Raw genomic sequence first — 72,089 nt, forward strand, 5'->3', positions numbered from 1 at the left:
AGTCGAAGGCCTTGTGAGCGTCTAACGATAAAACTGCTCGAGTACCAGTCCTGTCATGTGATGTCTGTAAGTTAGTATATAATCTACGCAGGTTTATAGAGGTTGATCGTCCAGGCATAAATCCCGTTTGATCCGCCCCTATAATGGATGTGATTACTACGTTCAAGCGCCTGGCAAGTATTTTAGCCAGAATTTTAACGTCTGTGTTAATAAGTGAAATTGGCCGATATGATTCGCATAAGAGGTGATCTTTATGAGGCTTGGGAATTAAAACTATCAATGCTTCTGACATGGATGGTGGTAACTGGCCTGTTCTAAGGGCATAGTTATACATCCGCAGTAGGTGTGGGACTAAGAGATCCCGGAATTGCATATACCACTCGATAGGGAATCCATCAAGGCCCGGGGTCTTGTGTCTGGCAAAAGATTGTATTGCTTCCTCTATTTCTTCCGTCGTTAACGGAGCGCCAAGCTCATCAGCCTGACTCCTCGTCAATCTTGGAAGTGAAATCTCTGATAAATAGTCATCCAACTCTATTATTGTGTAGTGGGCTCTGGTGGCATACAGAGCGGAGTAGAAGGCGACAAACTCCTTCATAATATCTTCACTCTGCTCAACCATTCCACCCGTTTGGGTTTTTATTCTGGGAATGTTACAAGGTTGATATTCAGGCTTAGCCAGGTAGGCTAATAAGCGGCTGTTTTTATCCCCAAATTCAAATATACGTTGGTTTTGGTATAGTAACTTTTTTTGTGTACGTTCTAGAAGTACCAGGTCTAGTTCTCTAGCTTTATGTCGCCAAACAGCATGTGTGTCAGTAGTGGGGTGTGTAGAGTATTCTGCTTCCGCCATTCTAAGTTCTCCCTCTGCGTCCACTAATCTGGACTGCGACGCCTTGCGGGCCCCCCCGATGGCAGCTGCAAAAGAACCACGGGCAGTAGCCTTAAAGGCATCCCAGACCACCGGGACGTCTGCACTGCGTTTGTTGATTACCCAGTATGACTTCATGTCTGCCATACTCTGATCCAGTACAGCTTGGTCCGCCAACCATAATGAGCTCAGTCTCCACACTCGATAAGAGGGGGATGTATTCAGGGCCAGGTCCACCATCAAAGGTGAATGGTCAGACAGGGCCCTGGGTAAATATTTGATTTTGGCTATAAGACTGAGTAGATCAGATGAGACCAGACACAAGTCAATTCTTGATAGAGTATTATGAGTATCAGACTGACATGAGTATTCTTTTATATTCGCATGCTTCCACCTCCAGGCCTCCACCAAATCAAACTGGGTCAGAAAGGATCCTAAAGGAGTTGGGGGTAATGTAGCGCATCGAAATCTATCCAAAGAATTATCTAAGACTGTGTTGTAATCCCCCGCAATCAATAAAGGACCCTCGGCAATCTCAAGTATCGTTCCCATCACCTTCTCAAAGAATTTCCTTGTGAAAGGCGGTGGGATATAAACATTTGTCACAGTATATGGTTTACCCATTAGTTCCAGTACCAGGATCACAAAACAGCCATTGGGATCTAATTTTATGCGTTTAATGGAAATTGGTGCCGATTTGGCGATGAGAATGGATGTCCCACGGGCGTAGGAGGAGTAAGTAGAGTGTAGGGCGTATGCTATTTTGGCTCTTTTAAGGGCCATCACTCTGGAGCCCTGAAGATGGGTCTCCTGGAGAAGGATCACATGCGGTTTATATCTTGATAAGTAATCAAACATTATGGAACGTTTTACCTTAGAATTAAGCCCCCTCACATTCCATGATACCAGACGTAAAGTATTCATTCTTGAACAGAAGATATGAGTTTGCGCGACCACCCATCCAAGTAGCCCAGGGCCCACCACCTAATCATGGGGGCCTGAACCTCCCGGTAGGTGCCAGCGCAATCTGAAAAACATGCGTGCAAAAGTAGAGAGAATAGTAATAATGACAATAATTTGCTTTTTGACGTATATACCTGAACATCTTGGTAGCCCAAAGGGCCTGCAGACCTGTGAACCAATACTATGAAATTACATTTGTGTAGCCTGAACAGTGGCGACACTCGAAACATTCCCCAACCCACCCTAACCCTCCCGGCTCCCATTCCCAAACTCATGAGAGCTTTGATCCCTTAACTAGAACTGTAAAGTAGGGGTTATCTAAACCAGTCTCGTGGTCAATAAACTGTTGGTGGAACGGACAAGGGTGGTTACGAACACAAGCCACCACCCATGCTCGCTCCTTGGACTATATAAGTAAATGATAGCCCGGTCTTACGGCAATGTCTTCCTAAGTAGCACAGGTGCTTTTCTGATTTAGCTTGCGTTGCAATAATGAAGCTAGTCAGCCAAATAGGATAACATCAGTGATTTCCCTTGCAGGCTTCTGCAGGATCTTCCATCTTCCTGTTAGCTACTAATTGCATAAAGGAAAATGTTCTGATTGTAGTATAAGTTCCTATTTTGCTCCTATCTTGCTCCGTCGACTTTACATGGCGTCAGTGTCAGAATGTTAGCAAATGGAAAGTTCTGCTTGACTCTATGTGATGATGTACGGTGTATGTTCATCGGGGTGGGGATCTCCGTTGTTGATTTCTTTGGTCGACTGGACCCAGTGTGTCTGCCCAGTGAGCTGCTTCTTTCGGATCTGTGAAAAAGTGGGCCTTGCCTTGATGGATAATACGTAGTCGCGCCGGGTACAGCATGCTATAGGGCAATTGCAGATCACGTAGGCGTCTTTTAACCGCCAGGAAGGTGGCTCGTTGCTTTTGCGTGGCTACTGAAAAGTCTGGGAAGATGGTTATGCCATTACCATTAAAGCGTATATTCCCTTTTTCTCTGGCTGCCCTGATAATGGCCTCTCTATCTCTGAAATATAGTAGCTTAATAAGCATAGCCCGTGGAGGTGCTCCAGGAGGTAAAGGGCGAAGTGGGACTCTGTGCGCTCTTTCAATGGCAAACATTTTGGAGAACATATTGGCGCCAAAGGTGGATGTCAGCCATTGCTCCATAAACTGCTCTGGTGCTTTACCCTCCGAACCCTCAGGAAAGCCTAGGAAACGGAGATTGTTACGTCTCAAACGATCCTCCATATCTGTGATTTTGTCTGAGGTGTACTCTTGGGCCTGGCGTAGCTCCCTGACTGATCCCTGTAAGGGACGGGTGTCGTCCTCCAAATCTCCTATTCGCTGCTCTGCGTTTTGCACTCTGTGTCTCAAATTCTGCACATCATGCTTGAGAAATGACAGATCAGTCTTAATGGAGTCCATCTGAGTGGTCAGAGAGGCATGACTGTGCTGTATAGCCTCCATTATTTGGGAGAGGGATGGCTCAGCAGGGCCTGAGGCCGCATCCGCAGCGGAGTGGGATGCTGGGTCAGTATCCTCCATAGGGGAGAGCATTAGGGGGTCTTCAGGGCTGCAGGAGGGGGCTCGCTGAGACTCACCCTTCCTTTGGTGTTGCTGGGCCAGCAGCGAGGTGGACGGATGGCTGTGCTTCTGTGCATGAGGCCGGCCGGCGCCATTTTGCTGCTGCTGGGGCGCTGTCGTCAGCGGGTCAAATCCTGGGGTTTCCTCCATGGCTGGGCCGTACTTCACCATCGCGGATTGCTCTGGGGAGTCTCAGGGGTCTTTGTAGGCTGAGGATGGCGTCGGATGGCGACCGGGCTAGCAGGATGGTGAAAGGATTGAAGCGGTATGGACGGAGCTCAGGCTTCTCACGTCCTCACATCCCGGAAGTTGGCCACGCCCCCCCAGATCTTCTCTTCTATTAGATCCTCTTCTCTTCTATCCTTTCTGATGCTCTCGTTTATCTTCTCTATTATCTCTTCTATCTCTTCTATCCTATCCTATCCTATATTTTCTCTTCTATTAGATCCTTCATCTTCTTGTTTATTCTATTGTTCTTATTATACAGGATTTATATAGCGCCAACAGTTTGCACAGCGCTTTACACCATGAGGGCAGACAGTACAATACAGGAGGAACCCGAGGACCCTGCTCGTTAGAGCTTACAATCTAAAAAGAGTAAAGTGATGCAAAAAAGTAATAGCTGTGGGGGATAGGCTGATGGCGAAAATAAATGAAGCATAATACAAAAGTCATAAAATATAAATTTATTGTACAAGAATTTGACACATATATATATTTATTGTACATATTGTAATATATAATATAGTGTAATATATATTGTGCTGTGAACCAGTATTTGCCCCCTTTCTGATTTATTTTTTTGCATATTTGTCACACTTAAATGACTCGGATCATCAAACAAACTTTATTATTACACAAAGATAACCTGAATAAATACAAAATGCAGTTTTTTAAATGATGGTTTAATTTATTAAGGCAAGAAAACTGTCCAAACCTGCCTGGCTTTATGGGAAAAAGTTAAAGTAATGAACATCAAGTTTTATATTTTTTGCCTTAATAATTTGCTCTATCCTCACAGTTCATATGAACTTGGCATTTCGTGAGGTTTTGCACTACTGTTATATGCACATTGGTTATTGCACCATTGGTTTATGCACATTTATTAGTCACATTAGAGGCGCATGGCACCTAACAAGCGATCAGGGTCTGTCGCTTTTCATTTGATAGGGAGTGCCAATTACCCTTATACTTACACATTTTATGTGAAAAAGTAATTGCCCCCTAATAACTGGTTGTGCCACCCTTTGCAGCAACAACTGCAATCAAGCTTTCACATCGCTGTGGAGTAATTTTGGTGCACTCTTCTTTGCAGAATTGTTTTAATTCAGCCACATTGGAGGGTTTTCCAGTATGAAAGGCGTGTGTTAAGGTCATGATACAGCATCTCGATTGGATTTAAGTCCGGGCTTTGACTAGGCCACTCCCAAAACCTACATTTTTCTTTGTTTGAACCATTTGGAGGTGGACTTGCTGTTGTGTCTCAAGTGTGCACTTGACCTTGAGAACTGATGGCCGGACATTCTCCTTTAGGATTTTCTGGTAGAGCTCAGAATTCATGGTTCCATCAATTATGGTAAGTCGTCCAGGTCCTGAATCTGCAAAGCAGCCCCAGACCATCACGCTACCACCACCATGTCTGACTGTTGGTATGATGCTCTTGTTATGAAATGCTGTATTAGTTTTATGCCAGATGTAACGGGACGCACACCTTCCAAAAAGTTACATTTTTGTCTCATCGGTCCACAGAATATTTGCCTAAAAGTCTTGGGGATAATCAAGATGTTTTTTGGTAAATGTGAGATGAGCCTTTGTGTTCTTTTTGGTCAGCAGTGGCTTTGGCCTTGGAGTGCTCCCATGGAGGCCATTTTTGCCCAGTCTCTTTCTAATGGTTTAATCCATGAACACTGATCTTACCTGAGGCAAGTGAGGCCTGCAGTTCTTTAGATGTTGTTCTGGGTTCTTTTATGACCTCCTGGATGAGTCCTCGTTGTGCTCCTTGGAGTTATTTTGGTTGGCCGGCCACTCCTGGGAAGGTTCACCACTGTTCCAAGTTCTCTCCATTTGTGGAGAATGGCTCTCACCACGGTCCGCTGGCGTCCCAAAGCCTTAGAAATGGCTTTGTAATCCTTTCCAGACTGATACAGGTCAATGACTTTGTTTCTCATCTGTTCTTAGATCACGGCATGATGTCTGTCCTTTTTGTGATCTGTTAGAAGCTGTCTGACAAAGTGAAGCACGCTATTTAACTGATTTTTTGATTCAACAGGTCTGGCAGTAATTAGGCCTGGGTGCAGCAAGTGAAATTTAACTCCGTTTTCCCAAAAATTGTGGGTAATCACAGTTCATTCACAATTCAGCATGGGAGGGGGTAATTACGTTTTCACACAGGGCCAGGCAAGTTTGAACAGCTTTTTTTTTCCCCTTAATTATTGAAATAATAATTTAAAAACTACATCTTGGATTTACTCGGGTTATCTTTGTGTAAATTTTTGATGATCTGAATCATTTAAGTGTGAGAAATATGCAAAAAAAAAAAAAAAAATCAGGAAGGGGGCAAATACTTTTTCACAGCAGTGTGTGTGTGTGTGTGTGTGTGTGTGTGTGTGTGTGTGTGTATATGTATATATATATATATATATATATATATAAAACACATAAAAAATGTTTGGCATATCAAGCCACTGGGTTACACATAATATATAATGCTCATCAAGCTGATATATTTTCACATACATGCATTACATCAATGCTTCTCAACTCCAGTCCTCAAGTACCCCCAACAGGTCATGTTTTCAGGCTCTCCATTATTTTAGTCCATCATGAATAGTGCTGCCAGGCTCATCCACCTCCAGTGTTTGCCACCCCTTTTTTGCCAATCCCACCATTGGCTTCCACTCACCCAACAAATTAAAACAAATTGAATACTAACAACTTGATTTGATCAGTTTCACTGCCTTAGTAATTACCACAGCTGTTTTCATCTAAAGGAAATCCTGAAAACATGACCCGTTGGGGGTACGTGAGGACTGAAGATGAGAAACATTGCTTTACCTAACCAAATGATTGCAATATGGGAGAGGGTCGCATGTCAAATCCTTGTACAATAAATTTTATGACTTTTGGATTAGGTCAATATTGGTTATATGCATGATAGATATATATTATATATACACGTTCGACACCTGGTCACAGTTCTCTTCTACGATGGAGAAAATAAAAGTACAGTTGTTAGGGGCAAGAAGAGAAGGGTTTAAAGGGATCGTCTAAAAGTGGATAGAGTAAGAGTCATACATATTGGGGGTAGGGAGTTTCCAGAGCATGGGAGAGGCTCGAGAGAAGTCCTGGAGGTGAGCATAGGAGCCCCCTATAGTCTATGACTGAGCCCAAGAGCTGACACTCCAATGTCCCCACTATAGTCTATGACTGAGCCCAGGAGCTGACACTCTAATGTCCCCACTATAGTCTATGACTGGGCCCAGGAGCTGACACTCCAATGTCCCCACTATACTCCATGACTGAGCCCAGGAGCTGACACTCTGATGTCTCCACTATAGTCTATGACTGAGCCCAGGAGCTAACAGTGAGGAGTATACAGAGGAGAGAACAGAGGTATACGGGGGGGGGGAGTAGTGAATAGTATACATGGGGGGGGGGGGGGGAGGAGTAGTAGTGAGTAGTATACATGGGGGGGGGAAGGGGAGTAGTGAGTAGTATACAGGGGGAGGGTAGGGGAGTAGTGAGTAGTACACGAGGGGAGGGGAGGGGAGTAGTACACAGGGGGAGGGGAGTAGTGAGTAGTACACAGGAGGAGGGGAGGGGAGTAGTGAGTAGTACACAGGGGGAGAGGAGTAGTGAGTAGTATACAGAGGGGGGGGAGTAGTATCCAGGGGGAGGAGCAGTATAGGAGGGGGAGGAGTATACAGGGTGGAATGGCAGTATAGGAGGGGGAGGAGTATACAGGGTGGAATGGCAGTATAGGAGGGGGAGGAGTATACAGGGTGGAATGGCAGTATAGGAGGGGGAGGGGCAGTATACAGGGGGAGGAGTGTACAGGGTGGAATGGCAGTATAGGAGGGGGAGGGGCAGGATACAGGGTGGAATGGCAGTATAGGAGGGGGAGGGGCAGGATACAGGGTGGAATGGCAGTATAGGAGGGGGAGGAGTATACAGGGTGGAATGGCAGTATAGGAGGGGGAGGAGTATACAGGGTGGAATGGCAGTATAGGAGGGGGAGGGGCAGTATACAGGGGGAGGAGTGTACAGGGTGGAATGGCAGTATAGGAGGGGGAGGGGCAGGATACAGGGTGGAATGGCAGTATAGGAGGGGGAGGGGCAGGATACAGGGTGGAATGGCAGTATAGGAGGGGGAGGGGCAGGATACAGGGTGGAATGGCAGCATAGGAGGGGGAGGAGCAGTATACAGGGGGGAGGGGCAGGGTGGAATGGCAGTATAGGTAGATGGAGAGAATGAATGGAGGCGTGTCTTATATTGATGGAGGTGTGGTCTTCCGGGGTCACCATGGATGTTGCTCCTCCCATTCCTCTACCTGTCTATATATGTGAAGATAGCCCCGCCCCCAGCTCAGGAGGCGGGGTGGAGAGAGACATGAGGGGAGGGGAGGTGGCGCACACAGTTACAACCCCTGAAGTTCATCCAGTGGGGAGGAGGGGCGGGATATGGAGGATCTGAGCTCTCCTCTCCCCGCCTCTGGGTATGTGGAGGAGAGAGGAGGAGCGGACACCTCGGTTCCTCTGTACCCCGCCCTGTCCCTGCACAGTGTGACATCCGGGATATCACACAGAACTCCCAGAAGCCTCAACCTAAATACGGGAGACTTGCCATTTCTGCTCTCCCCTCATTGGTCGTCACCCTGATACTCCACGCTGCTCATTGGTCCACCTGCCTGGCCATCACCCGCGGGCCCGCCCTAAACCTCACTATAGCAACCGCGGGAAGAGGAGGAGCGCAAGGCATGCCAGGAGAAAGGGGCGGAGCCGAGTAAAGAGCGCGAATGTGACTGTCTCCTCACAGGAGTCCCCGGATATAGAGGTGTGACGTATGTAATCTGTGTATATATTATATATCCACTGTCCTCTATATATTTATATATACTATATCAACCATATATACACCCAGATATAGAGATGTGACCTGTGTTACTCTCTGTATATATTATATACCACTGATTTTATATATATACATACATATACATATATACACACACGCACACTATATCCCCCGTAATATTCCTGGGGGGATGTCAGGATGGGGGGTATCGGTGTAATATTCCTGGGGGGATGTCAGGGTCACGTGCTCAGCGTCATATCCAGAGGTTGTCTTTGGGAAATAGACGTATGAGTGCTGCCAGCATTGCTGCAGAGGTTGTAGGGGTGGGGGGTCAGCCTGTCAGTGCTCAGACCATACGCCGCACACTGCATCAAATTGGTCTGCATGGCTGTCGTCCCAGAAGGAAGCCTCTTCTAAAGATGATCCACAAGAGAGCCCACAAACAGTTTAAAGACAAGCAGACTTAAGCCCCCCTACACCCAATTGGATTTACAGACGGGAAATGTTGGATGTGAGCTTGCTGGCAGTAAGTCCGACCATGTGTACGCTCCATCGGACAATTGTTGTTAGACTTTCCGCCAACAAATGTTGGCTAGCATATTATTCTCAAATTTTCCGCCAACATATGTGTGTTGGACTTTCCGATCGTGTGTACACAAGTCCGTCGGACAAAAGTCCAAAGTACAAACATGCATGCTCGGAATCAAGGACGAGCCGGAAGCGCTTGGTCTTGTAAAACTAGCGTTCGCAAATGGAGAGATCACGTATGTCACCAAGTTCATAATTGTTGGCCAACATTTGTGTGACCGTGTTGGAGCCAACACCCTTCGACCAAAATTCCATGGTTTTGTTGTCGGAAAGTCTGATCTTTAAGCCTTGTACACACGATCGGCTTTTCGTCCAGGCATTGTGTGATGACAGGCTGTTTGCCTAAAATTCGACCACTAGTACGCTCCATCAGACAATTGTTGGGCAACTTGCCACTTTGGATGGTAGGCTAGTAAATTTTCAGCAGACAACGGTCTGTTGTCAGATTTTCCTATCGTGTGTACACAAGTCCGTCACACAAAAGTACAAACATGCATGCTCGGAATCATTGCTCACCAAACACGACATTAGCAGAAGGTACCCAAATGGTGGCACTCAAGAGCTGAAATGCCTCATAGTACATCACTACGTTTGTGTTTATTGGCTGACAATTGTGTCCCGTTAGTATGCAAGACGAAATCCAGGCACACGCCCTTCGGACAAAAGTCTGATGCTTTGTTGGCCAACAATCCGATCATGTGTACAAGGCTTTAGGACATGGATGACTGGAACCATGTCCTGTGGTCTGATGAGACCAAGATAAACTTATTTGGGTCAGATGGTGACAAGCGTGTGTGGGGGCAACCAGGTGAGGAGTACAAAGACAAGTGTGTCTTGTCTACAGTCAAGCATGGTGGTGGGGGTGTCATGGTCTGGGGCTGCATGAGTGCTGCCAGCACTGGGGAGCTACAGTTCATTGAGGGAACCATGAATGCCAACATGTACTGTGACCTACTGAAGCAGAGCATGATCCCCTCCCTTCAGAGACTTGGCCGCAGGGCAGTATTCCAACATGATAACCACCCCAAACACCTCCAAGACCACCACTGCCTTGCTAAAGAAGCTGAGGGTAAAGGTGATGGACTGGCCAAGCATGTCTCCAGACCTAAACCCTATTGATCATCTGTGGGGCATCCTCAAAACTGAAGGTGGAGGAGCGCAAGGTCTCTAACATCCACCAGCTCCGTGATGAGTTATAAAATCGTAGCCAACTCACAAAGTGGTAACACAAAATAAGCGCTAACTCAAAGTGCTATTTTGTGTTATAAAATCGTGGCCGATGTCTATGTACATTTTTAGGCGGGACTGTAAGAGTTATACTATGGCCTTTAATAAACTTTACTTTTGTCCATTAATCTTTGTCAAGAGGCTTAATGTGCAGTTTTCTTTTGTTCCTGGCAATGGGGGAAGATTTGCCCATACTCAATATGGTGTTTTTAGCCAAATGCTTGCGACTCAAAGCGAGGTTTGGTTTCCTATATAAAATGGAAAATCATTACGCTGCCAGTTCCCCATTGACAACGTCACGTATGACGAAACGCGTCTGGAGGAAGGTATGTGCTGATATTACCACACTGTGTACTAGGAGGACGGGCTTCTGTAGTTTGCCGGCCGGCTTTGTTTTTAAAGTGCAAGCTTTTTAAACGTACCAATGTTAGTGCAATTTTTTTTTTTTTATACATTAAACGGATTAAACTGTATTACGCTTTGATCAGTCTTTTTTTTCTGGGTCAAATGCTGGGTTTATGGCCACGGACTTCATAGATGGGGAGATGTGCAGCCATCGATCCTGAGTCACTGGGTTATTTGACCATTGATCGTCCGTGCAAGCTAAAGGCCTTGGCTGGGCTATAGCCACATGCCTTTTTTGCTTGCCATCCGGTAAGCAGGGTTTTTCTTAAGGTGGCGGGGCACATTCTGATTGAAGTCACTGTGGTCCCCTTGGGAAGAGGATTTATTTCATCCTTAATGTTGATCATAACATGACGTTTTAATGAAGAATTTTCCTGCATCAATTGGGACTTTTTAGCGCAGCTTCTCTTTTTTTTTTTTTCTTCGTCACGTGAAAAGGTAAATAAAATATTTACAAAAATGTGGTGGCTGTACTTACTTTTGAGAGATACTGTATATTGGCCCCGGGGGGGGGGGGGGGGGGAATAGAGGTCTGCAGACAAATAGACTAGACTACTCATTGTAGCTTAGACAGTCAACAAACAGGTGATAGGAAACATCAACAGCTTTGCAGAAGATAAAATTGACTCTCAAGGCCTCATGCACACTGGATGTTTTTGGCTTCAACTCCCCAGCATGTTATCCTATGTGCCCATAGACACATAGGCCGTTAGGGGTGTACTCACTTTTGTTGCCAGACTTTTATTCCCCCCCCCCTCCCAAGCAGAAAAAATAAAAAAAAAAATCTTGTAACAGTGAGTACACCCCTAAGTGAAAATGTCCTAATTGGGCCCAAAGTGTCAATATTTTGTGTGATTACCATCATTCTCCAGCACTGCCTTAACCCTCTTGAGCATGGAGTTCACCAGAGCTTAAAAACACAGCTATTCGGCGCTCATCAGCATTTTGCGGTGGTATAAACCTGATGCGAAACTCATTCTACAGCTATTTTTTTTTTTTAATTTTACAACATCCAGTGTGCATGAGGCCCAAAGCTTGATCTGACATAATGGATACACCATATCAATGCCATCTTCTGTGGAGCAATTTGGCTAAAGCCCCTGGGTCAGCCAATCCAGCAGCAAAGTGAAAGCGATGCTAGATCCCAAAAAGGACATTTGCTTGCCATGTTGGACTGCTTTTGAATGTCCAAGGAGACTGACCACCTGGTGTTCCTCAATAGAGAAAAAAAAAGGGGCCAAATACAGAATTTTTGTATGGCCATAAAAGCCTTTCTTGGAGTCTATTAACCCCTTGGTGCTGGCATCTCCAGGCCCTTTAAGGGGTTTCAGTTGGCAGGGCTTCTGATCATGTGACTGCCACAAGATCAGAAAGCTCTCAATTGGGAGCTTTCCATTAGCCGCCAGTAACTGTGCCGGGAGCACGTTCGGCACAAATGTATTTACATGCTGGTACACAAATAAGCAGCCAATTGGCGTCAAAGCCCACCCTCCTAGAGGCCACATATTTACATACTGTTGGCGCCAAGAGGTTAAAAAGGGACCCCAGGGTCCAGCACGGTTTATGATCATGCTCTTGGTACGGCTTTTCTACAAAATTAGAGGCATTCTGACAGTAGGAGAGGTTATACTGGGCTGGCCTACAGTTTTGCTGGTCCAATGCTCTGTAGGCGTCAGTATAACCCAACAGAGAATGACTTCCGTTTCCCTCCATAGACTCCAAGAAAAGGAATTGATGGAAAGTACAAAAATCCTATTTTTATTCATTTTATAGTTGGATTGGGGGGGAGTGTTGGCACCTCTGTCAAGGTTTTATTGCACTGGTCTCCAAACTGTGGCCCGGATGCGACCTTTGCTTGCTCTTGGGGCACCATTCTTCCCACTGACCCCAATGATAGGAGCACCATTCCCCCCCAATGATGGGAGTACCATGCCTCCCTTGAATACCATTCATCCCATTGATACCAACAGTGGAGCACTCTTCCTCCCAGATAAGAACGACCCGATTCCTCCTACTAACACCAGGGCATTTCCTTCTCCCACTGGCCATAATGCAGCCCGCCTGAAGGACAGTAAATCGGCCCTCTGCTTAAAAAAATTTGGAGACCCATTTTATTGCCTCCACATTTAGTAGAGCAGAACGAGGGTTATGCCATGTACACACGATCAGAAATTTGGCCAGCAAAAGACCGATGTGAACCTTTGGTTGGAAAATGCGACCGTGTGTACGCTCCATCGGACTTTTGCTGGCCGAATTCCAGCCAGCAAAAGATTGAGAGCAGGTTCTCAATTTTTCGGTCGGAAGAAGTTCCTATCCGAAAATGTGATCATCTGTAGCAATTCCGACACGCAAAATTCCTACGCATGCACGGAAACAGTTTGACACATGCTCGGAAGCATTGAACTCCCTTTTTTTCGGCTCGTTGTAGTCTTATACGTCACCGCGTTCTTGACGGTCGAAAGAACAGCGAACTTGTGACCGTGTGTATGCAAGGCAAGCTTGAGCAGAATTCCGTCGGAAAAACCATCCAAGATTTTTCTGACGGAAAATCCGCAGCCTTAGAATATTGGACAATGTTTTCATTAGAGTCTCTGCCTTCCTGTCCTGTCCTGGCCACACCCCTCTCTCGTCTGCAGGGACAGAAGGGGGAGGAAAAAAAAAAACTTCCCAACAGGGACATCAACTACAGCAATAAAAATCTGACAGAAGTTCTTGAACTTTAATGACCGCAAAGGGCTCTGAAATAATAATTTTTTTTTTTTTTTTTTTATAATAATTTTAGGAAGGATTTAATGGTTAACATCTTTATTTATACACTTTTTTTTTTTTTTTTTTTTTAAATAGATACACATCTAGACATATCAGCAGGTACACCAGGGACCCAACAAGTCTTGTGAACATAAATAACATTTACACAGAAGCTACAAGTGACAACTACATTTGCATAACAAGATTACAAAATTATTTTCAGAAAAAAAAAAAATAGGTAAGACTCATTTCTGGGGTAGGAGGTGGAGTCTGACAGTAAAAGGCGGAGCCTCACCATCTTCTTGGCTCTGTTGACAGTGAGCACTTCTAATGTGACATCTGGGGGGGCTGCTGTGAGCTGAACGGTCATTTCTGCAATCTGGGAGGAGCACTATAGATTCCTATGGGGAAACTTCTAGGGGCCCAGTGACACCATTAATACTATGGGGAAACTATTAATACTGGTACTTTAAAACACTGGTGTAGTCTACATAAGGGTGCATTGAGATTGGATTCTAGAGACTGACAGTTGTCACAGTGGGAAGAGATCCACTTGCTACGGTCTCAGATAGCAGAAAAGGCCCAAGAGGCCATTGAACTCATTGGGCTCTATCCAAAAGAAGGATTACGTCATGCCAGGGTCACCAACAGTGAAGGTGCAATGGGGTCAATCAGCTTCCAGGGTTTTTTTTGTTTTTTTAAGCAAAGCTTAATTGACCAAGCTGAAGTTAGAAGCAGATTGACTACCATGCAGAGCTGCACCAGATGTTGCCCCCTCCAGTTTTAGTAAATCAACCCAAAGGTTTTTTTAAAAAAAAAAAAAAGGTCAGAAATTTACATTTTCTGTACCTAGGTTCTTAGATGCTCTGTAACATTTTGTGTATGGAAACTCATAGCAACCCAAGAGAATTTATATTTGGGTCCTTGAAGTTAATACAGAAATTACGAGTCAGCCCCTAAAAGTCATAAATCTGAATTCACCAAGCTATAAAATGTGAAAAATAAGGTCATGGTAAACAACCCCCATATAAAAATCACTTTTAAAATTAGGCCCATAAGATGCTAAAGAACCCATTCCTCCAAGTTCTGCTTCCTGCAAGCCAATTCAGGTATGCAAAGAGAGTTCCTTAATGTAATTTGCACAGGTGCGCCGCCAATACCTAGGGGTGCTGGCCGATTGATCTATTAGGCTCCAGGCATTGTATATAGGAAGGAGTGCCCAATCTCCCCTATACAGAAGCAGAGCATAATCAGAGGAGTTCCCAGTGGTGCAGAAAGGACAGATGGTGATGGGGTCACTTTAAACAGGATCATGGATTTGCTCCAGATCAAGAACTTTTACATTTGGTTAGGGTAGGAAGGGTTGGAATCTGTCAGGCATTTATTGCCATGCATCTTTGTTGAGGAGATTTACCCCAATTTATGGTGTGTGACCAGGACATGAAGTGATAGAAGACTCCCCCCAACAAGGAGAAAGCCAGCAACAAATCTGACAGAGCTTCTTACACCTCCCCATTCTATCTAAAGCCGAAAATGGTTTCTGGGTTTCTATATTAAAGCAGTTGTTGAAACGTTTAGTCCAAAAACTAGGTCAACTAAAAAGATACAAGTGATCTACACAATAGTCACTTCAGGAGAACACCAGAAGTTACCGTGTGGTCACTAAACTTTTAGTTGACAATTTTAATGGACCCTTGGAAGACTCCAAGCACAGCGTGAAGGGGCTCAGAGAAGGTGGTCATGAAGGTGTGCAGTAGTCTCATGGAGTTTCCCATCTCATAGAAGGAGAGCTGTCCTGCTTCGTAATCCAGATAGATCAGAAATTTATGGCTTGAGGGCTTGTAAGGTAAATTGATATAGTGACCGTCGTGCAACATGTTATATCGATCCCTCCACCTCCGCAAACACCAGGAGTCTTTTTCTTGTCCAATATGCTTTTTCCTGTTGATGCTTGGGTAACACATTCCAACTCTCCAGCTATCTGATTGGCTGGTATCCACCTGCCAGTAATGCCGCCAAGAGAAGCTGCTGCAACTTAGAACCCCACAGTGCCGAATTATCTCTGGTGTTTCTGAACAGCCCCAATTTAGCTCTATCTTGGAGGCAGTTTTTAAATTGTTTGATATTAAAATACCTATGGCAGCTGTGTTGACATCCAGTAATATGTCTGCAGGTTTTCTTATCTGAATCTTTGCAAATGTCACCTTGTCTAATAATTTGTGTAAGGTACTCGAGATCAAATCCTCTTGGAGATCGGGAAATTCAGGGTCATTGGGCAGTGCCCCCTGGGGGTCGTACAAGTCTTTGTCTAGTTCCTGGTCTTGTAGGACAGTTAGTGGGTGGGCCATGTCTCGCAGCTCCTTAAAGTGACTCATCTTCCTGGAGAGCTCGTCCTCCATCATTTCCAGCTTTTGGATTTGATCAGAGACCAACTGTGTAACTTTCGATTCCCACTTGAAGACCTCGCTAAGAACCACCTTCTCCAGATACTCCACATGCTCCTTGATGCTGCCAATATTGGCGACGAATGTGGCCATAACCCCTTGAGCTTTTGTCCTTCGTTCCTTAAGACTCTGAACTCTCATCTCAGCCTTTTTGTGCTCCAAAGTCACCTTCTCCAGCATAGGTCCCAGTTTCTTCTTGGAGGCCTCCTCCAGCAACTCCACCTGGTGTCCTGTGTGTTCACCATCCAACCTGCAGGATACACAGACACACACGGAGTCCTTGATGCAATAATATTCTACGATCTTCCCATGGACAGGGCATCTTCCCTTTGAAAGCTCAGCCATTGGTGGCAGTAAAGTGTGCTCCACCGTCTCGTTGTGTTTCCTCAGGTGATCGGCACACATGGAGGTCTCACACTGCTGACATGATTTCACGGCTGGAGCAGAGAAGTCGCAGTAGGTACACAAGATGGCGTTCCTGTTCTTGCCCTGGGGAGTATGGAATCTCTCCGCTATTTTACTGAGGGCAATGTTCTTACTAGGTGCCGGTCTTGTTAAAAATCGTTTCCTGCATTCCGGACAGGTATAAACTCCACTTACATCCTGTTCACCAAGTAGACGATGGATACAGACCAGGCAGAAACTGTGTCCACACATCAGAGTTGCAGGATCCCTATAAACCTCCAGACAGATGCAGCAGTGGAGGTCACCTTTTAAGTTACCAGATGCCATGCTGTAAACAAACCAAATATGAAAAAGTGAATGCAAGTCGATTTCTGCTAAAACCACAAATACAGAAAGCAATCTGACAAAGAATGACTCTTCAGGTTTTAAATTGAGAGAGCTGACCCCTTCCCTTTTATTGCTTGAACTCGATAGACTTGTGTCTTTTTCAACCAAACTTCCTCCCTACTTCCCAACTATCTGAGGTCCCAAACAGGAACACCTTTTAGTACAAACTAAGGCAAAAAGGACACATCTAGTTTATCAGATTATGAAGGACCAACAGACAAAAAATAATTGGTTAAACCAATGGTCTCCAAACTGCAACCCTTTACTTGCCCTTAGCCTGTCCTTGGGGCACCCATTCCTCCCACTGGCCCCAATGATGGGACACCCTTCCTCCCACCAACACCAGGGCATTTCCTTCTCCCACTAGCCATAGTCCAGCGCTCCTAAAGCCAGAAGAAGGACAGTAAACTGGCCCTCAGTTTAAAAAGTTTAGAGACCCCTGGGTTAAACCCATGTATACTTTTCCCTTTAACTATTTTCAAAAACACACACGAAAGTTTAGTACAATATATAATTTATAGTAAAGAGTAAAATGTAGTTGGAGAGACATCTATACATTAGACCAGAAAGGAGAAGGAGGGGCAGAGGGATTAAATCTGACCTCCAGCTTCCCCTTCAGTCTTGCATAGTTGTACCGGCTCCTCTCCTGGACGGAAGTGGCTTCCTCTGATTTCACTGCACACTGAGCTTCTCACAATGTGCATTAGAAGTTGCATTATGTACAGCACCCTGCTGCCACCCACAAGCCATGATAAGCATGCATTGCATATAGAAACCTGGGAGACAGTAATGAGATTATTGGGGGAAAAAAAAAAAAAGTACGTAAAACTGAAAGATTATATATAAAATAAATAAAACCCCACTTGATTAGCATGTTGATTTAGAACAGCAGAGGAAAGTCAGTAAAACAAAAAGCAAAGACATTCCAAATAAAAAAAACTTGAGCCCCACTTACATAGGAGTCCCCGTCAGAGTCCAGCCTTACATTGGGGGTCCCCATCAGAGGAGGTTTTGACGAAACATGTAGGGTGGAGCCAATGCACCTGATGTTGTACCTGTTATACTAAGCGCTTATTCATCCAATAAAAAAAAAAATATAAAAAATTGTGGGAGTAGTTTTATGTGTTTTTGGATCCTAATAAAAGCTTTATACGGTTTTACACTATGGTTTTCCCTGCCCCAATTTCAGGTTATGTTGAATCCATGGATGGTAGCAACATACATTAGAGATTGTGAGATACCATAGGAAATTTTGCTATATGGCTTTTGTCAAACCCTTCATGATGGGATTAGAATTCATATTGCAGTTTGACTCTGTTATAGGGTCTATTCATTCTAGTAAGAGTTCCCTTTGTTTGAGGGGACGGTGCACTTGGGAGAGTCACAAGCATTGGATCAACACAGTATTCATCAGTACAGCACAGTGGTAGCTCACACACACACACACTCTTTAATGACATCCCAGTCTTAGTCCGTAGGGTTCAGTATTGAGTCGGCCCACCCTTTGCAGCTATAACAGCTTCAACTCTTCTGGGAAGGCCGTCCACAAGGTTTAGGAGGGTGTCTATGGGAATGTTTCACCATTCTTCCAGAAGAGCATTTGTGAGGTCAGGCGCTGATGTTGGATGCGAAGGACTGGCTCGCAGTCTCCGCTTTAATTCATCCCAAAGGTGTTCTATGGGGTTGAGGTGCCAGCCAGTCAAGTTCCTCCACCCCAAACTCGCTCATCCAAGTCTTTATGGACCTTGCTCTGTGCACTGGTCCAAATCATTTGGTGGAGGGGGCAGATTATGGTGTGCGGTTGTTTTTCAGGGGTTGGGCTTGGCCCCTTAGTTCCAGTGAAGGGAACTCTTAAGGCGTCGGCATACCAAGACATTTTGGACAATTTGATGCTCCCAACTTTGTGGGAGCAGTTTGGGGACGGCCCCTTCCTGTTCCAACATGACTGCCCACCAGTGCACAAAGCAAGGTCCATAAAGACACGGATGAGCGAGTTTGGGGTGGAGGAGGATACACCGTTTGACTTTTTTTGCCAGCAGCTCATTCTGCATCTGTCAGCGTGATTTCGAGTATGTTTATATGTATGTGGCGCTACCCTCGTGAGGGGCGCTGATAGAAGCTGTACCCCACTGGTTGCCCCGACTCTGCAAGTCCTCCGACACCTGCCCCCCCCCTGGTTCAGTCATTTTTACCAACTATCACTAACAAAAAAAAAAAAAAAAAAAAAAAAACACACCACACACACACCACTTACACAATACCAGTGAAGCAGTTCTAGTTGGTTTACTGCTGTAAAAAAGGGACACATAAAAAAGTGCATAACACTATAAAAGTCAAGTCAAAGATATTTTACCTGAATTATAGCATTTAGTAGGAAATACAGTTTTGAGTGAAGTGAATTGCAAAGAACACAATATGACCCAGATACAATAAAACCTTACTTCGGTCACATAAACCTCTGTGAACAGGCATCAGAAAGGTAGAGGACCGACACTGTATATCCCATGTCAAACCACTTCTCTCCGTTTCCTAAAAACTCCTCAGACATCCCAACCGGCAAAAACTCAATTCAGGGAGGTGACACCCTGCACCCCCCCCCCCCCCCCCCAAATTAAATGCAGCCTGATCACACAGAGCTCTGAAAGGGATTTGAATATCCTGGCGGAAACTAACAAATTCCCACCTCCTATGTGTAGCACCCTGGAGTTTAGGCAGGGTTGCTCCTCAAAAAAAAAAAAAAAAAAAAAAAAATTTACTTGCCAGGAATAATCATCTTGGCTAATTGTTAAAGATCAATTGGATTTCTCCCCACGTTTGACCTTGTTGCACTTTTCTTTCCTACCACTAAGCGGCCAGGGACCTGGTAGACATGTGCCTTGCCTACAAAATTCGTTAGTTTTCGTTTCATTAGTTTATCGTTTTTCAGGTCATTCGTCATGATTTCAATTCGTACGTTCACACAATCGCTCATTCATGATTTCATTCGTACATTAGTAAATTAAAAAACATTCGTACATTAGTAAATTAAAAAATTCGTAAATTAGAAGATTTGGAAACTTGAAAATCCAAAATTCTGAAATAGTAACTATTAAATTATAGGTATTGTAATTTCCTTTCAAATTTGGCTGTGAATGTAACAAATACGAATTTATCCGAAGTTACGAATTATCAGAAATAACGAATGCTGCATCTAAACAAATGGAAGAAATGAATAATAAAAAGTTATTATTGTTATTTATTATTAATTCATTACGTGCCATTCGCTTGGATATGGCATTCGTTATTTTGGATAAAATTTGTATTTGTTACGTTCACTAACAGCCAAATTTGAAAGGAAATTACAATACCTATAATTTAAATAGTTAGTAATAGTTTATTATTTCAAATCTACGCATTTACAAATTTTCGAATATTCAGAAAAATTAGAGTTACGTACCGGTAACGTCTTTTCCAGTAGTCTTTCAGGACAGCCACCATGAGAGATAGTCTCCTCCTCTTCCTCTTAGGAAACACTGCGCCAGCCCATAAATTCTCACTTCCCCCTGCCAGACCTCAGTATATTCCGAGATTACCTCCGGTCAGCTGGGGAGACACAAGAACACATTAATAACATACTATTCCATATCATTATCATGCTGCGTTCTGGTCTTTTGTAAGACCCCCCCAAAAATTTCGGGTGGGTAACTAGGGCTGTCCTGAAAGACTACTGGAAAAGACGTTACCGGTACGTAACTCTAATTTTCCCCTTTCGTCTTTCAGGACAGCCACCATGAGAGGATAAACGAGCACTTACCAGTTTAGGGTGGGACTACCGCTTGCAATACCCTTCGCCCAAAGGCTTGCTCACTAGCCGACACCAGGTCCACTCTGTAGTGCTTTACAAAAGTGGAGTAGCTGGACCATGTTGCAGCCCTGCATATTTGCTCTGGCGTTGCTCCAGCCCTTTCTGCCTGCAAAGCTGCCATAGCTCTAGTAGAGTGTGCTCTTATACCCATTGGGATTTCTTTCCCTGCCAATGTATAGGCCTGGCCAATGGCTACTCTGAGCCATCTGGCAATAGTGCGTCGAGACGCTTTGCATCCTTTTCTGGCCCCAGAAAACAAAACAAATAAAGAGTCTGACTTTCTAAACATCTTGGTCAGCTCTAGGTATCTAAGGATACATCTCCTTACATCCAAAGAATGAAATTTTAATTCCCTTTCCCCCGAGGGGTTGGGACAAAATGAGGGTAAAACTACCTCCTGACTTCTGTGGAAACCAGAAGCAACCTTAGGTAAAAATGCTGGATCGGTCTTAAAGATGATCCGATCTGGAAAAATAACGCAAAAAGGAGGTCTAACAGATAAGGCCTCAATCTCGCTGACTCTCCTGGCAGTTGTCACTGCTACCAAAAAAACTGTTTTTAGCGTAAGATCCTTTAGTAGACATTCCTCTAAAGGTTCAAAGGGGATTCCCGTCAGGCCCTGCAAAACTAACGATAGGTCCCACTTGGGAAAGGGAGGACCTTGAACCGGTCTTTGTCTAGACAGAGCCTTAAAGAATCTGACCACCCAGGGGTTGGTGGCCAGATGTTTCTCTAAATAAGTACTAAGTGCTGACACCTGACCTTTAAGGGTACTTATGGATAAACCCTTGTCTGCCCCGCACTGAAGGAATTCCAACACAGCTGTGGGACTATGTACCGCAAGGGAGCCTTCTGCACACCATTTATTGAAACGTACCCAGATTTTTTTATATATCTGGCGTGTTTCCTTCTTCCCGCTATTGAGGAGGGTGGAGATTAATTTCTCAGAAAAACCCCTAGCTCTCAGCATACCCTCCTCAGTAGCCAGGCCGCTAACTGCCATTGGTGAACCTGTGGACAGAGGACTGGGCCCTGTGAGAGGAGATCCTCTCGAGGTGGCAGGAATAAGGGAGGTTCGACCGCTAGCTGCTTGAGTACTGAGAACCAAGCCCTCTTTGGCCAATGTGGTGCTACCAGAATCAGGGACGTGTTTTCCATCTGAAACTTCCTGAGAACTGCTGGTAATAACGCTGGGGGCGGGAAGGCATAGCAGATTCTGAAATGCCAGTCCTGGATCAATGCGTCGACCCCTCGTGCTCCCTCCCCTCTGTTTAGGGAGAAAAAACAAGGGGTTTTCGCGTTGTTTCTTGACGCGAACAGATCTACCTCTGGAGGACCCCACTTCTCTGAGATGAGATTGAAAACCTCCTGGTTGAGGATCCAGTCGCCCTCTCTCAGCCTGGTTCGGCTGAGAAAGTCTGCTACCACATTCTTTTCTCCTCTCAGGTAGACTGCTGAGAGTGAGAGAGTGTGAGTCTCGGCCCAGCTCAGAATGTCTGATGCCAATGCCAGCAGTACTCCGCTCTTTGTGCCTCCCTGCTTGTTCACATAAGCTACGGCGGACGAGTTGTCCGACTGCACCTGTACATGGTGGCCCTGTAGCTCCTTTTTGAAGAACCTGAGTGCTAGCCCGATTGCCTTCAGCTCCTTCCAATTGGACGACCTTCTGAGTTCGTTTCCCTCCCAGGTGTCCTGTGCTACAAGGGAACCCAGGTGCGCCCCCCAACCTCTGCCGCTTGCGTCTGTGGTTACCACCTGAGAGACTGGGATGAACCACAGACGACCCTGCGACAAGTTTGAGACCCTCCTCCACCACCAGAGGGATCTCTTTACTTGGGATGGGACCTGAACCAAGGCATCCAGACTTCTCTGGCTGTGATCCCACACCCTTAGGACAAAGGACTGTAAGGGACGAAAGTGCAGACCTGCCCATTGCACTGCTGGGAGGGTCGCGGTCAAAAGACCCAGGGCCGACATCAGAACTCTTATAGAGACCCGACTGCTGCACTGGAGACCAGCCACTGCCCTGTCCAGCTTTAGTATTTTTTCTCTTGGAAGAAACACTCTCAGAAGTGTTGAGTCCAACTGGTAGCCCAAGTAGGTAATGCGCTGGGAGGGAATCAAACTGGATTTCTCCAAGTTCATCAGCCACCCTAGACCTGTAAGAACTCTTCTTGTAAGCTCTAGATCCCTGACTAACTGCAGTGGACACGCTGCAAACAGGAGCAGGTCGTCCAGGTATGCTATCACTGATATTCCCTGGAGCCGAAGAAAGGCCATCACCTCCGCCAAGACCTTGGTGAAGATGCGGGGCGAGGAGGATAGCCCGAAAGGCAGCGCCTGAAACTGTAGATGTACCGATGTTCCACCTAGATCTACCGCTAGCCGGAGAAACCTCTGTGAGGCTTCTGCTATGGGAACGTGTAGATACGCGTCCTTTAGGTCCAGGGATACCATAAAGCAGTTGCGGGGCAACAGTGTTCTCACCGTGAAAATTGTTTCCATACGGAATCTCCTGTATGTCACTGACTTGTTCAGGGGCTTTAGATTCAGAATCAGTCTGAATTTCCCTGTGGGTTTCTTCACTACAAAGATGTGTGAATAAAACCCCTCTCCCTCCTCGGCTTTTGGAACTTTTAGAACCACATTCTGATCTACCAGATCTCTTAATGCTTCCAACAGAGCCTCGGCTTTTGCCGTACACCTGGGTAGGTGCGTGACCAAAAATCTCCGAGGAGGAAGATTCGTGAAATCGATATGGTACCCCCTTCTTATAATCCCTAGGATAAAGCGATTGGGGGATATTGCCTCCCACTGTGGGAGGAAGGCCCCCAATCTTCCCCCCACCATGGTTGGGGAGTCATTGACTTTTACGGGGCTGTTCAGGAGGGCGAAAAATCGCCCCTCCTCTGCCCTTGCCTTTCTGACCCCAGAACTTCCTTTGCCCTTCCGGCTTTGGAGTCTCTTTACGCTTTTGCGGACGAAACCCCTTCTTTGTAGGTGCAGGGGTTTTCCGCTTAACCGGGAAGGATTTCTTCCTGTCTGCTGTGCGGTCTAAGACAGTCTCTAAGCCTGGGCCGAAGAGAAGGTCTCCCGTTAACGGTATGCCGCACGATTTGACTTTAGAGGCGCTATCGCCCGGCCAGGTTTTTAGCCAGAGGGCTCTCCTGGCCGAATTGGCCAGAGCCGCTGATCTGGCCGTCATACGTACTGACTCTGCCGAGGCATCAGCTATGTAGGCGATACCCCGCAGAATCGTAGGGAAGGAAGACAGAATGGTTTCTTTTGCCGTTCCAGCCTCAATATGCTCTTGAATCTTAGAGAGCCAGTGCTCCAGATTGCGAGCCACTACTGTGACAGCCAACTCAGGTTTCAAGTTACCAATTGTTGAATCCCACGTCTTTTTAAGGAGAGAGTCTATTCTCTTATCCATGACATCCACCAGGGCCCCCATGTCCTCAAAAGCCAGGTCAGTGTGTCTGGAAACCTGGGAGAAAGCAGCATCTAACTTGGGATTTTTATTCCAGATAGATGTAGGATCATCCGAAAACGGAAATCTCCTCTTTAAGGATCTAGAAAAAAAAGGATTTCCTTTCGGGATCCTGCCACTCCTTTTTGATAGTTTCAACCAGTACTTCATGAACTGGAAAAACCTTTCTCTTTTGTTCCCCCAAGCCTCTGTACATCTGGTCATGAAGGGTCAGGGGTTTCCTGTCCTCCTGAATACCGAGGGTTGTATAAATAGCCCCTAAGAGGTCCTCTACCTCCTCTAGGGATAATTTATATCTGGAGGATCTCCTGGACTCCCCGTCCTGGTCCTCCCCCTCTGAACCATCCTGGGAATCGGAGGAGGAACTATCTGGCTGTCTTAGTTCCACTCCGGAAGGCCCTGGAGCTTCCTCTGCCCTAACTGAAGTTGCAGGTTGGGCAGGAGCAGAGACCTGCGCCTGAGGCGGGGTTGTATCCTGGGGAGCTGGACTAATGGGAGGTTGAAACCTTTCAAATAAGGCTTTAAATGAAGAAAAGGTGGACGAGAGCTCTTTAACTGAGGCTGCAAGTCCTGACTCCTGTTCAGAGTCCCTCTCCTTAACAAGGGAGTCTATGCACTCCCTACACAAGACCTTTGTCCATGCCTCCCCTAATGTGTCCCTGCAAGAGGCACACCTCCTCTTAGAGCTATGGGTAGACTTAGATTTTTCTGTAGCCTTCTGAAATACAAGAAAGGAAAAACAAACATTTGTCACTTTTTTTTTTTTTTTTTTTTAAAAAACAAGGATACAACCCTGGGAGTGCACTAGACCCTCCTTCATCTATGGGGATCTGAGCCTCCCTCCCCTGACCACCCAGGGTATCTGCCCCCCCATGACAGGAACCATCCTAGGTAAAGAGTACTTTTCCCCAAGGCACTCTTACCTTAGGAAGGCTGGAGGTAGTGTCCGTTGGTTGAGCATCCGCTTCCGACATGACTTGCAGGTGGTTGCTACTACCGAGTCCAACGCTGCCTGTGCGCGTCCCAGACTCGTCTCCAGCCTGTGCCTGGCTTCCCTATCAGCCCTGCGACCCGGAACCGGAAGCCGCGGTTCAAAGGCAAGCCCCCGCCCTTCCGCCGGAAATGACGTCGCCCGTCGTCCGGCCCGCCTAGTTCCAAAAAGAGAGCGGCCTGTAAAGTATACAGGAAGGGCGGACGCCAGCCTGCTGCAGCCCTGTGACCGCGATAGGGAACCCCCACAGCCTGAAGCTGCGCTCAGCAAGGAAGTGGTGGCCACCGAATCGAGGGGTAAGTCCCCCCCATGCCCATAAGAAGCCCCTGCTCCCATTTACAGGCTCAAAAAAAAACAAATAACAGCCACAGTCCCCTGACTGAAAAGCCTGGTTCCTTGCACAGTGTCTCCCCACCGGAGGAAACACTAATACTGAGGTCTGGCAGGGGGAAGTGAGAATTTATGGGCTGGCGCAGTGTTTCCTAAGAGGAAGAGGAGGAGACTATCTCTCATGGTGGCTGTCCTGAAAGACGAAAGGGGAAAATTTGTTAAAACAGGTTTTCGTTAATTCGGATATCTCCGAATTAACGAATTTGTCGAAATTCATTAAAAGACAAACTTGAAACGAAGGGCATTACAAGGTCGTATTATGGGGTATCTCAGCCAATGGGCAGGGGTTTTCTTGAATCCCTTGGCCTGCTGGGAGGACCTATATATTTGGGGGGAGTCAGGTGATCGATGTTCTATGCTACCTGTTTGGGTGGATGGGTGTTGTATTGTCTAGGCCATAGATTGGGCCTATCCCGGGCACAGCTGGAAGCTAGGCTGTCTGAGGGAACTACAAGGAGTGATTGTAGTGGAAGTAAAGAACTGTTATGCTTTGTGTTAGGAACTGTTAAAGACTGTTGCCATGGGAGACAGCATTCCTACAGGTGCAGATGTGGCGTCTCGCTGGATGCCTTTCCTTGCATGGTTGTCCTGTTGAAGTCAGAGTCTGGACAATTGCAAATTGCAACTACCCAATGGTGTCCTGTCCCTAACCCGCTCTTCCCCAAACGTTTGTTAAGAGAAATAAACTCTTTTGCACTCAAGTAGTGTCTGGCACCCAATAACTAACTTTCTTGCACCCACCAGATACAGAAGCATGTCAGCTGTCTCTGGCCCTGGAAGTTTTCATTAGGCCGAAGGAGGCCTGGGACCTTGCTACATATGATACACGTCACACTGATTCAATGTGTCATTGGATCAGTGTTATATCCGGGAGGCGAGACTTTGTTACAGTCCTCCACCTCGCACAGACGAGGACATTATCACATCCACCTGTCACTCAGCCACAGACAGAAGATAATTGGTTCCTAAAGGCAACACAGACAGTTTATGTTTCAGACACTTTCACCTCCCAGACATACTGCACATACCACCCAGACCCACAATGACCCCCCCACCCATTACACTGAGAACCCTTCCTCAGCTATTCCTTATACCCATTTCCCCCCAACATTGAGATGGGTCATATCCCCAGTCAGGCCAGCAGACCCGGCATGCCTCTGTCCCTCACTTCACACAGCCATCATACTTCCTGCAACACAGCACTATCAGACACCTGGCCGCCACTTCTCTCCCTGGATGTGGTTGCTGTCACTCAAGGATTATCCCCACCCATCACTCTCCAGCTTCTCATCGACTAAGACAGCTGTCACGCTAGACTTTTTCCCCACCCACGGACACCCGCAAAAGTCAGGCAATCTCCTGGCTGGGCCTGTCACTCAGCCACAGACAGAATACAAAGCAGCCGTACTCCGGCCACTCGGTCTTGTGTCTGAGTGACAGGCCCAGCCGGGAGATCGCCCGACGCTTGCGGTTGTCTGTGGGCCCACAGCCAAATGCCGGAGACTCCCAAGAGGGTAAAAATTCTGTGAGAATTAGAAATCACCGACAAATAAGGATAGGGAAGTAGGCCTGCCGTCCTGCAAGATTTCTTAGAAACACCATTACCGGTAAGTGCAACTGGTAAATTTTCTCCAGTCATCTTCCAGGACAGCACACCTGAGACGATGAACAAGAAGCTCAGGCCTACCTTAGGGTGGGACCACCGACTGTAGGACTTTCCTGCCGAACGGCAGGTCCTGAGGCGCCAATAGCTCTACCCTATTGTGCCTCAGAAAGGTGTTCTGGCTTGTCCATGTGGATGCCTTGCAGATCTGGTCACTTGATGAACCCACCCTCTCTGCACAGGAGGTCACCAGCAATCTTGTAGCATGAGCCTTAAGGTGAGCCAGGACTTCTACCTGAGTTTTACCACCGCGTTGTCTGAAGATCTGAACTTGTTTCCCCCAGATCTGGTCCTTGAAAACCTCTAAGGCCTTTCTGACTGCCAGGAGCTCCCTGAAGGAGAAGGCCCTGCTTTGACCTTGGTCCCAGGAACCCTGGGCACGGAGGTCCTCCAAGTGGCCCCCATCCTCAAGCACTTGTCGGTTTTCACGCTTACTGGATTTGGGACAGGACCTGCTCCAAGTCAGTCCCGACAAGCAGAGATCCCTCAAAGGGTATACCACAAATACGTGACTTTGACGTGTAGTCTCCATCCCACGTCTTTACCCAAAGCACTCTCCTGGCAGAATTCAAGGGGGCTGCAATCTCTACCGCTTTGCCGATTACCTCCAGGGAATCTGACACCTCCTTGGTATTGGTATCTCGCGATACATGGTCTAACAGTTTGTTGACCCATGCGTCCACATTCCTGGCAACAGGACCCATAGCTGCTGCATTGGCATCCCAGGTCCTACATAGCAGGGTTTCCGATCTACTTAATCGCGGATATTACCAAAATCTTTCGAATGCGAGATCTGAGTGCTTGGACACCTGAACTAGGGGAAGCGTCCAGCCTCGGTACCTTTCCCTCTTCCTCCTCTCCAAAAGGGACATCTGCACTTCCATGTCTTGAGCCTTCGTACCCATCTCTCAGGTTCCTTCCATTCTCTCAAGATTATGTCCTTGAGGGATTGGTGGGCGGGAAGGGACTTTACCTGTGGTCTGCACAGCCCACTATGGATCCTATCCTGAGACCTGCATCGATGGTTGTCGAATATCCTCAGGATGCATAGATTGCTCCGAGGAGACCCTCCATGTCCTCTGCTGAAAAGAGGTGCTTTCCAGGCCTAGCTTACTCGCTATCCTGATTGTCCTGGTCTGGATATTCCCCCTCCTCCAGGCATCTCTGCTCTGAGGCCTCTGCCTCCTCCAAGTAACAAGGGGCAGGCGCTCTTTGGGATCCCCTGTGTTACCTGCTGAAGTTCCCTCCTGAGAGGGGGGGGGGGGGGGGGAGCCCTCCCTACAGGAAGGGGCTTCCACCTGCCGACTGGCCCCAACTGTAGAGTCGCCAGCATCTCCGATTGCAGTGTGTAATGACATATTCGGCGACCCATCGCAGTTTGCTACGGAAGTGACGTTTCGTTGCCGCCATCTTGCTACACCCCACACTCAAGATACACTAAGAAGGGGGAAAGTGGACATGCTGTTATACGTATTTATAACAGTAAAGTGAGTTTCTATAGTGAAATACAAGACTTAGAACTCTGACTACTTACATGTTGCATATTAAAAGCAGCGAACTTCTGTCAGATTAGCAAACCTGTGAGATGAGTAGGGTTGCCGCTGCTTTTAAAATTCAAGATCTAAGTAGTCAGACGGAGTTGTAAGTACTGTATTTCACTAGATAAACTGACTTTACTGTTATATATACACACACGTGTAAAATGCAAAACTCCGGTGGGTGCAACATGTCCGCTTTCCCCCTTCTTAGTGTATCCTTATTATGGATGACTGTGGGGTGTAGCAAGATGGCGGTGACGAAACATCACTTCCGTAGCAAACTGCGATGGCTCGCCGAATAGGTCGTTACACAGTGCAAGGCAATCTTTCATGACCAGTGCAGCCTCCTCGCCTGCAAATTTATGGATGCACTTAAAGTGGTTGTAAACCCTTTACAATCACTTTTTACTAAAGGCAAGTCTATAATTAGGCTTACCTGTAGCTACACTGGACATCTCCTAAACCTGCACAGTTTAGGAGATATCCCCTGTATTTGCATGCGCCGAGGTCATTGGCACACGCGCCCTTAAGCAAACTCAAGCAATGGCACGTACGAGCCGTTGCTTCAGTTAGACTGTGCCATTACCGGCGGCTCCGGCCAATTATATCGCCAGAGCTTCGTTCACAGGTAAGCAATTCACAATGAGCTAGTATGCTATGCATACTAGCTCATTATGCCGGTCTTGAGTTTTGTTTGTTTTTTTATGGTTTACAACCACTTTAAAAGCAAAACAGCTTGGTGTGATCCTGCGGAAGCTGGTCGTTGCAGTACCCACAACACTTAGACCGGGAGGGGACTTTGAACTTGGACCTGCTGGCGGTCCCCTGGGCAGGGCATTCGGTTTCTGCCAAAAGAAAAAGCAGACGCCCATTAGTAGCCCTACTGTGCCCCCTAGACATGTGCACTGCCAAAAAAATCGTTTTAGTTTCTTTTTTTTTTTTTCAAATTTGGCTGTTAGTGAACATAACAAATTTATCCGAAGTTACGAATTAACCAATGCTGCATCTTAACAAATGGAACAAGATTAAAAAAGTTAATTATTGTTATTATTAATTCATTACATTCCATTCGTTTGGATACGGCATTCATTACTTCTGATAATTCGTAACTTCGGATACATTTGTATTTGTTACGTTCACCAACAGCCAAATTTGAAAGGAAATTACAATACCTATAATTAGTAATAGTTAAGTTATTATTAGTTAATTTCAGATTTACAAGTTTACGAATGTACAAATTTACGAATATTTGGAAAAATTCATTAAACGGGTTTTCGTTAATTCGGATATTTCCGAATTAACGAATTTGTCGAAATTCGTTAAAAACGAATTCAAAACGAATTGCACATGTCTAGTGCCCCCACTGTGGTGTCCTGTAGTGGCGAGTAATAAGGTCACGCCTACCCTTAAACCCCCCCCCCGTGGTCTCAAGTGCTGTGGCTGAACCCAGCCTCTCTTTCTCCATCCGGTAAAACAAAACAAAAAAGCAAAGCAAAAGGAAGGTTTTGCTGCATACTTGTGGCAAACCATCAAGAACTGGGGGACAGAGGGAAGGGTGGGACCTTTAAAACTGTTGATTGCATTTCTTGTCAGGTGAAAGCAGTCATTTCTCAGGTGTGCCGTCCTGGAAGATGACTGGAGAAAAAAAAAAAAAAAGTTTTTTTTTGGGTAATTCCACATACTATACACACCCATGCAAGTGTGTCATAATACATTCCAAAGTTCAGCTGATACCTATAAGGTTTGTAACTTATACGCCAGTTAAATTTAGCCCAATCACTTTCGTTTTGCTTTTCCACCATGGCAGCTGCTGACCTGGGAGCTGAGCTGCTCTGCTCGATTTGCAGGGATATCTACACAGATCCAGTCACCCTGAACTGTGGCCATAACTATTGCCAGATATGCATTCAGAATCTACTGTTTACCCAGGACAGTTTTAGGATTTATACTTGCCCAGACTGCAGGACTCAGTTTTCAAACCGCCCAACGGTGGAGAAGAACACGACCCTCTGCAACATCACCGAGCAGTACCGCGCAAGACTACAAATAGAAGAGGAGATGGGAAAGTGCCCCCTTCACCGCCACCAGCTCCTGGAATATTACTGCTTCGAGGACATGGCCCGGATCTGTGCTGCCTGTTGTGCAAGCGCCCAACACAGGGGACATCAACTGAGGCCCTTGAGTGAGGCAGCTGAAAAGATACGTCAGGATTCGAGGAACCTCCTTGAACAGTTGGTCTCAGATGATGAGATAGACAGGAAAGTCCAAGGTTTGCAAGAACATATGCGGGAAATAAAGGAAAAGTCTGCTACCATGAAGGAAAGCTTCACCGTTTTGTTCCAGGACATCGAGAGCCGGTTGACTGATCTTCGGAGAAGAGTCCTGATGGAGATCTCCAATCAGGAACAGCAAGCATCACTCTTGACCTCCAGTATGATCGAGCAGCTGAAGGTAATGAAAGATGATCTCTATTGTAAAATAATCTGCATTGAGGACCTGTCCAATATGACTGATGATCTAACAGTCCTTCGGACTGAGCTTCCTGATCTTTCCTGCCCGAACATAGAGGACCCTCCACAATCCAGATATAGACGAGGACCTTATCACAAAGACTTTAAGCATGGGTCTAGCGGATTTAGCGATTGTTGGATAACAACAGGGTCTGGTGTCATATTTCTGGAGTTTCTCTGTCAATGTTTCTGCGTTTATGGGTAACGGTGTTTTGGTATTATCCAGAGTTTGAATTGGATCTGTCATAAATCCGTTACATTTCTGTTTCCTATTCCCAAAGATCACCCAGGCTAATCCTTGCAATTCCATGGTTTTAAAAGGGTTTCTTTCCGACCTACAACCAAGCAAGCTTTCCTGGGGCCGGTCTGGAATGTCGTTTCAGCTCTTGGCTCCGGACCCTCTAACGCAAACTTGAAAGGGGCCATGGCTGACAGGATGATTGATGACCGTGGGCGACAAAGAGCAAAGGATCAACAGGCACCTAAAGATTGACATGGACAATGCCAAAGTACAGCAGGACAGACAGTACTGTTGAGAAGGACTGTCCCATAAATACTGTGATTCGTCAAAAGTCTAGATGGGATGGCAATGGGGTTGGGTTTGAATGGTGAGCAAGGAAGAGAAATTTCCCCTTTCCCTTTGGATCATGGCTTGGGCCTAAGCCTCATGGCGCTGGCCCTCTCTTCAACATCTGAGCATAGCTGGAATAAACAAGCCTCGCTGAGGGCCTTGTGATAAGTATCTATGATGTTCTTGTATTATATGTTCTGATCGTTGGTCTGTGGTTTTTTTATATCTTTCTCACTCTATTTCACGTTAGCTTACTTATTTCCTTGGGAAATAAATAAGACTTTATTACTTATAAACTGTGCGTTTGGTTTCATAGCTAACCTTGTATTATTGTGATATCAACAGTAACATGTGGTCAGAGTTTTAATAGACTAACTATAGGGATTAGATGAATATACAGATACAATAAATATTTATTGTATCATAATTACTTCAGCGATTGAAGCAAATGGTAACTAACTTTGTGCCGAAAGCTTTAAACATGACCCTAAAAACACAAACACATCCGATAGCAACGTGACACATCTCCTGAAGAAACCGCATCTTGGTCAGCAAGCAACCAGGGTCACCCAGAAAGTGGAGGAGAGGTTTGAATACAACCAAGTTGTAAGCAACAGTAGGATATTTCTTGTTTAGGCTGGGTTCACACTGGTCTGACAAACGCTCCGACATTGGGAGCTCATGTCGCATGACATGTGAAATTCAATGTTTCCCTATGGGAGTCGTCCTAACTGGTCCGACACAAGTCGTTCCGACTTTAGAAATGCTCCCTGTACTACTTTGGTCCGACTTTGATCCTACTTCAGCCTATTGACTATCATTGAAGTCGGATCGCCGCCTCGCATGATCCGACTTTGGCATGAGACTTGTGCTCAGATGATCTTGAGGGGGAACTCCGTGCCAAATTTTAAAATAAAAAACCAGCATGGGTTCCCCCTCCAAGAGCATACTAGGCCCTTGGGTCTGGTATGGATCTTAAGGGGAACCCCCTATGCTGAAAAAAAAATGGCGTGGGGGTTCCCCCAAATCCATACCAGACCCTTATTCGAGCACGGCCGATCAGGAATGGGGGTGGGGACTAGCGAGCCAACGGCCAGGGTTATCGGGAAGAGGCCCTTGTCCTCATCAACATGGGGACAAGGTGCTTTGGGGTGGGGGGCCCTGCCCCAAAGCACCAACTCCCCCATGTTGAGGGCATGCGGCCTTGTATGGTTCAGGAGGGGGGGGCGCTCGCTCCTCCCCACCCCCATTCCTGACTGGCTGGGCTGCGTTCTCGGATAAGGGTCTGGTATGGATTTGGGGGGGACCCCCACGCGTAGGTGGGTTCCCGTTAAGGTCCATACCAGACCCAAGGACCTGGTATGGTCTTGGAGGGGGGAACCCATGCCGTTTTTTTTGTTTAAAATTTGGCGCGGAGTTCCCCCTCAAGATTCATACCAAACACAGTGGCATGTGGCTTCATGTCGCAGGGCAAAGTCGGATCCGAAGTAGGACGGCTGTCGTGTCGCACCAGTGTGAACCCGGCCTCAGACATTACCAGCCATGAGTATTCAGCCACACACCAGAAAAAGATTTCACAGGTGACTTTGCATCCCTCTTCAAACAGATTTAGGATCTTTCTAGACTAAGAAGCCGGCCAGCTGTCATCTTACGAGCCGCGTGACCAGGCAGAGCATCTGCACCCAGCCGCTACACTTTGCATTGTGGGTATGGACTGCCTGGGTCAGAATCACCAGAAAAAAAAAAAAAAAAAAAAAAAAAAAAAAAAAAGGGGGGAAAAACCTGCCACTAATATTTCTAGTGAGCGGACACTTACTGTACAAAAGGACATATTGCACATTTCCAGAACTGCTATCTGCAGTCACCCAGCTACCCTTCAAGTAGAGGTAAACCCCCAACTTGGAGGGCTGTGTCAAACAATTGACATTTTTTATTACTAAAGCTGAACGCAAGATATTTAATTTTCATAGTTATATTGTCCAGCTTGGACCACGCCAAGTACGTATGTGCCATAACTGCATGACCCCTTTGGAAACTGAAAGTCATGGGGGCAGCGATGACTCAATCACCACCTCATCCAAAACAGAGAAGGCTTTTGCATACATTGGAGTAAAATGCAAAGCATTCTCCATGCCGAGTGAGCAACCTGTTGTGTTCACCATACACCAGGTTAGACGCTCGGTGTGGGACCTGGAAGACAATGGCGATCACTGTGGTAGTGGTGACAACAGCAATTCTCTTCCACAAGTATGGCTCATACAGTATTTACATTGGTTCAAAATGGACCAGTAACAATAGAAAAAAAAAAAAATTCATACCCGGAATTCGGCTTAAGGCTTGGTTTTCACCCATTGTTACATCATGTCTCTGCCACCCCCCCATTTAGTTACCTCTTTATGGAGAATTCTATAGGGGAGTGCGACACTATCACCTGGCCTTGGAACATCCATGATAGGTGGGCGTGCAAGAGGGTGTTGGTACCATTTGTTTAGCGGGTTATGTGAGGAGTAGGAGTTCAGGCAGGAAGTAGAGAAAACAGGCGTGGCCAGGTGAGGCCGATGTGGGACTTGTTAGAGCCTATTCTACAAAGATGTTGTGCGTTTAGTGATTGGCATTCCCCGCATTGGGGGATTAGCAGAAGGCCCAACGCCCCGATAGAAAGGCTTGAGGTGGGAAAGTGTAGATGGCTGCTACTATTATTGACCAGATGCTGTATACCCTGAAATGGTCTACCTCAGCGTTGTGAAAGTAAAGCTCTGAAAATGTATTGGACTTACCTCTTCTTGCCTATCCTTTGAACTCAGGCGGGAAGATTGTGGAGCAAGTGTTGGGCATGGTGATGCACATGTGCTGGTGAGTACATGCTTCTCAGCTTCCACTGGTGGTGGTGACTCGCACTAACGTGAAATTAGGACAAGAGACCCGTTTGTGGTACCCAAGAATTTATTATGGCCACGTTCTAATGGAGCTGAGAGTCCAACCCGAGACATCTCACCAATGGAGCAGTCAGAGATATAAGGGTGCCATGTCCTCCCCCAGGCCAATAACCATACAAAGATTAAGCAAAACCGGTATGATCGATATCCTATAAATAAATAATATTTTGAGTAAAATGGGACTCAAAAAAAAAAAAAAAAAAAGATAGAGATAGAGATTTTAAAAAAGGTTTACACAACCCGGAGAAAATAGATATACTAGAAGAAGTTCAGCAACCCCCTAAGGCTCAGTTCACACTGCAGCGATGCGGGAACCCTGGGAATCCACTGCGGGTTCCCGCATCACATGTCTCCTGGTGGCAGATCACACTGTCCTACGCAAACTGCCGGGAGTGTCAATTGAAAAGTTTGACGCCCCCAAATCAGTTTGCATATCGCAGTGCGAATATGAAACCCATGTGATCTGATTCTGCTGTGGGAAAAAAAAAAAAAAAAAACACCACACTCTATCTGTACAACTGAAATTGCATCACACAGAGATTGCATGCGATTTGCACTGTGAACCACATCCGATATCGCACCAGTGGGAACCAGCCCCAATACTTGTATATTGCTGGAAATACAAGTTATATACACCTTGTGGGGAGGTGTATAGTCCTGACACAGTTTGAAAATTGAAATTCTTCAGGGGTTCAAAGTTAAAAACATTATCCCAAAGCGTTGGGGCTATACACCTCCCTACAAGTTGTACAACCCCTGGCCAAAAGTATGGAATCTTGAGACAGTCAGACTTCAAAACTAATTTTCATTTAACATTCTGGCTTTAAGAAACACTTAAAAGAAGAAAAAAAAAAAAAAAAAAAAAAAACACTAACAAATAGCAGGAGTTGTAGAAGGTTAAACACAGGCAGCTCCTTCACCGCTTCAAGTCACTGTCCTTGATGTGCGGGAACGAGTCCGACCGCCGACGGGGAAGAACTCAAGTATGCCTTGCTGATTAGATGCAGACACAGAGCTAGCTGCTGTTAGTGGCCGGCTTAATGTACACAGGACGTTTTTACAACCTCTCCTGAGGAATTTAACTTGACAGATAGTAACCCACATTTTGTGTTTTGGAGAAAAAAAAAAAAAAAAAAAATATATATATTATATATACACACACACACACACACACACACTTTTTTTTTTTTTTTTTAAATAGTCAAAAATTAAAACTGCCTGTAAATGAAACGTGGCTAAAAACGCGAGTTACCACTTGAAATGGCTCTAAACTCAGCTTCTGAACTCATTTTTTTGCTTTCTAAAAAAGGCCTCTAACCTCAACTGCCTAAAAACGACATTAAACCAACCTGTATAAAATGCACACATAAGACTGGATGAGTTCAGGGGCAGCTGAAAAAAAAAAAAAAAAAAAAAAAAAAAAAAAAAAAGCATCCAACTGCCTCCGAACGTCCGTTTACCAGCAGCCATGTACATGAGGCCTAATGCTGGCCATAGACTATACGAAAAATCAGCTGAAAAATCGTTCATATAGACACTTCGTTCGTTTTTCGGCAAGTTAACGGGCACAAATCGATAATAGTTTGACGTTTTTGTGGAAAAAAAAAAAAAAAAAAAAAAAAAAAAAAGCGAACGGCAAGTTTGGAAAATTTCTGCCGAACGTATGATAAATTGCAAGGTTAATGCGTTTCCCGTCCGAACTGTCTGCACTAGATATATGTAAAAAAAAAAAAAAAAAAAAAAAAAAAAAAAAAAAAAAGGATTTATGTCCACTGAACGATTTATCGGTCATTACATGATGGCACAATCGTTTGCGGTCACGGTCGAACATTCGTTTTTCCAAAATGTGTTCGCCCGATTTTTCGTATAGTGTATGGCCAGCATTAGCATGTTGGATGCACTCCGCCTCTCCGTCCCATGGAATCCAAAAAAAGCCAGAGGATTGCAGGCAGGGGTTTGTAGAGGGCTGCATGGGAACGAGATCATCTGTAGGTCATCTGTGGATCACCTGTTGCCCGATTTTCAGGGGAGGACTGCAGATCAGTAAGATCAGGTCTCAGCTGGAGCACGTCTAGCACACTCCCTCCTCCATGACCAACCACTCCCCACAATACATTCTAAGGTTCAGCTGATACCTATAAGGTTTGTAACTTATACACCAGTTAAATTTAGCCCATTCACTTTCGTTTTGCTTTCCCACCATGGCAGCTGCTGACCTGGGAGCTGAACTGCTCTGCTCGATTTGCAGGGATATCTACACGGATCCAGTCACCCTGAACTGTGGCCATAACTATTGCCAGATATGCATTCAGAATCTACTGTTTACCCAGGACAGTTCCGGGGTTTATACTTGCCCAGACTGCAGGACTCAGTTTTCAAACCGCCCAACGGTGGAGAAGAACACAACCCTCTGCAACATCACCGAGCAGTACCGTGCAAGACTACAAATAGAAGAGGAGATGGGAAAGTGCCCCCTTCACCGCCACCAGCTCCTGGAATATTACTGCTTCGAGGACATGGCCCGGATCTGTGCTGCCTGTTGTGCAAGCGCCCAACACAGGGGACATCAACTGAGGCCCTTGAGTGAGGCAGCTGAAAAGATACGTCAGGATTCGAGGAACCTCCTTGAACAGTTGGTCTCAGGAGATGAGATAGACAGGAAAGTCCAACGTTTGCAAGAACATATGCGGGAAATAAAGGAAAAGTCTGCTACCATGAAGGAAAGCTTCACCGTTTTGTTCCAGGACATTGAGAGCCGGTTGACTGATCTTCGGAGAAGAGTCCTGATGGAGATCTCCAATCAGGAACAGCAAGCATCACTCCTGACCTCCAGTATGATCGAGCAGCTGAAGGTAATGAAAGATGATCTCTATTGTAAAATAATCTGCATTGAGGACCTGTCCAATATGACCGATGATCTAATAGTCCTTCAAAATGAGCTTCCTGATCTTTCCTGCCCGAACGTACAGGACCTTCGCAATCCAGATCTAGACGAGGACCTTATCACAAAGACTTTAAACATGGGTCTAGCGGATATAATGATTGACGCAAGTGGCAACACATCTCCTGAAGAAACCGAATCTTGGTCAGCAAGCAACCAGGGTCACCTAGAAAGTGGAGAGGTTTGAATACAACCAAGGTGTAAGCAACAGTAGGATTTTTCTTGGGTAGACATTACTAGCCACGAGTATTCAGCCACACCCCAGAAGATGATTTCACAGGTGACTTTGCATCCCTCCTCGAACAGATTCAGGATCTTTCTAGACTAAGAAGCCAGTGTTGTGCCAAGATCGGTTTCCAACAAAATCTGTTTCCCCTGGCTCTCGGCTGAGATCGGAACTCCGCTCCTCCAGCTCCTCCTACTTTCCTCCGAATGCAAATCATCCTTCTACCCCTCCTATTTAATATTAAATTACTGTTATCCCTCCTATTATTTTTAGACACTGGAAGTTCTCCCTGCAGTCCCTATTATTACTCCTACCACCTATTATATCAGTATACACATCATCATCTCTTCCTATTATTTAATCTAATTTTTTAATTTCCCCTCCTAATTTATATTATTTGTTAACCCTTCTATTATTTTACATTATTACACCTCCCATTGTTTTATCAAATATTGTTTATTGCCCCTCCTATTTTATCTATACAGTATTATATATTACTCATCATAATTACACCGCCCATTATTTTTTATGATTATTAATATTACATTTATCCCGATTGATATTATTGATCACACCCATCATCATTCATTGTTACACTCCCTGGTATTTATCACTCTCCACATTCACATGGGGGGCCGAACTGTCCAGGACTAGTGATGGGATATGGAAGGGGCGCTGAGTAATTGCAGTAAGAATTAAGCCATGGGAATAAAGAAGGAATTCCTATATAGTGAGAGTGAGGATTGTCCTGACATAAATTTTTGGGTAAGTTCATACAGAGAGGTGTCAGGTTGGGGGCTCAGAGAATCACAGGATGATGTGCGGTCACTTGAAGGAGCAGGAGTGCTAGGGACACTGGACACACTGGGGTGACTGGGGACACTATACACACTGGGTACATTAGAGACACTGAAAAACACTGAAGACACTGGAGACATTAGGGACTGAACACACTGGGGTCACAGGAGACACTGAAAACACCGGGGACACTATACACACTGGGTACATTAGAGACACTGAGGTCACTGAAAACACTGGAGACATTAGGGACTTGAGACACTGGGGTCACTGAACACATAGGAGACACTGAAGACACTAGGGACATTGGAACCAGTAGAGACAATGGGCACACTGGGGATCAAAGACACTGAGGTCACCGAGATCACTGTAGTTTTACGAGTCGAGTGCCCAGGCAGGGCATCTGCACCCAGCCACTACACTTTGCATTGTGGGTATGGACTGCCTGGGTCAGACTCACCAGTCTACGACAGGCTTCTTTCCCAAAACCCATCAATGCCATTGTTTTGTCACTCCGACGTACCAATAAACTACAAAAAGGATTTCAGTGTTGTCTCTTTCTACTGTTTATACTTTGAACCGGTGCCTGGTTCTCAGCTGGGAAGGTTGTGGGATGAAGTGTCAGGCATGGTAATGTACATTGCTTGGCTCCCTCTGGGGGAGAGAGAGGACTCACATCAATGGGCAGCACAGTGGCCAAGTGGTTCTGCCTAGCAGCACTGGGGTCATTGGTTTGAATCCCAACCATGGCACTACCTGCCTGCGTGGGTTTCCTCTCACACTCCAAAAGACATGATGGTAGGTTAATTGGCTTCTGTCTAAATTGGCCCCTAGAATCAACAGGTTATTTCTTTGCACTTATCAAAATTCTCTTGATAATTAGAGAAGAAACTTGTCACTGAAGTAATATTTGAGCTCTTCCAAATACAGAACACACACCCATGCAACTTTATCTGCCATGTAATATGTATCAGGCTTGTAACCAATACTTAGGGTTAAATTTAGCCCATTCACTTTCATTTTGCTTTTCCACCATGGCGGTTGCTGACTTAGGAGCTGATAAAATATAAAAATCTAGGTGGTTACCCCACGATATGAGGAGAGGATTACTCGCCAACTCACCGGTTAGGTGTGGTCTATGCCTAAGCAGAAGCCAAAAAAAAAAAAAAAAAAAAAAAAGGGGAAAAGCTGTCGAGTACAGACTGTAGAAGTAGGCAAAAACAAACAAACATTTTAACCACTTCAGCCCCAGAAGATTTGGCTGCTGAATGACCAGGCCATTTTTCGCGATTCGGCACTGCGTCGCTTTAACTGACAATTGCGCAGTCATGCAACGTTGTACCCAAACAAAAATGACGTCCTTCCCCCCCCCCCCCACTCTTTTGGTGGTATTTAATCAGCTCTGCAGTTTTTATTTTTTTTTTTTTTATAGCGCAAAAAAGAATTAATATATCCCACCACACAATATTTTGTACTTTTTGCTAAAAAAAAAAAAAAAAAAAAAAAAAAAAAAAAGCAAATTTCTCAGTTTAGGCCAATAAGTATTTTGTATTTTTCTACATAAAAAAAATAAATAAAAAAAGTTTGGCAATAAGCGTATTGGTTTGCGCAAAAGTTATAGTGTCTACAAAATAGGGGATACATTTATAGCATTGTTATTTTTTTTTACTAGTAATGGCGGCGATCCACAATTTTTATCGTGACTGCGACATTATGGCAAACACATCGGACAATTTTGACACATTTTTGGGACCATTGGCATTTATACAGCGATCAGTGCTATAAAAATGCATTGATTACTGTAAAAAAAAAAAAAAAAAAAAAAAAAAAAAAAAAAGGTCACTGGCAGTTAAGCAGTTAACACTAGGGGGCAGTGAAGGGGGTTGTGTTCCCTGGGAGGTGATTCTAACTGAGGTGGGAGGGGACTGACTAGAGGAAGCGACGCATTGTGGTTCCTAGCTAATAGAACACACGATCTGTCACTCCTCTCAGAACAGAGATTTGTGTGTTCACACACACCTTCCGTGTTCTGTCCCTCGTGCTCGCGATCGCTCAGCGCCAGCGGTCATTGCGACTGTCGGCCACGAGCATCGGCACCCCCGTAGTGCAGCGGGTGCATGCACCTGCCATCCCAATCCCGCAAGCCGACGTATAGCTACGACGGTTCGTGGGATCATACCGACCTGCCGCTGTAAAATGACGGTGGCTGGTCGGCAAGCGGTTAATGGAAAATAAGTTAAAAATGCTCATCTCTAAGCCGGGATACCGCCATGATGTTTGACTTTCACATGAACGCAGCCCCGCCTTGTCCCGGGCATCGGTGAGCGCGTACACCGGAGAGGGGAGAAGGAGAGACAGAAAAGGCCATGTGTGCACGAGCAGGGTGGCCACACACACTCAATGGACCATACCGGCAGAGGGTCCAGCGCCCGCCCATACATCAGTATCGGACCCCAATACTGTTAGCTGGAGTTTGATTTGGCTTTTACTTTTGGTCTGCAGGACAGAGCACTGTGGCAAGCTAGTTGGGGGAGGGGGGGGGGGGTTAGTGACACCATGGGGCACCATTCGTTGACCTGGCCATACAGTCCCCCTAAAGTCTGAAGGGCAGTAAACTTGTCCTTTGTAAAGATTTCAAATTGGTGCGGCACCGCAAAGTCAGCCCCGCGCAGATTGCCGGCAATAGGATGCAACTTGACCTGTCAAATCGCATGACAAGTCACTTCAATGTGAATGGAGGCTAAAGGGACCGATAGACCTTTCCTAAATGGAAACATCGAAACCAACATCTCCTACCTCTTTAAAAAAAAAATTTCTTTTTTCTTTTTTTAAATGAATAAGTTACCACAGCACGCATGTTGGACAAATAGCTACACTGAACACCACACCAGGATTAGCTTTAGAAGGCGCGGTTGGGCTTTTTGCTGGTACTAAACAGAACTGTAAGGAGTGGTGGTTGTAGGGCATGTTGAGAAGAGTCACAAGTTTCTCTGATGCCAATGCTGAGCTCTTGAAATTGCCTGACTGAGCCAATAGCGTCTTACGTTCATTCATGAACACCAATCACCGGCTGTATAATTGAAGCCATTGGATTATCACAGGTGTCTCCAAATGGCGGCCCTTTGCTGGCCTTTATCCAGCCCTTGGGGCATTATTCTTCCCAATGATATGAGGCACCACCCCCCCCCCCCCCCCCCCCCCCCCACTGACACCAGTGACAGGGCAACTATTCCTCTCCCTACTAACCACCAACCCCAATGGTCAGTTCACACCACATGCAGTCCAGCAAGTTTATTTTCTGCATAAAAAAAAAAAAAAAAAAAAAAAAAGGACAAGAGAAGTAGAACATGCTGCATTTTTCCTGCACTGGAATGCAGTAAAAAGCATCAAAATCGCAGCCAGAACACTACTCTCATAGGCCACAATCTTGCTTGGGGAAGAGTGGGGGGGGGGGGGCAGTGCAAGGTCTGAAGCCGGGTTCACACTATTGCGAATTGGATAAGGGGTTCCCCGCAATTTGCATAGCAGGAGATTGTGACTGGCTCTCTATGGAGCCGGTTCACACATCTCTGCAGCGGCTGCGGTGCGAATTGCAGAGGAGTCCTGTGCGTCTTTTGGTCCATTTCAGCCAAAAATTTGGGCTGAAATCAGACCTGTGAATGGGGACACAGCGGACCCCCTGCTGGGAGGCGGAGCGTGCTGCAGTGTGAACCCGGCCTCAAGGACTGTCAACTGGCTCTTTGTTGGAAAAAGTTTGGAGACCTCTGGATAAGAGCCAGGTAACTAGCATTTTCCAACAGAAGCCAGATTTCAGAACAGACCTTCATTAAACCCTCCAATTCTCTCACTCTGCATGCGATGTGGATTGGAAATTTCCTGTAGCAGCTGACCGATTGCACATTATGCAAAGCCGCAGAGAAGGGGGATATGAGGAAACTTATCCTGGCACCCGCCATATAAAAAAAATAAATAAAACCAAACCACACCACAGCCATTTTCACAGGAGAGGACGGGGATGATAAATACATCACTGAATCATCCGGCTGAACTGGTGTTACCGGTAAAATAATTCAACCCAGACACACCGCAGTCCCAAGTCGCAGGACGAGTCACACAAGTGTGAAAGGGCCTAAGGAGCCATTGAGAAACACACACGATCGTTCACAGCCAATCAATCATTAACATATAACTACTTCAGGCGCAGAGATGTCCTCCTTCCTGTACACTTGCTCCATCCAAGTTCCTGGCTCTTTGGGGGGGGGGGTGTCAGTATGGCAGCCAGAGAATTGCCATTTTATTAGCAGTCTATTTTGTTACAATATAGTTTTCTTTAAATAGATCAGTGGCCCATTCTCAAAAAGAAACACTATTACTCTCCTCCCCCCACCAAATATATATATCGCACGCATAGATATAAACATGCCAGGAGTCAAGTTTTAGGGTGTCCAGTGCCAGGTTTAGAAGGGGGCAACTGCCTGCCCCCCCCCCCCCCCCCCCATAATACATTTAATTAAATGTATCATGGGAAGTAATATTTTGCCAGCCATCTGTAAAATGTTTTACTCTGGACTGCTACATTGTATCTTTTTTCCTTTTCAAAACCAACATTTTAGCAGCTCAAGCAAACCACACAGAGACATGACACCCCCCCCCCCCCCCCCACACACACACATTGTGTCATACATTATAAAAAGGAGTGACTTTGTTTAGTGGGACTATTTGTTGGAATTGTGTATGAAGTCAGTATTCTCTCTCTCTCGTTATCTGTTGCAATTTTTTTTTTAATTTAAATGTGGTGGATTGCAACAGATAACGAGAGAGAGAGAATACTGACTTCATACACAATTCCAACAAATAGTCCATTTCCCTGCAAAGGTACATTTACAAAAGTATAAAAATATCCCACAGAGGTGATCAGTATGACCACAGTGTGTGTGTGTGTGTGTATATATATATATATATATATATATATATATATATGTATATATGTGTGTGTGTGTGTGTGTGTGTGTGTGTGTGTGTGTGTGTGTGTGTGTGTGTGTGTGTGTGTGTGTGTGTGTGTGTGTGTGTGTGTGTGTGTGTGTGTGTGTGTGTGTGTGTGTGTGTGTGTGTGTGTGTGGTGTCATGTCTCTGTGTGGTTTGCTTGAGCTGCTAAAATGTTGGTTTTTAAAAGGAAAAAAAAAGATACAATGTAGCAGTCCAGAGTAAAACATTTTATAGATGGCAGGCAAAATATTACTTCCCATGATACATTTAATTAAATGTATTATGGGGGGGGGGGCAGGCAATTGCCCCCTTCTAAACCTGGCACTGGACACCCTAAAACTTGATTCCTGGTATGTTTAGATCTATGCATGCGTGCGTTTTTGTTTGAGATATTAAAGAGATAGAGAGAGAGAGATATAGATATAGATATACACACTCCCCCCACCCAAAAAGGTGTAATGCCCGGTACACATGATGAGATTATCGGACAAATGATTTTTTTTTTTTTGCATGCTAATCTCAGATCGAATCTGATGAGTTTACTAAAGTCACGAAAATTCCCGTACGACAAAAAAAAAAAAAAAAAAAAAAAAAAAATTATATATATATATATATATATATATATATATATATATATATATATATATATATATATATATATTAATAATAATTTAGAAGTGATGTCATGTGTTGTAATGCATTTTCAAACGATAGCTGTATTGATTAATCGAAAAATTGTACAATCTGGCATCGTACAGAAAAAAAAAGAAAAAGGGAAGGCCAAAATTATTATAATAAATATCAGATAAACTTTCATGATTGGCTCTCGAAAGCTAACGATCCAATTATCGTACGATCACTTCGAAAGCGGTATTTTCGGTACGGATTTCCTGATCGTGTGTACGGGGTGCAGAAATCTGACCCTACTGGTGCCCAACACGTACCCTGCCATGAACTGGTACCGGTAAAAAGAAAAATTACGGTAAGTATTTGATACAAATTTTCCGTTATCAGTTTATAGAATTGCAAAAGATCTTGAAGATGCAAAAATACTCCCTTGTGCCGGCGCACCGGATTGGTGCAATCAATCTTTAGGCCTCATGCACACGGGACGTTAAAATAACGGTATGAAAACGCCAGTATAGCTTTGCAGTGAGTTTTTTTAAACGTTTTTGCAATAGTGTTTATCGTTTTCCCGCGTTAGCTTTTGTTTTTTATTCAATGGATCAAAAACATTAAAAAACGTTGGTGAGCGATGTTTGAGCGTTTATCAGCGTTAGAGCGTTTTCACAGCTGAAAAACGTCTCTCAGAACCTACTGGTCCTGGGTTTTTTTTTTTACAGCTTAAAAACACCTAGGTGGGCATGAAGCCACAGACCAACAGGCGTTTTTAGGCTGCAAAAACGCGGCTGTAAAAACGTCCCGTGTGCATGAAGCCTTATAGGTCACAATTAAATCAAGACAAATAATAAAAGCCAAGAATATATTACATTTAACTTTATGCACAATCCAGGGGCACTCCCAGAATCTGCAATAAAATACACACAGATTTTTTTTACATAATTTTCTGCCTTCCAAATCCTCATGTTTTTACCGGAGGGCTCTCCTTGTTGGGGGGAGGGGCGGGGTGTCGCACAGACAAAGAAAACTCCTTATGAGAAGGGAATTCAGAAATCGGTTGTCTATCTGGCCATACATAATACAATTTTTTTCATATTCAGTTTCCTTTAGGCCCCTTTCACACTGGGGCGGTAGGGGGCGGTGGCGATAAAACAGCGCTGTTAGCGCTGTTTTACCGCGGTATTCAGCCGCTAGCGGTGCGGTTTTAACCCCCCCACTGGCAGCTGAAAAAGGGTTAAAACCACTCGTATAGCGCAGCTATAGCCGCGCTGTCCCATTGATTTCAATGGGCAGGTACGGTTTAGGAGCGGTGAATACACCGCTCCAAAGATGCGGCTCGCAGGAGATTTTTTTCTTCTCCTGCCAGCGCACCGCTTCAGTGCGAAAGCCCTCGGGCTTTCACACTGAACAAACAGCGGAGGCTGTTTAGGGGCGGTTTGCAGGCGGTATTTTTAGCGCAATAACGCCTGCAAACCGCCCCAGTGTGAAAGGGGCCCTAGGATTTACCTTCAGCTATGGAGTGCAGGGGGCCTTCCTGATTGCATATAAAATTGAAAATGTTTTGGTAAATCTATAAGAAAAATTGTATAATGTATGGCCAACCTTAAGTAGAGTTGCCACCTCATCCCTTCAAACCTGAACACATAATAATTACTCAGGTTCTGTGGTTGATTAAGGTGGTAATTAAACTCACTTGGTGCCTTATCTGCATTTAATCATCCTCAGGACCCGAATAATTCATATGTGTTCAGGTTTAAAGGGATGAGGTGGCAACTCTAGCCTTAAGCTGGATACACACTATACAATTTTCTGTAGATCCCCCCTCTTCAGATTTACCAAAACCATATAAATATGGAGGTCAAACCTTAAAAGTTTCAATCTGTATGCAATCAGGCCATCCCTCGCTCTACACGGTTTTGGCAAATCTAAAGGAAATCAGACAACAAAAGTTGTACAGTGTATGGGGGGGGGGGGGGCAAAGAAGAATCATTGGAAATCCCTTCCTTACCTGTAGGATGTCTTCTCTCCCAGACACAACCTCCATGTCAGGAGGCCTCTACAGCTGAGGGCCATTATAATCAAGGAGACTGCTGGGGGGAGGGGGAGGGGATCCAATCTGTGCCCAATCAGGAAGTTGATCCTGTCTGTACATACTGCCAGAGGGTGTATGGTCCGGGTTGTCACATTTTTCAAAAATCTGGTTTTGCAAAATTAAAAACACAAAACCAACAGCCGCCCGGTACGGTAGCAATGGTTGCCGGCAGGTTGTCTTCATCAGTTTCCGTCATTTTACAATCGTTTGGAAACTTTGTTAAAAACATTTTTTTTTTGTCACGTGTATAGACCGTTTTCAGAAGTTATCACCCGTGGCTGGAGGGGGGGGGGGGGGGGGGTGTAAAAACAGGTGGTCGAGTACTCCCCCTTTAACCACTTGCCCTCCGGAAGATTTTGCTTTTTGGCATTGCGTTGCTTTAACTGACATTTGCGCAGTTGTGCGATGCTGTACATAAATGAAATGTATATAATTTTTTTTCACACAATTAGTTTTCTTTTGGTGGTATTTGATCACCACTGGGGTTTTTTTTTTTTTTTTTTTTTTAGTGCTATAAACAAAAACAAAAATACTGAAAACTTTAAAAACAAAAACCCAAATTTTTTTTACTTTCTGCTACAAAAAACATCCAATAAAAAGATAAAAAAAAAAATCGAATTTCTTCATCAATTTAGGCCGATATGTATTCTTCTACATATTTCTGGTAAATAAAAATCCCAGTAAGCGTATATCGATTGGTTTGCACAAAAGGTATCGCCGTGCTGCGGGGGGGGGGCGCCCACAGTGTCTCGTGGACTAAACGACGTACGGGTAAGTCGTTTCGCGCGATAGGGCCGCCCTGCCGCAGTATATATGCGGTGGGCGGTCCTTAAGTGGTTAGTTGGTTTGCGTGAAAGTTATAGTGTCTACAAACTATAGGATATACACTATAATGTCAAAAGTATTGGGACGCCTGCCTTTACACACACATGACCTTTAATGACATCCCAGTCTTAGTCCGGAGGGTTCAATATTGAGTTGGCTCCGCCCCTTGCAGCTATAACAGCTTCAACTCTTCTGGGAAGGCCGTCCACAAGGTTTAGGAGGGTGTCTATGGGAATGTTTGACCATTCTTCCAGAAGAGCATTTGTGAGGTCAGGCACTGATGTTGGACGAGAAGGCCTGTCCTCGCAGTCTCCGCTCTAATTCATCCCAAAGGTGTTCTATGGGGTTGAGGTCAGGACTCTGTGCAGGACAGTCAAGTTCCTCCACCCCAAACTCGCTCATCCATGTCTTTATGGACCTTGCTTTGTGCACTGGTCCAAACCATTTGGTGGAGGGGGGATTATGGTGTGGGGGTTGTTTTTCAGGGGTTGGGTTTGGCCCCTTAGTTCCAGTGAAGGGAACTCTTAAGGTGTCATCATACCAAGACATTTTGGACAATTTCATGCTCCCAACTTTGTGACAACAGTTTGGGGACGGCCCCTTCCTGTTCCAACATGACTGCCCACCAGAGCACAAAGCAAGGTCCATAAAGACATGGATGAGCGAGTTGGGGGTGGAGGAACTTGACTGGCCTGCACAGAGTCCTGACCTCAACCCGATAGAACACCTTATATATAGACAATATAGTGTATACTGGAATTTTTATTATTATTATTTTTTTTTTTTACACTAGTAATAGCGGTGATCAGGAACCTTTAGTGGGACTGTAATTCTTGGGTCACACTGTAGCGATGCGAGAACCAGCGCCGGTTCCAGCATCGGATCTCTCCCGCAGCAGTTCACACTGCTCTCTGCAAACCACTGTGGGTGTCAATACAATGATAATGACACCCCCAGATCGGTTCACAGGTCGCAGTGCCAACTGAGGATTCGGACAGGAATCTGATCGCATTAGAGTTGCCCCCTCATCCCTTTAACCCCGAACACATAATAATTACCCGGGTTCTGTGTTGATTAAGGTGGTAATTAAACTCACTTGGTGCCTTATCTGCATTCAATCAGCCTCAGAACCCGAGTAATTCATATGTGTTCAGGTTTAAAGGGATGAGGTGGCAACCTAGATCGCATGGGTGTGAACAAATTAAGACGCTGCACCTTTTTAATGCGAATCCAATGCGAGTTCAGCCATACAGCTGCACAGACATCGCATGTGATCCGCTAAGCAGTGCGGGTGCAAATCACATGCAATGTCTGCGTTCGCTACAGTGTGAACCCGGGCTGATAGTGCGGCGGACAATCTGACACTGAGGGGTCGATTTACTAAAACTGGAGAGTGCAGAATCTGGTGCAGCTCTGCATGGAAACCAATCAGCTTGCAGTTTGTTTTTTTCTCCATCAAAGCTTAATTAACTGCTTGCTGCCCGCCAACCGTCATATGACGGCGTCCCAGATTGGCCGCTCCGTGCTAGGACACGGCGCGACGCCCCGATCTGTGTAAAGAGGTCATCCGCGGCTCTTTAACCATGTGATCGGCTGTGTCCAATCACAGCCGGTCACATGTAAACATGGAGATGCCGGTAATTGGCTTTCCTCGCCTCACACTGACAGACTCACACACAGCGGCATCTCCTCACAGGGGGACATGTAGGAATGAAATCAGTGCCCTGATTACAATAAAGAAATATAGTGTCACAATACAGTGCCCACCAATGCCAGCATACAGTGCCCACAAGTGGCAGCCATTAGTGCCCACCACTGCCCACAGTGCCACCAATCAGTGACCATTAGCCATGCCAGTCAGTGCTGGCAATCAGTGTAGCCTATCAGTAATGCCCATCACTGCTGTCCATCAATGCCCATCAGTGCCGCCCATCAGTGCCCATATGTACCGCCTATCCATGCCGCCTATCCGCGCAAACCAGTGCCGCCTATTAGTGCTTGCCACTGCCGCCTACCAGTGCCGCCTATTAGTGCCCATCAATCCCGCCTATTAGTGCCCATCAGTGTCGCCTATCAGTGCCACCTATCAGTGCCCATAATGTGCGGCATATTGGTGCCTCCTCATCAGTGCTCACCAGTTCAGCCTATCAGTGCCAATCGGTGCCGCCTCATCAGTGCCTACCAGTTCAGCCTATCAGTGCCCCATCAGTGCCGCCTATCAGTGCCCATAAGTGCGGCATATTGGTGCCTCCTCATCAGTGCCACCTGATCAGTGCCCACCAGTTCAGCCTATCAGTGCCCATCGGTGCCGCCTCATCAGTGCCTACCAGTTCAGCCTATCAGTGCCCATCGGTGCCGCCTCATCAGCGCACATCAGTGAAGGCGAAAAATTACTTAGTTACAAAATTTACTGACAGAAAAAAAGTAAAAAAACATTTTTTTTTTCAAAATTTTTGGTCTTTTTTTGTTGTTGTAAAAAATAAAAAACCCAGAGGTGATGAAATACCACCAAAAGAAATCTCTATTTGTGTGAAGAAAATGATGGAAAATGTGTTTGGGTACAGTGCTGCATGACTGCGCAATTGTCATTCAAAGTGTGACAGCGCTGAAAGCTGAAAAATGGCCTGGGCAGGAAGGGGGGTGTTAGTGCCCGGTAGGCAAGTGGTTAAACAAGTTGAGATTAGAAGCTGATTGGCTACCAGGGGCAGTTGCATTTTGGACTCCCCAGTTTTAGTAAATCAACCTCTGATACTTTGTGGGAACTGACTAACTGTCACTGACATCACCAGTGATAATAATATACACTGTCACTGTACTAATTACACTGGCTGGGAAGGGGGTTAACATCTTGGGGTGATCAAGGGGTTAACTGTGTGCTTAACAAGTATTAATGTGTGTAATATGTGCTGCTTTTCACTACAGATCGATTTGTTTCTTTTCCCTGCTTTGCACAGAGCCCTGTGTTTCTTGTCAACACAGAGCTTTGGGCTGGGGTTCAACACAGCAGATCATCAGGTCCTTGAATCATTGACCGGGGTCTGCTAACAAACTCCTGCTCTATCAAATCACAGGGGGGGGGGGGGTAGGAGGGTGGGGGCAACATGCCCACAACACGGGAAAACCGCTTCCAATATACGGGTACGTTATTGTGTCTGTACAAGCTGCCCCGCCTCAGTAAATGTACTGAATCAGGTCCGGAAGCGATTAAGCATTATCATGATTAAAATCTCTACTCCCAACCAAATGCGTTTTTTTTGCCATTAGTTTGACAATCTCTTGCCTACTTGCCTAGAAAATGACCACGTTGACCACAAATGAAAAAATCCGCGTAGTAGTCAGGGGGCAACACAGATAGACCCTATGTTGGATCCTATGTTAGATCCTATGTTAGATCCCATGTTAGATGCTCACTGATAAAAGACTCACTTCAGGAGCCCGGACTCGAGATAGTTAAATAATAATGATAATTTGTAGGTGAGGTCGAGACTCACCCTTATTTGGAATAGAGTCAAACAAGCTCTTCTGGATTTCTAAAACACTTTCACCTCCTGTTCTGCATTTCTAACGATGGCGTCCGCTGATCTGAGGCACGGGCTGAACTGCTCCATCTGTCTGAACCTTTGCACCGATCCCGTCCCCACTGACCTGCGGACACAGCTTCTGCCGGCTCTGCTTGGACCGTGTTCTGGAAACCCAGGAGGAGTCTACAGTTTATACTTGCCCAGAATGCAAAGAACAGTTCCATGAGAGGCCTTTGCCATCAAAGGATCAATCGCTGCATGAAGAGCCTGGAAGCCTCTGTGATTTTTGCATTCAATCTCCTTTTCCGGCGGTTAAATGTTGCCTATTGTGCGAGTCTTTTCTGTGTGAAGACCACCTGAATTTCCACAGCAAGTGTGAGGAACATGTTCTAAGTGACCTGAATGTGGTTTGTCCTGCACACAAGAGAGTAATTTGCGTATTACTGCTGTGAAGATGCCGAGTTTATCTGCGATGCCTGTATTCTGTCTGAGGAACACGCCAACCACCACGTGAAGCCAGTCCAGGAGGCCTCCAAGGAGATGAAAGAATTAGGACGGGAGCTTCTGGACCGACTGGCCTCCAAGATAGCAGAGAACGAGAGCATGGTCCAGGTTCTCCAAGAGACTGGTAAAACAACCCAAGAAAAGTTGGCTTTTATAAAAGAGAAGGTCAGTGCCCTGTTTAGAGACATCAAGAGACAACTGGACGACCTGGAGAAGAAAGTCCTGAGCGACATCACCCAGAAGCAAGGGCAGATTTCTCTCTCGGTCACAGATCTCATCCAGCAGTTGGAAATAAAAAAGGACGAGCTGTCCAGAAAGATGCATGAGATCGAGGAGCTGTGCAACAGGAATGACCCCTTATCCGTTCTTCACGAGTGGAAGACCAGCAAAGAGAACTTCGGCAAGACCGAGAATGGATCCAACATGAGCGCTAAGCAAAAAACCGTTGACTACCTAGACGAGGGCCTGATCTCCGTGACTTTGCACACTAGTTTAGCGGAGATTATTACTAGCGCCAAGAAAGACTTCTACGTCCGGCAGGATCCAGGCTTTGAACTGGACATCAACACGGCTTCTAATAATATATGTCTATCTGGGGACTTGAAAACCGCGTCGGCCTCGGAGATAAGCCAGAATCGCACCAAGACGCTGGAGAGATTTCAATATGATCAGGTCTTGGGGAGCAAGAGCGTCCTCTCCGGCAAACATTACTGGGAGGTAGAGACTGGAGAAGGGGGCAACTGGAGACTTGGCGTGTCTTATCCCAGTATCACCAGGAAAGGCTACCACTCCCTGATCGGGCATAGCAACAAGTCCTGGGGCCTGTGTAGGTATTTTAATCAGTACTTAGCTATACATGACAGGAGGGTGTTAGCGGTGCCGCAGAAACCGTCCTGCAACAGCCTGGGGGTCTATCTGGACTACGAGGCCGGGCAGATATCCTTCTACGAGCTTTGTGACCCTGTCAGGCCTCTATACAGTTTTTCTGTTACCTTTTCCGAACCTCTTCTTTTGGTGCTTGGTGTATATACGGGCTGGGTGAGAGTCAAGGATTAGGTATTTAAATCACAGAGTGCCCCGTGATTTTAGGTCTCTTATTTTAGGGGACAGTTCCTGTTTTCCCAGAAAAGAATATGACTTTTGTAAAAAAAAAAAAAAATATATATATATATATACCTGTTGATCCTGCCAGAAATCCAGTGTGTTTGTAACTTCCTGTGCACTAACAAAATCTCAAACAGTGCTGTCAGCTTTTCGTGTGGCATACAGAACACCTCCTCTCTATGTTATAAAGATAAAAAAAGAGAGGAAGGTGTTCTTTAGTCCTGTCGTAGGGTGACACGTCTGCTCCTCCATAGATACAGTGCTGTGAGTGAGCGTTGTCACCCTAGGACAGGAAGTGCGGTACTGGCGGGATCGCCAGGTGTAAAAAAAAGAGTAGAAAGCCTGAAAAAGGAAAACTAGTGCAGCCGCTACATCTAAGCACTGGTAAGCTGCAAAATATTACATTTTTGCTCTTGGCAGTAGTCCCCTCCTCTGTAGTTATTGGTTGCTAGGGCTGCCAGCGTTCCAACAACCAGGGACACCATGTGCATGCCCTGACCTCAACAGTACAGAAGGATAGAAAGGGAACTTCCTCCTCCCAGACCTGCAGCCAGCTTTGCCTCCTGGATCCCACCTTCTGCTTGCCTGGTGGTAAAAGGTTGGGGGGAGACTATGATGGGGACACCTGGTGTACGGGGGCACTGTATGCAGGACACCTACTGTGAGGGGGGGCTCTAATGGGAATGCTTGGTGTGAGGGGGCACAATGATGGGGACACCTGATGTAAGGGGGCACTGTGATGAGTAGACCTGAAGTAAGAGGGCACTCTGATGGGGACACCTGATGTAAGGGGGCACTCTGATGAGGACACCTGATGTAAAGGGGCACTCTGATAGGGACAATTGATTAAAAGGGGCCACTGTTATGATTACATCTGATATAAGGGGGCAACGTGATGAGGACACCTGATGTAAGAGGGCACTCTGATGGGGACACCTGATAAAAGGGAGCAATGTGATGGGGACACCTGATAGAAGGGGGCAGTGTAACGGGGACACTTGATGTAAGGGGGCACTGTGATGGGGACACCTGATATAAGGGGGCAATGTGATGGGGACACCTGATGTAAAGGGGCACTGTGAAGGGGACACCTGATAGAAGGGGGCAGTGTAACGGGGACACTTGATGTAAGGGGGCACTGTGAAGGGGACACCTGATAGAAGGGGGCACCAGTCCTTAAAGCAGTACTAAACCCAAAACCAAAAAATGTCATATATTGCAGCTTACCAATCATTAGATAGTGGCAGCTGCATTCGTTTATTCTAATTCCTTAGACTTTTTTTCCCTGGTGATCTGGCCAGTAACACCCCTCCTGTATTAGAGTGCCCCCATTTAGAATGAAGAAGCCCAGGGGGCACCCTGAGACAGCAGCATTGTCAGTCTGGGGGGGGGGGAGTGTTAGCTGTACTAGCATATTTAAATACACTAACAAAGTAAAGCCAAACTTCAGCTTACACTTTATAATCAGTTACAGAAAACCATTTTTTTTTTCCTTTTGGGATAAAGGTTTTACATGAATAAATAAAAGGTGATCATTCTAAGCACCCCTACACATGTTAAATGGTTTGTCTCATCTCTGTAACTGATAGATCTGCAAAACAGCTTGTTCTTTTGAATAGCAACAGACTTACTGGCCAGATCACCAGGCAAAAATAAAGGAAAGAAAGCCTAAAAAAAAGAAAACGAATGCAGCCATCACATCCAAGAATTATTAAGCTGAAATATAATAAATGTTTTCTTTTGGGTTTCATACCACTTTACATCTTTTTTCTATATCCTTGCTACACAGTACGGCATTATAACGGGGTTACATTATGGTAGGAATTGTCTCACGCTACCTTTTGTCTAAAGGAAAATGTGTTTGCTTTTCTGTTGCCCTTTGCAGAGGGAATTGAGCTGTTGTGGATTGTACAGTGTAAACAATAAAAAACGAAATATGCCTAAACCAAAATGCATTCAGGTTGTCAGCTGCAGTCCACCAAGAGGCCCGACCTGTGTCCCCTGCCAAAGGTGGCACGGGACATACAGGGAGGAGAGTCATGAGGACATCATCAGTCATGACATGAGGACATCATCAGTCATGACATGAGGACATCATCAGTCATGACATGAGCACAGCCACATTGTTATTGCACCGGGTGGTGTGCCATAACATAACAGCAACCAAAGGGGAATTATAGTGGCTTGACCTCTCCTTCTGGAATTGCTACTTACTTGGCTATAAAGCCAGAGACTGCCACGATACTGGCATTTGCAGAAGGAGGTCAGCAATTGAAGCCCCCATATTTCTATCAATATTAAATGGATATCAATGGATGCTTTCACACTGGGGCGGTGCGCTGGTGGGGAGGTGAAAAACCTCATGCAAGCAGCATCTTTGGAGCATGTTTGGAAAGCTAAAAAAAAAAAAAAAAAAAAAAAAAAAAAAAAAGCGCCTCAAAAGCGCCTCAAAAGCGCCCTCTCCATTGAAATGAATGAAAAGCGCCTGAAAAGCGATCCGAAAAGCGCAGCAAAAGCGCTTGGTGTTTTACTGACAGTTTAGAAGTACCTCAGTGTGAAAGGGGTCTAAAAGCAAAAGATTATATATATATATATATATATATATATATATATATATATATATATAATGTTTACATGGAAGTGACGTTGACGTTGCCCCGGTCCTCCAAGGGCATAGAGATGAGAGGTGGCCAACTAGCCATCTATTATATCTATGGAAAAACCCTGTTGATGCCGGATGGTTGCCGGAGCTACCGATCGGTAACGTTAGCCCAGGAATCACCGGGAAGTGGAAGGGGGGTGGGTGGGGGCACCTCTCCCACCACTTTCTAAAAGTGACCTCGCCGCGAATACGCCGCTGGGATCACTTTTGTTGTAAAAATGTAAAAAAAAAAAAAAAGATATCGGGGTTATGGCATCTAGCTGCAGCCATACCCCAGGAATTTAAAGTCAAATGAATGGCATATATTTACAGTTAGGCAGTCAGAAAGTGGAACCTTCGTTAACTGGAAGAGTGGGCTTGATAATAAGGTTGGCAGTGCCTCCACCCGGGGGGGGGGGGTTCCCTTCCTGGGAAATTATTCAATAATCTAATCAAAAGTAATTTGGAGCAGAGGAACTACTACAACCAGCATTGAAAATAAGCATAAAAATACACACCGGTATGGAAATAATACAAGCTTTATATAAGAAAAGCTACATAATAGTACACAATTCCAATGTACAAACAGGTTTTATTAGCAAAGGACCCAACAAGTCCTGGTATATACCCATGTATATAGAGCTATTAATAAAGATACCCCCAGATAAATGTTGCAGCAAAGTTCAGTTGCAGGGGCCCTTCAGGGTGATTGTGCTGCAGCGTTCTATTTGGTGCCAAAGACCTGAAGAGAGGATCAGCAAGGATCGGTAGGTCCTCCAACCGTTGTCCAACCAGCCTGGAACGCAGCTTTTCATCAGCAGAAACCACGGTGTGACACTGGAACTCAGCCTATCTACTCTGCATCTTGGCCCCTTAGCAGCTTTTAATCTGTTGTGCAACCGGATCTCATACTACCAAGTGGCTGTCCGTTGGATGCTTGACCTTGCTCTAGCCTACACTGGTTATTAAACCCTGAGCTGAAACTATCTAAAAAAAAAAAACCCAGACCAGAAGGGACAGGGTTAACTAAAATAACGCTACTGCAATCAGAGCCACTGATGAGGCAGTACAGCCAGCCCTCCTGTACTGGGCCCAGGCCCCATCAGTTAAAAAGAGGGGCCCGGCACCTGCTGAGGAGGAGGGCCGGCTGTACTGTCATATTTCAGACACCGATCCTCTTCTGTCTCCCCCTGCAGCACCACCAGCTTCTCCTCCTCTTTCTCCCTCCGGCTGCACTGCAGGGGGATCGGTTCTAGTACATGCGCTGCTTCCATCTGCTGTCCGGGCCCCTTTCCCCCGCAGCGCTGCTGGCTTGCCTCCTCTCCCGGAAGCTGCTGCAGGCACACAGGGGGGTGTTTCAGGATGGAGAGCGAGGGGAAGGGGCCTGTAAATATGTCATTTTCTGGCCCCTTACTTTCCTGAATGAACACAGTGAGCGATCGGTACCAATTACTCTCTTGTCCATTCATCACTGAAGCAAAGCAACTGTATTTACTATGCTTCTGTTTGTGAATGAGCAGGAAGCCTCAAAGCACTTCCTATTCATTCATTTGTGCAGCTGAGGTTGCAGAGAAAGGTACTGATAATTCTGTCCTCAGTCACTATCGGCCGGGGGGGGGGGGGGGGGTGTCTGTCAGGGATGGGGCCCCGTGATTTTCAACAGCAGCCCTGATTGCAATACACAGGTTCACTTACTAATATATTGGAAGGTGACCACTACACACATATAGGAGCACAGACATAGCAATCTGGCATTGCCCAGGTGGGATAATAATAGCCCCGGGGTACGTCTAACACAAGGATTCAGATGCACACTGAAGAAGCAATGGGTAGCTGCAGTAAAACTATAAGAACACAGAAATATTGGCATAATAGTCTCTCCCTCTGGTCTGGGTGAAAAACAGCAGCGGCAACTCTTCCTGTGTGTGTAAGGTCATATGGCTCCGTTCCCTTCTCTCTCCTGGAAACACCCCTTTATAAGACACCACAGTCCTCCGATAAGGGTTTCTGACCCAGCTAGCAGGGACAGGAAGTACCTGTCTATAACCAACTAATTATCAAGCACAGCCACTCACAAATACAGACAGTAGAGGGCAGCAGATCCCTACGAAGACTGTCAGTAGCATTAACACAGCAGTTTTGTTTTTTCTGCCCCCCCCTATTTATTTCTGTTGATCCTGCCAGTAAATCTACTTCCTGTAACAGGGTGACAACACTTCATTGTATAGTGGAATGGCACAGCAGTGTTGTCACCCCGCGGACAGGGAAATTTTAGATGGACATATTGTTTTACATTTTAGGTAAAAGTCGAGCATCACATCACTATACAGTTCTTTACAATCATAGTTATCACAAATTGTTTAACCGATGATTTGAAACAAAAGAAATGGTTGTTTATATAAATACTTCACAACTTGGACCCCAGGATTCTGGGACATGACTAAGATTTCCTATTTTGGAGTAAGGAGTGGGGGGTCCTCATTTCAGGATTAAACAAAAATACACACACCGGTCACTTTATTAGGTCCCCCTTGCTAGTAGCGGGTTGGACCCCCTTTGGCCTTCTTTCTTTCATAGATACAACAAGGTGTTGGAAACGTTCCTCAGAGATTTTGCTCCATAGTGACCTGATAACATCACAGAGTTGCTGCATATTTGTTAGCTGCACATCCATGATGCCAATCTCCCGTTCCACCACATCCCAATGGTGCTCTATTGGATGAGATGTGGTGAGTGTGGAGGCCATTGGAGGACAGGGACCTCATTGTCCAGTGGTGAGATGATTGGAGCTTTGTGACATGGTGCATTATCCTGCTGGAAGGAGACATCAGAAGATGGGGACACTGTAGTCATAAAGGGATGGACATGGTCACCAACAATACTACCCATCCCCCACACCATTACACCCCCACCACCAGCCTGAATGGGTGATAACCCATCCCCCACACCATTACACCCCCACCACCAGCCTGAACCGGTGATATCCCATCCCCCACACCATTATACCCCCACCACCAGCCTGAACCGGTGATATCCCATCCCCCACACCATTATACCCCCACCACCAGCCTGAACCGGTGATATCCCATCCCCCACACCATTACACCCCCACCACCAGCCTGAACCGGTGATATCCCATCCCCCACACCATTACACCCCCACCACCAGCCTGAACCGGTGATATCCCATCCCCCACACCATTATACCCCCACCACCAGCCTGAACCGGTGATATCCCATCCCCCACACCATTATACCCCACCACCAGCCTGAACCGATTATATAAGGCAGGATGGATCCATGCGCCAAATTCTGACCCCACCATCTGAATTTCGGAGCTGAAATCCAGACTCATCAGACCAGGAGACGTTTTTCCAATCTTCTATTGTCCAGTTTTGGTGATCCTGTGCCAATTGTAGCCTCAGTTTCCTGTTCTTAGCAGACAGAAGTGGCACCCGGTGTGGTCTTCTGCTGCTGTAGCCCATCTGCTTCAAGGTTGGATGTTCAGAGATGGTATTCTGCATACCTTGGATGTAACGAGAGGTTATTTGAGTTCCTGTTGTCTTTCTATCATCTGGAACCAGTCTGCCCATTCTCCTCTGACCTCAACAAGGCATTTTCCTCCACACAACTGCCGCTCACTGGATATTTTCTCTTTTTCCCACCATTCTCTGTAATCCAGAGAGATGGTTGTGTGTGAAAATCCCAGAAATACTCAGACCGGCCCATCTGCCACCAACAACCACGCCACATTCAAAGTCACCGAGATCCCCTTTTTTCCCCATTCTGATGCTCGGTTTGATCTTCAGCAAGTCGTCTTCACCACGTCTAGATGCCTAAATGCATTGAGTTGCTGCCCTGTGATTGGCTGATTAGCAATTTGTGTTACCGAGCAACTGAACAGGTGTACCTAATAAAGTGGCCGGTGAGTGTATATACTGTGTGTGTATATATATATATATCTATATATATAGTCAAAAGCAGAATGTTCAGGATTCCTTCACATCTGGGGTGTTTATGGGAATTGGACCCCTAATTTGCTCTTTGTTGTGGTGACAACACCCCAATCTGCTGCAATGAAATCCCAACTAGTGTTGGCAACCCCGTCATCAATAGTTGAGCTATTTTCTATAATACATTTATGGCTCTGAGATTCATACTGGTTTGTGCTCCAGAGGAGCTTACACTCTAATGTCCCCTCCCCCACAGTCACACACTATTATTATTATTATACATTTATATAGCTCTGACATATACCGCAGCGCTGTACAGAGAGCACTGAGCCAGTCACACCGGTCTGTGCACCAGAGGAGCTGACACTCTAATGTCTCCTCCCCCCACAGTCACACACAGGGGCGTTGCTAGGGGGTGGCTTTTGGGGCTATAGCCCCGAATCTGAGGCCAATAGCCCCGAGTCTCTGCAGGGGTCCCCAAGGGGAGGGGAGGCTCTCTGGGGACCCTGATTTTAAGGCCTAGGCTCTCTAGGGACCCAGATTTAAGGGGGAGGCTCTCTGGGAACCCTGATGTAAGTGGGGGGGCCCTCTGGGGACCCTGATGTAAAGGGGAGGCTCTCTGAGGACTCTGATGTAAGGAGGAGGCTCTCTGGGGACCCTGATGTAAGGTGATGTAAGGGGGGCTCTCTGTGGACCCTGATGTAAGCGGGGGGCTCTCTGGGGAATATATATATACACACACATATATTACTGTATATACATGTGTATGCCCATCCAAGCGTATGACTTTCTTTACTACGCTGCTATGGGCTCTAGCCCCAGATCTTTTGTAGACCTAACAATGCCCCTGGTCACACACTATTATTATTATACATTTATATAGCTCTGACATATACCGCAGCGCTGTACAGAGAGCACTGAGCCAGTCACACTGGTCTGTGCACCAGAGGAGCTTACACTCTAATGTCCCCTCCCCCACACAATCACACACTATTATTATTATACATTTATATAGCTCTGACATATACCACAGCGCTGTACAGAGAACACTGAGCCATTTGCATAATCCTTGAAACCAGCCCGATCTTGCACAATCCATGGATAGTGAAGAGTTAAGTATGGATTCTCCCGCCTATCTGCTGACTCCATCCAATCACGGCAGGGTTTCCTCTTCCTGCTTTTCCGGTATGGCGTCTGCAGACCTGAGAGCCGAACTGAGCTGCTCCGTCTGTCTGAGTATTTTCACCGATCCCGTCACGCTGAGATGCGGACACAACTTCTGCCAACTCTGCATTGGCCGCGTGCTGGATACCCAAGCCGAGTCCGGCGTTTATTCCTGTCCCGACTGCCGGGAAGGGTTTCACAAGCGCCCTTCCGTGCACAGAAACCTAGCTCTACGTAACATAGCGGAGCGGGTCTTGTCCGATCAGTGTGATTGGCAGGATTCTGGGATCTTCTGCTCTTACTGCATTCATTCTCCTGTACCTGCTGCTAAGTCCTGTCTACTGTGTGAAGCTTCTCTATGCCATGACCACCTGAGGGTGCACAGTAAGTCTGAGGAGCATGTCCTAAGCGATCCCACCGCCGCCCCAGGAACCAGAAAATGTGCTGCCCACAAGAAACCACTCATGTACTACTGTAAAAAGGACGGAGAATGTGTTTGCTTGTCATGTTGTCTAAATGGAGAGCACATGGGCCACCGAGTAGACCTAATGAACGAAGCCTCAGAGAAGAAGAAAAAGAAACTGTGTGCCATCATGGAGGAACTCAGGGCAAGCAAAGACCAGACCGAGAGAAGAGTCAAGAGTTTGCATGAACAAAAGAAGCAAATGCCAGGAAAAGTTGAAGCTCTCCAAAGAGCAGTCAACGATTTGTTTAAAGATCTCAAGAAGCAGCAGGACATCCTGAAGAAGACAGTCTTGAATGAAATCGCCAGACAGGAAAAGCAAAATGCATCATCAGTCGGTCATCTTATCCAACAGCTGGAGATAAAGACAGTGGAACTGTCCAGGAAGTTGCAACACATTGAGGAGCTGTGTAACATGACCGATCCAGTGACCATCTTACAAAACCCAGGCAGAGAAGACTTTGGTGATCCAGAAGCAGAGAACAGGGTCCTTCCTGAAGATGTTGATGTGGAAAAGGATGGAGAGAACATCGCTAAGCTTGCCGATGCCGAAGGTGACCTAGACGAAGGAATGATCTCAGTGATGTTGCACAAAGGTTTATCTGATATTGTGACTAGCGCAAGACAAGGTTTCCGTACAATGTGGGAGTCAGACATATTTCTGGATGTCCGCACAGCTTCTAACAACCTCCATATCTCAGGGGATCAGAAAACCGCCTCATGGTCACAGAAATCTCAAGGTCGCCAAGAAACATCAGAAAGATTTCAGAGCTTCAAAGTTATGAGTTCAACAAGGTTCTCATCCGGTCGGCACTTCTGGGAAGTAGAAGCTAATAAGATAGGGAACTGGAGAGTAGGCATGGCCTATGCCAGTATTGACAGAAAGGGAGACCGGTCAAATATTGGAAATAACGACAAGTCTTGGGGTTTGAGGTGGTGCAGTAATCAGCTCTCTGCGAGATACGATTGTAAGGAAATCAGCCTATCGCCTAAACTCCAAAGCCACTCGGTTGGAATATACTTGGATTATGAGGGAGGACAGTTGTCCTTTTATGACATGTGTAACCCCCTGAGACACTTGCACACCTACGAGGCCAGTTTCACCGAACCGTTACACGTTGCGCTTGCTTTATGGAACAATGCCTGGTTGAAGGTTTAGGTTACATGACCCTATGAAGAATATCAGCAATTCACATTACCTTACAATACCCACTGCCTTAGGAGACCACAATTTATGACTGATGTGATGTTTCCTCTTGGACTTGGGGACAGTTTGGCTCAGTTCTGAATTGGACTCAAAGCTCAGTGCTGAATCTAGCCCAAAAAAGCTCTAGAAACAAAAAAGATTTGGCTAAACTGTGAAATCCGGGTTGATGTTGAACATATCTACTCAGCTAAAAAATCCAGGTTAATGATTGATGGCTGCTTTAGGCTTCTTTCACACTTGTGCGACCAGAAATTCATGCGATTTTGCCACGATTTTGATGCTGCTAGAAGCAATGCCTGTGTAATCTTGAGATCTATGGACCTCAAGTCGCATCAAAGTCGGACCAAAGTAGTGCAGGGACTACTTTGAAATCGCTGCGACTTGAAGTTGCACAGATATAAATGGTACTCATTGGAAATCATTGGGTACGACTTGTCATGCAACTTTGCTGTTCCAAGTCGCAGGACAAGTCGCACAAGTGTGAAAGGGGCCTTAAGCCCTCATTGATGAAAGTAAACATTTTTTATGGTAAATATTTACAGTATTTATAGTTCAGGGAAATGGAGACTGTCTTTTAAGATCCACAGGTGCTTAGGAGTTTTGTCCACCCAAAACCAATATTCCAGTTACAGGTTGACTTTGGTGGCCTATAGCCTAATGAACTGAGCAATGTCAGCAGCAATGTCTCCTAAGCCATACAAGTTCTTGAGTAGTGAGTCCACCCAAAACCTATATTCCAGTTACAGGCTGACGTTGGTGGCCTATACCCTAGTGAACTGAGCAATGTCTCCCAAGACATAAAGGTTCTTGAGGGGTCGGTCCACCCAAAACCAATATTTTGGTTGCAGGTTGACATTGGTGGCCTATAGCCTAGTGGACTGAGCAATGTCTTCCAAGTCACAAAAGTTCTTGAGGGGTCAGTCCGCCCAAAACCAATATTGCAGTTGCAGGTTGACATAGGTGACCTATAGCCTAGTGGACTGAGCAATGTCTTCTAAGCCACAAATGTTCTTGAGAAGTTAGTCCACCCAAAACCAATATTCCATTACAGGTTGACATTGGTGGCCTATAGCCTAGTGAACTAAGCAATGTCAGCAATGTCTCCTAAGCCATACAAGTTCTTGAGTAGTGAGTCCACCCAAAACCTATATTCCAGTTACTAGTTGACGTTGGTGGCCTATACCCTAGCGAACTGAGCAATGTCTCCCAAGACATAAAGGCTCTTGAAGGGTCGGTCCACCCAAAACCAATATTTTGGTTGCAGGTTGACATTGGTGGCCCATAGCCTAGCGGACTGAGCAATGTCTTCCAAGTCACAAAAGTTCTTGAGGGGTCAGTCCACCGAAAACCAATATTGTAGTTGCAGGTTGACATTAGTGACCTATAGCCTAGTGGACTGAGCAATGTCTTCTAAGCCACAAATGTTCTTGAGAAGTTAGTCCACCCAAAACCAATATTCCATTACAGGTTGACATTGGTGGCCTATAGCCTAGTGAACTGAGCAATGTTTTCCAAGCCACAAAAGTTCTCAGGAGTCAGTCCAATCAAAACCAATATTTTAGTTACAGGTTGACATTGGTAGGGTATAGTCTAGTTAATTGAGCAAAGTCTCCGAAGCCATACAAGTTCTTGAGTGATCAGTCCTCTCTAAACCAATATTCCAGTTACAAGTTGACATTGGTGGCCTATAGCCTAGTTAACTGAACAATGTCTACCAAGCCACACAAGTTCTTGAGGAGTCAGTCCACCCAAAACTATCATTCCAGTTACAGGTTGACATTGCTTCATTCACTAGGCTATAGTTAACCAATGTCTACCAGGACACACAAGTTTGTGAGGAGTCAGTCTACTTAAAACCAACATCCCAGTTACAGGTTGATATTGGTGGCCTATAGCTTAGTAAACATGGCAACGTCTTCCAAGCCATACAAGTTCCTAATGGGTCAGTTCACCTACAACTGATATCTCAGTGGCCTAAACAATCCAGTGGCTTGGGGAGTCCAAAAACAAGATATCACTGTCAAAGCAACCTGCCTGGCTCTTAAAATATCCTGGAGACAACAGGAAGTGAGAGGAAACTGAGGGAAATTCCCTCTTGGTTGTTGCCAGATAAAGTGTCCCCATTGCAAGATTTTGGTGACTCAAAATTTCAACAGTGGTCACCATGACAAATATAGAGGGTATTCTTTTTTCTGCTGCTCTTGATGTGTTTGGTGTGTCCTGTCCACAAATTCAGCCCCCCCCCCCCCTTCCTGCTCTTTTACTGTAAAATGTTTGCCACAGACATAAAAAACTTGGGGGTTGCATTTATGAAAAAAAAAATTGCAGTTTTTCATCCTTCGAAACTGCATGTATAATCCGTTCTTTGTGAAATGCGCACCGAAACGAATGTTAATGGGCTATTTTCACCGCAGTTTGAATGTTATTCTTACATAGTTACATAGTAGGTGAGGTTGAAAAAAGACACAAGTCCATCAAGTCCAACCTATGTGTGTGATTATGTGATTATGTTCTTCTTCATACAGAATACAGTGAATCAGGAAAATACCACCTCAGGGTCACTAGATGGAGCTGATGATCATGGAAAATAAATACTTATTTAATATGATGGTCAGCGCCATCTAGTGGCCATGTAGCAGCATTTTCCTGATTCACTCTATTATTATGAAAGAAAAACACTTGACACTGGAGAGAAAATAGCCTAATAAAATTTGTTCATGGCTCCCATTGTACATGCAGTTTCACATGACAAATAGCTAATTGCTTTTTTTTTTTTTTTTTTTTATAAATACACTCCATAGTTTTTACTTAAATGGGCCATTGTGCTTTTTTTTTTTTTTTAATTTGAGAAGACTTGATATTTTGCTGTAGTACTTTGATTCAGTGTTACATAGTAGGTGAGGTTGAAAAAAGACACAAGTCCATCAAGTCCAACCTATGTGTGTGATTATATGTCAGTATTACATTGTATATCCCTGTATGTTGTGGTCGTTCAGGTGATTATCTAATAGTTTCTTGAAGCTATCAATGCTCCCCGCTGAGACCACCGCCTGTGGAAGGGAATTCCACATCCTTGCCGCTCTTACAGTAAAGAACCCTCTACGTAGTTTAAGGTTAAACCTCTTTTCTTCTAATTGTAATGAGTGGCCACGAGTCTTATTAAACTCTCTTCTGCGAAAAAGTTTTCTCCCTATTGTGGGGTCACCAGTACAGTATTTGTAAATTGAAATCATATCCCCTCTCAAGCGTCACTTCTCTAGAGAGAGGGGATATGATTTCATTTTATAAATACCGGACTGGTGACCCCACAATAGGGAGAAACCTTGTTGTAAAATGTGTTGGGAAAAGAACAAATAACTGTCACAATGTATCAGCTTTATAAGATGTTTCATTCTGTCTGTCTATATGGCCAATGCAATCAAAGATCACTGAAATAAAATGATTTACATTGAAAACCCCCTATAGGGTGTCATGTGTTTTGTTTTCAGCAAGTTTCTGGCCCATAGAGATGTACTGAGGTAAGAAGAGCATTAACCCCTTCAATACTGGCCACTATCACCCCCCTCTTCCTGCCCAGGCCAGTTTTCAGCGCGGTCACACTTTGAATGACAATTGTGCGGTCATGCTACACTGTATCCATATGAAAGTTTTATAATTTTTTGGAGATAGAGAGAGATTTCTTTTGGTGGTATTTAATCACCGCCGGGGCTTTTTATTTTTTGCTAAACAAACAAAAAAAGACAGAAATTTTGGAAAATAAAACAACTTTTTCTTAGTTTTTGTCAGAGGTGGACGCTCATTAGGGCCCCCCCCCCCAATCCATGTGCCAGCCACCTAATTAATATTCGCTATTGTCTTCCTGGATCTCCTCCTCGGGAAGCAGCTCCTGAGACCCGATTGGTCGAGAGGAGAAGCACAGGATTCCATTCTCCTTCCTTCCATGCAGTGTTAAAGTAAAGTCTCATGGTTTGCATTAAGGTGAAAAACCTTCTGTGGTGCAGCTGCCCCCCCCCCCTCCCTAGAGCCCCCCTTTTTACTTACCTGAACCTGATCTTTCCAGCGATGAGGATGAGCCCAGCAGCTCCAGTCGCTGTCTCGGTTCCTCATTGGATAGATTGATAGCAGCGGGAGCCATTGGCTCCCGCTGCTGTCAATTAAATCCAGTGACACGGGACCAGAGTCCTGCTGTCTGTGTCAATGGAGGCATGCCCCCTTAGAAAGCGTCCCTCCGTGGGGGCGCGCAATGCGGAGGAGGAGCCAGGAGCATGCAGCCAGGGGGTCCACAGAAGAGGAGGATCGGGGCCGCTGTGTGCAAAAACACTGTTCAAAAAAAAAAAAAAACTTTTACAATCACTGTAATTTTGTGGACTAAAACATTTTCATTGACTAAATTAATACTATTTTCAGTTTTTTCAAAATAGTATTAATTTAGTCGATGGAAATGTTTTAAAATTCAATAAAAAATTATTTGATTGAAAAAAAAAAAAAAACCCGGGGTGGGGTGGCGGCTGGTTTATTTGCCGCCCCCCTCCCCCCCCCAAAATGGAGCACCAGCTGCCACTGGTTTCTGTTATAAAATTTTGCAAATCAGTAATTTTTCATCATCATTGATGTGCATTGATTGGCTCGGATGATCGGTGCTCGGATTATCAGTGTAAATGTGCCCTGCCAGCCTTGCCTATTATCGGCTCTCCTTTTCTCACACAGCGACAACGTGTGGGGAAAGGAATGCCGATAACCAGCAAGTTTCTTTACATGTGATCAGCTGTGATTGGACACAGCAGATCACATGGTAAAGGGCTGCTGTGATTGGCCCTTTACCTCAATCTGTGATCACAGGGAACGCGTGGGGAGGCGTGTCGCCCTCCCACAACAAGAGAGCCGCGCTGTAGCCATCTTTTGGCTGTGGCGCGGTACTGAGGAGGTTAAAGTGCATGTCCCGGGATTACCTCCTGAATGTATCCCAGAACCTCCGCCTCTAGCTTTTAATATTCCCAGGATGACAGTAGACATGTGCACAGCCAAAAAATTAGTTCATTTTTGTTTTCGCTTCATTAGTTTATTTTATTTTTTTCGTTTTTCGGGTCATTCGTTATGATCGCTATTCGTAAATTCGTTCATTCGTACATTTTTACATTTTTACATTCGTAAATTCGTAAAATCGTACATTTGTAAATTAGAAAATTCGGAAATTTGTAAATTCGAAGTTTGAAAATCCAAAAACCCGAAAATTCAAAAATCTGAAATAGTAACTAACTATTAAATTATAGGTATTGTAATTGCCTTTCAAATGTGACTGTCAGTAAACGTAACCAATACGAATTTATCCGAAGTTACAAATTATCCAAAACGAATGCTGCATCTAAACAAATGGAACGGAACAAATTAATAATAAATAATAATAATAAAACGTTGTTATTGTTATTTATTATTATTAATTCATTACATTCCATTCCGTTTTTTTCGGATCCTTCAAAAATTTGGATAAATTCGTATTTGTTACGTTCACTAACAGCCAAATTTGAAAGGAAATTACAATACCTATAATTTAAAAGTTATTAGTAATTACTAATAGTTAAGTTATTATTAGTTAACTATTATTTCAGATTTCCGAATTTTCGAATTTACAAATTTATGAATTCACTAATTTACTAATGTACGAATGTACGAATTTACGAATGTCCAATTTTATCGAATTTACGAATATTCGGAAAAAATTCGTTAAACGGTTTTTCGTTAATTCGGATATTCCCGAATTAACGAATTTGTCGAAATTCGTTAAAAAACGAATTCGGAACGAAACTAATTGCACATGCCTAGATGACATCATCCCCAGGCTTGCAGCATTCTTGCAGGGGGCGGTTCCTATTGCACAGCACCAGAACTACATCTCCCGGAATCCCTTTGTCTAAACACAGTGTGCGGACAGGCTCTTGGAAGTCAAGGCAGCGGCTGGGAAAGAAGTCAACGAATGCAGTATAGAAGGACAGGGAGGGTGGGGGAGGGGATGCATGGCATTCTGTGGTACACGTGGGGGGGTGTCACTGGATTTCTGGCAGATTACCAGCCTTTTTTTATGTACTTGTTTGGTTTGTTTGATTGGAGAGTGCAAAATCTGGTGCAGCTGGCGTAGTAACCAATCAGCTTCCAGGATTTATTGTCAAAGCTCAAACCCCCAACCCCCCCCCCCCCGGTGTCAGAAGTGAAAACTTGGGGTATAGACATTTTGATATCAGTGGGAATCCAGCTCTGATTTCCTTGGTCCTGGAAAGGAAAGGATCGGCTTTGTTAGAGGCTGTAATGTTCATTTTAAATTCTATCACAATGGCTGCCCAAAGCAGGAGGGTGTTGTTCTGTTATGTGGCCACTAGAGGGGGAACTTTACAAACACATGAGAACTTCCTCCTATAGTGTGATCTTGCACTGATAGAAGAATTGTCAGATCTAATGCTTTGTTATCTTTACAAGTCTGCATGAGAGATTAATTCCCGATATCACACAACATACAGCAACAGCATTTTTCTTCATTAAAGTGGAACTTCACTCTCTGAATCAACATTGACAATTTTTAATCCTTATGCTGCTAGCGTTAGTAAATAGTAAGGCTACTTTCACACAGGGGCGTCGGCGGTAAAGCGCCGCTATTTCTAGCGGCGCTTTAGCGTTGTTTTTGCGGCCCTTCTGGGCCGTTAGTGGGGCACTTTCAACCCCCCGCTAACGACCGGAAAAGGGTTAAATACGCCTGCAAAGTGCTGCTGTAGCGGCGCTTTGCCGGCGCTGTCCATTGATTTCAATGGGCAGGGGCGCTGTAGGAGCGGTGTAAACACCACCCCTACGGCGCCTCAAAGATTGCGGCTTGCGGGACTTTTTTTGGCGTCCTACCAGCGCACCGAACCAGTGTGAAAGCACTCGGATTATCACACTGGAGTGAGAGGAGAGGCTCTTCACAGGCGCTTTTTTTTAGCGCTATAGCGCCTGTAAAGCGCCTCAGTGTGAAAGCAGCCTTAGGAAAGTACAGTGCCTTGAAAAAGTATTCATACCCCTTGAAATTCTAGTTAGGGGTATCAGAGTAAAGGGGGCTGAATACAAATCCCCCCCCCCCCCACTTTTCACATATTTATTTGTATAATTTATCATTTTCCTTCCACTTCACAATTATGTGCCACTTTGTGTTGGTCTATCACATAAAATACATTTACGTTTTTGGCTGTAACATGACAAAATGTGGGGAATTTCAAGGGGTATGAATACTTTTTCAAAGCACTGTGTATCATATTTAGATGTTTTAAACTTTGATTTCTCCAGTTACTTCCTGGTTTCTTGCTTAGGCAAATTATGTCATGCACCTCAGGAGTCTTCAGGGAAGAGGAGGGGTTTTCTCAGCTAAGAACACCCTCCTGTCTGTCTAAGGGCAGATGAATTCCAGGAAATAAATGCTACCATGATCATTTGCCCTTACTCAAGATGGCCACGGACAGAAATGCTAAGGGGGGGGGGGGTATTTTTCTAAATGATTTCTCAACAAAATAAAGCATGGATGGATGGGGAAGTTTGCATTGAATGTTAAATATGAATTAAATAGTGTTTGTGGTGATCAGATATAACGTACATCTGCTTTAAAGTCCCTTTTATTGTTAAAAAACCATCCTTGAAACTCCAGTCCAGTGACTTTGCCTAGGCTAAGATGATGTCTTCAGTCTGCTGCAGGCGAGAGGAAGCATTTCTTCAGTCTCTCCTCTCCTCCAGTGATCAGGCTGCCACACTGTAACTGTGTAGCGAATCACAAGGTGTGCAGCAGGGGGCTGATCTGTGTCAAATATTTGTGAACACAGCCAAAAAAACTGCACAGGCACCAGGATTGTGTTATCTCTGAGCTGGAAACCCCATTCTGGGAAGTACATGGTGACCCTGGAGGAGGTTTGAATAAAGATGGTGCCATCCTGCCGGAGGGAAAAAGCTGTTAAAGGCAATGGCAGGGGGAGAAGTGTGTTCTCTGGGAGAGTTAATAAATACCAGGAAGTGTTACACTGACACCTTACAGCGCATGCATGGATTAATGTGAATAATATAGCACATGGGTCTCCATACTTTCTGAAGAAAAGGCCAGTTTACCGTCGTTCAGACATTAGGGGGGGGAGGGGACAACTGTGGCCAGTGGGAGTAAACAATGTCCAATCGAGGCCACAGTCTGTCAGTGGGGGTGGGACGCCATAATGGTTTTAACGGTTTATTTTGATGAGCTTGGGTTCCACCCATTTTTGGGAATCTATGCCAAAGCTATGGGTGCGGGTCAAGCCTCTGACTGAGGGACTGAGCTCATCCCCACTCCATAAAGATCGACGTGAACGAATAAAATAAAATCCTAAAAGTCGCACATCACAACAAAACCCTGTGTATGGAAAATGAAAACAGGCTCAGCCCAGGCTCCATCCAGGGCACATTTTCCAACGCATTTCACCCTACCCCTGGGGCTTAATCATGGGGATTACACCTTGTGGGTGGGACAAAACACGTTGGGGTGCATGGCCTGGATTGAGGCTGTTTTCATTTTCCATACAGAGTTTCGTTGTGATGTGCGGCTTTTAGAACAGAACCCTTTCTTCTTCCACCAATTTTTTTTTCCATAGAGTTGTTCATCTTCTCGTGGGATGACATCTGGAGGAAAAAGGAGAGGAGTGGACCATGCCGACCTCGAGATTCCTCAAACTTTTTTTTTTTTTTTTGTCCAGACCTCTTGACCCAACCACCTGAACCCAGAGCAAAACATGACTTAGTAGTTGGTGGAGAAACCCTTGTTGGTGATCACAGAGGTCAGAGGTTTCTTGTAGGTGGTGATCAGGTTTGCACACATCTAAAATAGTCCATGTTAGCAGTGAAACAAGTGTCGCCTTGTTTTGTGCTTATGAGCGGTTGGAATATCGGATATCTGAGTCCAGACTGGGAGGAAGTGGTATACTGACGGAAACACTCAAGCGGAGTGTGGGACGTTCCGTGACAGTGAGTAAAATAAGTATTTGATCCCAAAGCAAAACATGACTGTTGGTGGAGAAACCCTTGTTGGCAAGCACAGAGATCAGACGTTTCTTGTAGGTGGTGATCAGGTTTCCACACATCTCAGGAGGGATTTTGGTCCACTCTTCTTTACAGATCTTCTCTAAATCCTTAAGGTTTCTTGGCTATCTCTTGGCAACTTGAAGTTTCATCTCCCTCTATACATTTTCTATAGGATTAAGGCCTGGAGACTGGATAGGCCACTCCATGACCTTAATGTGCTTCTTCTTTAGTCACTTCTTTGTTGCCTTGGCGGTATGTTTTGGGTCATTGTCATGCTGGAAGACCCATCCATGACCCATCTTCAGTGTTCTGGATGAGGGAAGAAGGTTCTCATCCAAGATTTTACAATACATGGTCCCGTCCATTGGCCACTCAATGCGGCAAAGTCGGCCTGTACCTTTATCAGAGAAACAGCCCCAAAGCTTCATGTTTCCACCTCCGTGTGTGACTGTAGGGATGATGTGTGACTGTAGGGATGGTGTTCTTGGGGTCATAGTCAGCATTTTTCTTCCTCCAAACACAGCGAGTCGAGTTAATGCCAAAGAACTGAATTTTGGTCTCACCTGACCACAGCACTTTCTCCCCAATCCTTCTCTGAATCATTTAGATGTCCATTGGCAAATCTCAGACGTTCCTGTACATGTGTCTTCTTGAGGAGGGGGGACCTTGCAGGCATTGCAGGATTTCAATCCACGGCAGGGTATTGTGTTACCAATGGTTTGTTTGGTGGCTGTGGTCCCAACTGCCTTGAGATCATTCACAAGCTCCTCCCGTGTAGTTCTGGGCTGACCCCTCACTTTTCTCATGACCATCCTCACCCCATGAGGAGAAATCTTGCATGGAGCTCCAGACCGAGGACGATTGATGGTTATTTTGTGTTTCTTCTATTTGCGAATAATCGTTCCAACAGTTTTCTTCTTAACAAGCTTCTTGCTGATGGTCTTGTAGCCCATTCCAGCCTTGTGCAGGTCTACAATCTTCTCCCTGACGTCCTCTGACAGATCTTTGGTCTTCCCCATGATGGTGAGGATTGAATAGAAGAAAGAGATTCTGTGGACAGGTGTCTTTTATACACATAACGAGTTGTCGTTAGGAGAACCTTCTTACATTGACAGGACTAATCTGTGTACCACATGAGCACCTACTGGAGCCAGTCTGTTGGGGGCAGAATTGTTGTTGGTTGGTGGGGGGGGGGGGGGGGGGGGGTCAAATACTTATTTTACTCACTGAACTGCAACTCCATTTGTATTATTACTCTACACATTGAGATCTTTATTGCCCCTCTCTGCATGCTTTGCCAGGGAGTTTGGGCTGGAGGGCATAACTTATTTGTGCACAATTTCGAGTTTCAAATACATATCT

General features: G+C 45.4%; 3 protein-coding genes and 1 pseudogene across 3 annotated transcripts; 3 read left to right on the plus strand and 1 right to left on the minus strand.

Annotated features, from left to right (window-relative positions):
- Positions 1-13,534: 13,534 nt before the first annotated feature.
- Positions 13,535-16,615, minus strand: LOC141114386 (tripartite motif-containing protein 14-like). Its single transcript, XM_073608035.1, has one exon. It carries the CDS (start codon positions 16,558-16,560, stop codon positions 15,130-15,132), a length of 1,431 nt encoding a protein of 476 aa, XP_073464136.1. The 5' UTR covers positions 16,561-16,615; the 3' UTR covers positions 13,535-15,129.
- A 13,696-nt stretch (positions 16,616-30,311) lies between these two features.
- Positions 30,312-31,863, plus strand: LOC141114387 (E3 ubiquitin-protein ligase TRIM17-like). The gene has a single exon (XM_073608036.1). It carries the CDS (start codon positions 30,412-30,414, stop codon positions 31,324-31,326), a length of 915 nt encoding a protein of 304 aa, XP_073464137.1. The 5' UTR covers positions 30,312-30,411; the 3' UTR covers positions 31,327-31,863.
- Positions 31,864-50,684: 18,821 nt separating this feature from the next.
- LOC141113414 (E3 ubiquitin-protein ligase TRIM7-like) lies at positions 50,685-52,198 on the plus strand. The gene is made up of 2 exons (XM_073606472.1): positions 50,685-50,826; positions 51,093-52,198. Exons 1-2 carry the CDS (start codon positions 50,685-50,687, stop codon positions 52,196-52,198), a joined length of 1,248 nt encoding a protein of 415 aa, XP_073462573.1.
- A 7,738-nt stretch (positions 52,199-59,936) lies between these two features.
- On the plus strand, positions 59,937-65,128 carry LOC141113720 (tripartite motif-containing protein 75-like; annotated as a pseudogene).
- The last annotated feature ends 6,961 nt before the right edge of the window (positions 65,129-72,089 follow it).

Source organism: Aquarana catesbeiana, linkage group LG12, assembly GCF_042186555.1.
Source record: "Aquarana catesbeiana isolate 2022-GZ linkage group LG12, ASM4218655v1, whole genome shotgun sequence".
Lineage (NCBI taxonomy): Eukaryota > Metazoa > Chordata > Amphibia > Anura > Ranidae > Aquarana > Aquarana catesbeiana.

Coding starts and splice junctions, on each gene's coding strand:
- LOC141114386 (XM_073608035.1), bottom strand. CDS start 16,560: ATGTGTGGACACAGTTTCTGCCTGGTCTGTATCCATCGTCTACTTGGT.
- LOC141114387 (XM_073608036.1), top strand. CDS start 30,412: ATGGCAGCTGCTGACCTGGGAGCTGAGCTGCTCTGCTCGATTTGCAGG.
- LOC141113414 (XM_073606472.1), top strand. CDS start 50,685: ATGGCGTCCGCTGATCTGAGGCACGGGCTGAACTGCTCCATCTGTCTG. Junction 50,827..51,092: donor AAACCCAGGAGGAGTCTACA/GTTTATACTTGC, acceptor ACTGCTGTGAAG/ATGCCGAGTTTATCTGCGAT.